This window comes from Nomascus leucogenys, chromosome 7b (genome assembly GCF_006542625.1).
Source record: "Nomascus leucogenys isolate Asia chromosome 7b, Asia_NLE_v1, whole genome shotgun sequence".
In the NCBI taxonomy this organism is placed as follows: Eukaryota; Metazoa; Chordata; class Mammalia; order Primates; family Hylobatidae; genus Nomascus; species Nomascus leucogenys.
Genome location: NC_044387.1, coordinates 44,191,228 through 44,261,782, shown reverse-complemented (window position 1 = coordinate 44,261,782; position 70,555 = coordinate 44,191,228). Strand labels below are relative to the sequence as shown.

The following is a 70,555-nucleotide window of genomic DNA, read 5'->3' as shown; positions in this document are numbered from 1 at the left end:
CTCCCAGGTTCAAGCAATTCTCCTGCCTCAGCCTCCCGAGTAGCTGGGATTACAGGCACACACCACCATGCCTGGCTAATTTTGTATTTTTAGTAGAGACGGAGTTTTTCCATATTGGTCAGGCTGGTCTCAAACTCCTGGCCTCAGGTGATCCACCTACCTCAGCCTCCCAAAGTGCTGGGATTACAGGTGTGAGCTACTGTGCCTGGCTTTTAAATTTTTTTTAGAGATAGAGTCTTGCTCTGTTGCCCAGGATGGAGTGCAGTGGTGTGATCATAGCTCACTGCAGCTTTGAACTCCTAAGTTAAAGAGATTCTTCCGCCTCAGCCTCCCAAATACCTAGGACTATGGGTGTGTGCCACCACACCTGGCTAATTTTTTTATTTTTATGTTTTAATTTTTTCTTTTTTTCTTTTTCTTTTTCTTTCTTTCTTTCTTTTTTTTTTGAGACAGAATCTTGCTCTGTCACCCAGGCTGGAGTGCGGTGGCCCAATCTCGGCTCACTGCAACCTTCGCCTCCTGGGTTCAAGTGATTCTTCTGCCTCAGGCTCCTGAGTAGCTGGGATTACAGGTGCATGCCACCACGCTTGGCTAATTTTTGTATTTTTAGCAGAGATAGAGTTTCACCATGTTGGTCAGGCTGGTTTCAAACTCCTGACCTCTTGATCCATCTGTCTTGGCCTCCCAACGTGCTGGGATTACAGGTGTGAGCCACTGTGCCTGGCCTATATTTTAATTTTTATATTTTTAGAGACAGGGCCTTGCTGTGTTGCTCAGGCTGGTGCATGCACCACCACAGCCCACGAATTTTTGATTTTTTTTTTTTTTTTTTTTTTTTGTAGACATGGGTTTTTGCCATGTTGCCCAGGCTCTTCTCAAACTCTTGGGCTCAAGTGATCCGCCTGCCTCAGCCTCCCAAAGTGTTGGGATTACAGGCGTGGCTGGGCCCAAAATAACTATTTAATTAAATCGAATAACAAGGCCATATTCAAGTTTCCCTGTTTACCCACAAATATCTCTTGTAGCTGGTTTACTTAAGCCAGGACCTAATCAAGGATCACACGTTGCATTTTATAGTTATTTTTCATAAATCTGTTTTAATCTAGAACAATCCCTTTACCTATAGACTTTTGGAGAAAGAGATGTTTTAATGATCCGTATTGTGAATTTGTGTAATTATTTCCCTGTCATGTTATTTAACTTGCTTCTTTATCTGCATATTTCCTGCAAACTGAAATTTAGATCTAAGATGCTTGATTTGATGCTGATTGGCAAGAACACATCCTGGATGTTGCCTGTGGTTCTGCCGTACCACTGGAGGCTGTCCCTGCCAGGCCGTTTCCAGGGTGGAGGCTTGGGTCAGGCTTCCACTCCCAGGTAGAGAACAGGCAAGAGAGAGACAGAAGTGGGGGTAGGTGGAGCCTGGAGACTTCCCTCGGCAGGCTCCTGTAACTAATCTCTGTGCACCAAAGCAGGGAGTCCCACTTCCCCACCATGCTCAGGAGGCCAGTTCAGGCTCAGATTCTGGGGCAAGAATCCATAGCCAGAATTCAGTCGCCCAGAGAGCATGGGCTGCAGCTGAAGGACCTACCAGGAGCTTCACAACAGCCCTGGTCTCCTTGTCCTGGAACTGAGTGGTGGTGATGTGGCATCACATAAGGAAACAGCAGACTTTGGATGCAGACTAAGCTCTGCAGTTTTTCAGCTTTATTTTATTTTATTTTATTTGAGAAAGAGTCTCATTCTGGGCTGGGCGCGGTGGCTCACGCCTGTAATCCCAGCACTTTGGGAGGCTGAGGCGGGTGGATCACGAGGTCAGGAGATCGAGACCATCCTGGCTAACATGGTGAAACCCCGTCTCTACTAAAAATAAAAAAAATTAGCTGGGTGTGGTGGCGGGCGCCTGTAGTCCCAGCTACTCGGAGGCTGAGGCAGGAGAATGGCGTGAATATTCTCCGGGAGGCGGAGGTTGCAGTGAGCCGAGATAGTGCCACTGCACTCCAGCCTGGGCGACAGAGCGAGACTCCATCTCAAAAATATACATATATGCCTCAATAAAGTTGAAAAAAAATTGTCCTGCAGGCTGTAGTTTGTGGTCGAAGGCTTAGAATATTATTCCTAAGGCCTTTCTCCCTTCCTGATTGTGGTTTTGTAGAGGCACCAACCCTGCTGGTAGTGAGAATTGACAACATCAGCTTCTAAGTGAGGGAGTGTGGCCCAGTGGTTAATATATGGGCCATGGAGTCACCTGAGTTCAATTCTGCCTTCCCCAATGACTAGCCATGTGACCTTGAACAAGTGATGTCCCCAGACTAGTCAGCTTTTCAGGACTCAGTTTTCTCATCTCTACAATGACAATGGTTATATCTGGAAGATTAAATGGTGCCACACATGTAAAGCATCTGGCACAATGTAAGTCCTCAAGTAATATTTCTCATTAGGAACTCTTGCCACTAAGCCCAGTGACCCATTTAGTACCTGAACCAAATGAAGTGGAGCTTGCAGTGAGCCAAGGTCGCCCCGCTGCACTTCAGCCGGGACCGACAGAGCGAGACTCTGTCTCAGAAAAAAAAAAAAAAAAAAGAAAGATTTTAAAAAGGTGGTGAATTCAAGTTGTGTCTTCAGAAGTTCAGATTTGGGCTTATTTTTCTTGGGTAATCTAGGAGGGTCGATTTTGCACTACCGATCTCCACTCCACCCCAACAAATGTTGCTCCTAAAATGGCCGTGGGACCTTCATTACTTTCTCAGCAAAAGTGAATTCTCGGCTGGGCTTGGTGGCTCATGCCTGTAATCCCAGCACTTTGGGAGGCCAAGGGGGGGTGGATCATCTGAGGTCGGGAGTTCAATAACAGCCTGACTAACATGGAGAAACCCGGTCTCTACTAAAAGTACAAAATTAGCCCAGCATGGTGGTGCATACCTATAGTCCCAGCTAGTCAGGAGGCTGAGGCAGGAGAATCACCTGAACCTGGGTGTCAGAGGTTGTGGTGAGCCGAGATCGTGCCATTGCACTCCAGCCTGGGCAACAAGAGCGAAACTCCGTCTCAAAAAAAAAAAAAAGACGTGAATTCTCACGTACTTGTTTCAGACAGGTTTTTTTTTTGTTGTTGAGACGGAGTCTTGCTCTGTTGCTCAGGCTGGAGTGCAGTGGTGCGATCTCAGCTCACTGCAAGCTCCGCCTCCCGGGTTCAGGCCATTCTCCTGCCTTAGCCTCCCAAGTAGCTGGGACTATAGGTGCCCGCCACCACGCCCAGCTAATTTTTTGCATTTTTAGTAGAGATGGGGTTTCACCGTGTTAGCCGGGATGGTCTCGATCTCCTGACCTCATGATCGCCCGCCTCAGCCTCCCAAAGTGCTGGGATTACAGGCGTGAGCCACTGCGCCCGGCTCAGACAGGTTTTTAAGATACTGCTAATATAGCCCTTGGAATGAAGGCACTCTGGCTGTCACTAGGGCGTGGTCACTGCCCAGGGACTCCTGCCCATAGAGGAATGAAGCCCCACCCTGAGGCACCCTCTGCACCCCTGTGAAACCCCAGCAGGGGCTGCCACATTCCGTGGGTTATGGGTGCAGCAGTGTGAACCGGGAATAAAACCTGGGGCCTTTCAGAGTGGCAGAGGAGGCTGAAGAGAGGTGGAGAGAGCCCAGCTGCACTCCCAGGCCAATGCAGACCCCTGGTCTAAAAGGAGTCCCCTAGAATGGGTCAGGCCAGAAATCCGTTCTAGTCCTCAGTTCCCCATGTCCTCTGTGTCTCTCGCCAATTGCATAGGCTCCTCTTGTCTTTCTCTCCTTCCCTCCCTGCCTGCATCTTCTCAACAGATGCCCTGTGCAGTCAACAAATAGCCACAGGCCCCCCAAGCAAACAGGGGCATTCTCACCAGTATCTGAGTGCTCCCAAAGGGCTGTGGGGTCCAATCAGGTGGGAAAGGGGCACAGGTGGGGCTCATTCACCTGGCCTGTTGGTTGAACTTGCCCCCTGGGTTGTGGCCATAGAGTTGTGGTGGGGAACCCCTTTTTCATGTACCCTGAGTAGGGGAAGCTGAGTGGAGAAAGTGGGGGGTAGGACTCTGCTGAGCAGGGCGAGGCCCACGGTTGTCTCATGACATTAGAAACATGAAATGAAACTCGAGGTCTTGAGTCATCCCTGTGATTGAGGCTTTTGGACTGGCTTTTTTTTTTTTTTTTTTTTTTTTTTTCCGAGACGGAGTTTAGCTCTTGTTGCCCAGGCTGGAGTGCAATGGCATGACCTCAGCTCATTGCAACCACCGCCTCCTGAGTTCAGACAATCCTCCTTCCTCAGCCTTCCTGAGTAGCTGGGATTACAGGCATGCGCCACCACGCCCGGCTAATTTTGTATTTTTAGTAGAGACGGGGTTTCTCCATGTTGGTCAGGCTGGTCTCAAACTCCCGACCTCATGTGATCCGCCCGCCTCGGCCTCCCAAAGTGTTGGGATTACAGGCGTGAGCCACTGCGCCTGGCCTCGGACTGGCTTTTACCATTTTGAACAGAAAGTCTGCAGCGTGAACAATGGCTCAGGCTAATGAATGCTTCAGTCTAAGTGATTTAGCTGGTGCGGACCCGCTCCCTCACTGATCTTCCTCATTCCCAATTCCAGCAGCAATTGAAGTCTGTGCCACACAATTTGGAACTCAGTTATATATCACCTGCTGCTGTTCCTGTTGTTTCCTACGAGTTGGTCTTGCCTTTCCAGCAAGAATTAGAAGCTCCTTCGGGACTGAGATCAAGTTCGTCTGATACTCCTGTAACCTCCAACACCACTCAATAAATACCTCTTGATTAGATCAGACAATATCTGCATTGCGGTGAGCCAACTTGGCACAGAGAGGCACTCAATAAATGCTTGCATGAAGGAGTGATTTTTTTCTGTTAACAAAGGACAAGACAGACCTTTCTGAAATTTTGCAGGAGGTACTTACATCTAAACTTGGTCTGCTGATTATGACAAATCTCTGCCCTCTCTTCTGAAATCACTTCCTTCAACTAGTGAAATAGGTTGGTATAAGTATTCCTTACTTACAGTGTTGCTGGCTGAATGGTGTCTCCCCCAAAATTCATGGTTTTGTTTTGTTTGAGACAGGGTCTTGCTCTGTTGCCCAGGCTGGAGTGCAGTGGCACGATCATAGCTCACTGAGCCTCGACCTGCTGGGCTCAAGGGATCCTCCCATCTCAGCCTCCCAATGTGTTGGGGTTATAGGTGTGAGCCACCACGCCTGGCCCAAAACTCGTGTGTTGAAGCCTTAATGCTCAGTATCTCAAAAGGTGACTGAACTTGGAGATAGGGCCTTTAAAGAGGTGATTAAATTAAAAGGAGGCCCTTAGGGTGGGCCTAATCTAATCTGACTGGCATCCTTATGGGAATGGGAAATTCGGAGTGGGAAGAAATGCAAGGGTGCTTGTTGGCACACTGAAGAGAGGCCTCAGAAGAAACCAAGCTTGTCAACACTTTGATCTTGGACTTCCAGCCTGCAGAACTGTGAGGAAATACGTTTCTGTTTTTTGAGTCACCAAGATTGTGATATTGTGTGATGGCAGCCTCAGCCAACTAACACAGAGAGAAGTTGAGGTCTCCAGAAGGGAAGTATCTTCTGTCACGGAGTAAGCCCCTAAGCTGTCCAGAATTCCCCAAGGTCATGTGTCCCTACGTGCGGGCACTCCTAAAGGGGTGCCACAGCCTAGCCGTGTCCTGGATTTACTCCTTCTTCTTTTTTTTTGAAACGGAGTCTTGCCCTGTCGCCCAGGCTGGAGTGCAGTGGTGCAATCTCAGCTCACTGCAAGCTCCGCCTCCCAGGTTCATGTCATTCTCCTGCCTCAGCCTCCCAAGTAGCTGGGACTACAGCCGCCCGCCATCACGCCCGGCTAATTCTTTTGTGTTTTTAGTAGAGATGGGGTTTCACCATGTTGGCCAGGATGGTCTCGATCTCCTGACCTTGTGATCCGCCCACCTCGGCCTCCCAAAGCGCTGGGATTACAGGCTTGAGCCACCACGCCCGGCAATTTACTCCTTCTTATGCTCCCTGCATACCAAGCCAAGGGTCTCTGTCTCCGTGGGGCATTCTCCCCTGGATCCTGGCCACTCCACACCCCTCCCCACCCTCTCACACTTCCACCTCCACATCCCTGCAAGCACCCATGTGAGATGTGCCCTGCCACACTGCAAGGAAGTGCAAGGCTCACACGGTGTTGTGCTGGGGTGACTCCAGAGAGCTTCTTCCAGGGCTCCATTCTCTTTGCATGGGTGGACAGCATCAGGCAGTTCCATCCACGGGCTGCCTAGTCTGAGCAGTTGCCAGCATCAGGGTAGGGCAGACCTCTGAGGCCAGGCCAGTGGGCGGGCAGAAGCCACGCTCCCAGGCACCAGCCAGGAAGCTGGATCTAGGGGTGGGCATGTGGAAGTGGGAATTCCAACAATGTCTGGGAGAAAGACAGGTGAGGCACAACAGTCAGAGGACCAGAAGGAAACTAGTGAGTGGAGGCCTGGTCAGGCCATCTGGGCAACTGTCTGTTTGTTTAAGAGATCCAGCTCTGAGTGTATGGAATTGAGAGACCTGGGCCCAAGGGGCAGAGGGTAGGGGACTCCCATGCAGTTTATGCCCTGGAGTTCTTTTTTTTTTTTTCTTTTGAGACGGAGTCTCACTCTGTCGCCCGGGCTGGAGTGCGGTGGTGTGATCTCAGTTCACTGCGACCTCTGCCTCCCAGGTGCAAGTGATTCTCCTGCCTCAGCCTCCAAAGTAGCTGGGATTACAGGCGCCCACCACTACGTCCAGCTAATTTTTTTGTATTTTTAGTAGAGACGGAGTTTCACCATGTAGGCCAGGCTGGTCTCAAATTCCTGACCTCATGATTTGCCTGCCTCAGCCTCCCAAAGTGCTGGGATTACAGGCGTGAGCCACCTCGCCTGGCCAATACCCTGGAGTTCTCTCTCATGTATCTGTCAGATTTTGTTTGCCCCCTTTCTCCTACCTGCACCTAGAAAACTGTTTTCTCGCCTGGATTCCCGTTTTCCAGTGTCAGCTATGTGTCACACTTTGCCAGCTTTTGCCCAACCATGTAGGACATGATCTGAGCACACAAACACCTTCCAGGTTTTAAAAGCTGTTCGCAGTTAATCATTGCAGGCACATCTCAGTTACTGAGGCTGGCCTTTGTCTGGAAGTGTCTTCTAGGTAGAATTTGACTAGCAGAGAGTAGCACCTTTGAGGTTGGTGTGCACTGCCTCATTACATGGTGCCACCTTCCCCGCGTGGCCCCTCAGTGTGATACCCAGGGCTTTGTCTGCGGGTGGGGTGTAATAGCAAACACTCTGTGAAAGGGAGTCTGCCACTCCCCTTCACTACCCGCCACTTTGATCTAACCTAGCTGGGTGCACTGTTGTCCTTGGTTTGCTTCTCCAACACTGCAGTTTCTGTGTCACCTTAAGCCCTTGAAACCTAGTGACCCACCTTCTGAAATGCCTCTGCAGCTCCATCAGTCGTCCTAGAAAGACGGCATTGTCCATCCTCAAGGAAGATATCCATCCTAAAGAAAGATTCAGCTAGGATATACAATGGTTCTCAAACTTGACCATGCATGAGGATCACTGGAGGGGTGGTTAAAGCCGATTTCTGAGTCCCCGCCCTGGAGTTTCTGAGTGGGGAGGTCTGGGAAGGTGAGGCTGCTGAGTCTGGCCAGGGGCCGTGCTCTGAGACCCACAGAGCTAGGATTACGGACTGTGCCATCTCTCTGAGTGTGTGTGACTGAACACTTGCTTTTATCATTCTTTCTCAAACACTCTCTTGCGAATGTTGAGGAGAGCCTGGATCAGGATCCTGGATAAGAGCTGATGAAATAGAACCAACAGTGGGTCTCTGGGCCTAGTTAGCCCTGAAATGTAGTTGGGGCTGCACCTGATATTTCACAGGCTGCTTCTTGACTCATGTTTGAAATTTTTTTTTAATCCAGTGTGATTTATTCTTTCTTTGAGACAAGGGCTTGCTCTGTTGCCCGGGCTGGAGTGCAGTGGCACAATCATAGCTCACTGTAGCGTTGACCTCCTGGACTCAAGTGATCCTCCCGCCTCCCAAAGTGCTGGGATTAGAGGTGTTAGCCACCACACCCAGCCAAACTCTAACAAAATACTGTAGAGAATAAATCACAATAAAGCAGGTGCAGTGGCTCATGCCGGCAATCCCAGCACTTTGGGAGGCCAAGGCAGGAAGATCGCTTGAGCTCAGGAGTTCAAGACCAGCCTAGGCAACATAGCGAGACCTCATTTCTACAAAAAAAATTTTCAAAAATTAGGCAGGCATGGTGGTCCATGGCTACGTGGGAGGCTGGGGCAGGAGAATGACATGAACCTGGGAGCCTGCATTGAGCTGAGATCGTGCCACTGCACTCCAGCCTGGGTGAAAGAGCGAGACTCCGTCTCAAAAAATAAATAAATAAATAAAATAAAATAAAAACTAAGAAGTCCAGGGAGGCTCAGCTGAGTTCTCTGTTTAAGATCTTGTAGGCTGAGATCAAGGTGCTGGCAGGGCTGCATTCCTGACCGGAGGCTCTGGAGGAGTCTTCTACACTCATGCAGGTTGTGGGCTAACGTCAGCTCCTGGAGGTTGTGGGACTGGGACCCCTCTTTCCTTGCTGGCTGTCAGCTGGGGAAAAGTCTCTGCTACTGGAGGGTGCCTGCTCTCCCTGTCATGCTTTCTGTCGGCCCTGAGTCCCTCCCACCCTTCAAATCTCTGGCTTTTTATGTTGAATCTCTCTGGCTCCAGCCATAGACAGCTCTCTGCTTTTAAGGGATCATGGGATTAGATTGGGTCCACCTGGATAATTCCAGCTAATCTCCTCATTTAAAGGTCCATGACCTTAATTAGATCTACAAAGTTCTCTGTGCTGTATATAATACAACATATTTTCAGGATTAGGGCACGGAGATCTTTAGGAAGACATTCTGCCTATCACAATTAGGTAACACGGTTGAATAAAAATGAGAATACCATCTAAGTGATGACAGTGAAGTCTTATTCCTACTCCCTGTCCTTTCGGCCTGATTCTTCACCCATCTGAACAGCTTGCCACTTGTATTAGTCTCTTGTTTATCCTTCCAGAGTTTCTTTTTCGAAAACATAGCCATGAATAGCCTAGATGCGGTAGCTCATGCCTATAATCCCAGCAGTTTGGGAGGCGGAGGTAGGTGGATTGCTTGAGCCCAGGAGTTCGAGACCAGCCAGGGCAACATGATGAAATCCCACCTCTACAAAAACAATACATAAATGAATAAATAAAATTAAGGCCAGGCGTGGTGGCTCACACCTGTAATTCAGCACTTTGGGAGGCTGAGGCGAGTGGATTACCTGAAGTCAGGGGTTGGAGACCAGCCTGGCCAACATGGTGAAACCCCGTCTCTACTATTTTTTTTTTTTTTTTTTTTTGAGACGGAGTTTCACTCTTGTTGCCCAGGCTAGAGTGCAATGGGGCAATCTCAGGTCACTGCAACCTCTGCCCCTTGGGTTCAAGTGATTCTCCTGCCTCAGCCTCCCAAGTAGCTGGGGTTACAGGCGTCTGCCACCACGCCTGGCTAATTTTTTGTATTTTTAGTAGAGATGGGGTTTTACCATGTTGGTCAGGCTGGTCTCCAACTCCAGACCTCAGGTGATCCACCCGCCTTGGCCTCTCAAAGTGCTGGGATTACAGGCGTGAGCCACCGTGCCCGGCCACCTTTTTGGTTTTTATTTTTTATTTTTGGAGACGGAGTCTCGCTCTGTGGCCCAGGCTGGAGTGCAGTGACACAATTTCAGCTCACTGCAATCTCCCTCTCCTGGGTTCAAGTGATTCTCTTGCCTCAGCCTCCCCAGTAGTAGCTGGGACTACAGGCACCCGCCACCATGACCGGCTAATTTTTATATTTTTAGTAGAGACGAGGTTTCACTGTTGGCCAGGCTGGTCTCGAACTCGTGACCTTTTGATCCACCCGCCTTGGCCTCCCAAAGTGCTGGGATTACAGGCGTGAGCCACTGCGCCTGGCAAAGGTTTTTTTTATAGTGCATAGAAAAAGTTCTTCATCTATCTTTATAAAACATAGGACTTGGTAAATGGGTACCATAATTTACTTAACCGGCCTCTTATTCACAGACTATTGGTCTATTCCTGATATTCTGCCATACGCTCTGTAGCTACCCGTGCTAACTTCATACACACACATCATTCCTTACATGTGACCACTGATTTTTGTTTTTTACTCTAACATCTCTAAGGCTAGAGGCAAGTTGGGGTGGTAACAGTCTCTTGTGGGTACACAACTTGTCCATGGGCAGTTTGATGGCCCAGAAAATGGAGGCTTTTGCTTAAATCTGTGAATCCGTGTCATTGCCGAACCTAAATGTTGTCTCAATGCTGCCAAAGCATTCTCAGCTTTTCTGTAGGACACTGGTTAGCCCCAGTGCACACCAACCCAGTCCATGTGAATGGTGCCTGTCAGGTGCAGCCACCAGACGGGTAAGCTGCCACTCCGCCCCAAGCCCCTGCACCCACCCGCCTTGACACTCTGACCAGAAGATATTCCTCTTGCAGGGCCTGAACTTCGTGCCCGCTCATCTTCTGGGTGGTGTTTATGCTCTTGCTCACAAGGGCTCTTTCCTTTGGCCCTTTGGAGGCCTCCGGCTCCCTGGCCAGTCCCTCCTCCTCTCCTGCTTTCTGCGTTGTCGTCACGTGTCTGAAGATTCATAAGCTGACTCTAAGGCTGATCTCCTCACCTAAAATAGCAAGCTCAGCTGACTGCAGGGCTTGGCCTCTCAAGGCATGCACAATCGGGGTCTCGGCTGAAGCCAATTTCCTGCCCCCTCCCCACCACCCAACCTCAGCCCCAGGACCAGAAGTTTTCCGTCCTTCCTATTTTATTCCGTAGAGGTCTCAACTTTCAGTTTCATTATGAGACAGAAATGAGTGACGTCTCCTGAAGGGCTGTCTGATGACCGACTGCGGATAAGTACCCACCCCTCCAAGCCTTCTATCACCACTGCAAAAAACTCACAGTGGGCAGTGACTGCACATTCATCATCATCAGACATCCATCCATCCAGAGAACCAGGGCTGTCCTCCAGGCTGGGTTCAGGGGCTGGGGAGAAGCAGACTGAGAAGTCAAGGCAAGGCCTAGAACTTCGGGAAGATCAGGAAAGCACAAACTATGGCTTTAATAAACAATGAAATAGATTTAAGAGCTATTTTGGGCCGGGCGTGGTGGCTCACACCTGAAATCCCAGCACTTTGGGAGGCCAAGGGGGGCAGATCGCCTGAGGTCGGGAGTTTGAGACCAGCCTGACCAACATGGAGAAACCCCATCTCTACTAAAAATACAAAATTAGCCGGACGTGGTGGAGCATGCCTGTAATCCCAGCTACTTAGGAGGCTGAGGCAGGAGAATTGCTTGAACCTGGGGGGCGGAGGTTGCAGTGAGCTAAGATCACGCCATAGCACTCCAGCCTGGGCAATGAGTGAAACTCCGTCTCAAAAAAAAAAAAAGAAAAAAAGAAAAGAAAAAAAATGAGCTATTTCAATCCACTGGGACGGATTTCTTTCTATTCTCTCTGCATCAGATGGAGCAGAGCTTCCAGATGGGGGTTAATATGAGCTGTCACTTCTCACTTGGCATCGCATATTCTTTACTCACTTTCCTTTTTTTTTTTTTGAGATGGAGTCTTACTCTGTCACCCAGGCTGCAGTGCAGTGTGCGATCATGGCTCCTCACAGCCTTGAACTCCTGGGCTCAAGGGATCCTCCCACCTCAGCCTCCTGAGTAGCTGGGAGTACCTGGGAGTATAGATGCATGCCACCATGCCTGGCTAATTTTTTAATTTGTTTGTAGAGATGTGGTCTCCCTGTGGTGCCCAGGCTGGTCTTAAACTCCAGTCCTCATGTGATCCTCCTGCCTGGGCCTCCCAAAGTGCTGGGATTATAGGTGTGAGCTACCATGCCCAGCACACCACTTTTCTTTGCTACACCCCATCCCTCTTTCAGTTTCTTAAGCTTTTCACCTCAGGACCTTTGCACACACTTTCCCCTGGGCCTGAAAGGCCACTTCTCCTGCTGGCCAACTCCTATCCACCCTGCATCTCATTGTGTCATTTCTGGTGGGAAACAATCCCGCACCCCCTGCCCTGGGTTGGGTCTCCCTCCTGTGGTGTTCCTTTCCTTCCATATCCTAAATGTATTTCCGTGTAATTATTTAATCCATCATTTACTTATGTTCTGTTTGTAAACGTCATGAGGACAGGGACCATACCTCCAGTACCTGCTATGTTATTACATTGTCTGGCAGAGAGCAGGATATCAATACATGTTTGGTGAATAAGTGAGAAGCAAAGAATCAACCGTTCCTCCATTGGCAAGTCTTCCATAAATGTCCGGCGTGGGGGAGGTCAGCATAGGTTCCGCATAGTTCCTGCAATCAGGGAATCTGCAGTGGAGCATATTCTTGGAAATGAGAGTTGAAACACTGAGCATGAGAAGTGCTGGGGACGCGGAAGCGCCGGTGCTAAGGTGTTTTTCCTTGAGCTCCTGCATCCAGTTTCTGAGATAGTGCATCCCAGTCCTATTTTTGTCCCAGAGGGCCCCTTGGGGTGCTCCATTGTCATCCTTAGTTACTGACCCCAGGAATCTGGTCCTCTTTCTGCACGCCAGCTTTCCCTTAGAACTTCTCAGTCCACTCTCCTGGGTGCTTGCATCCCCTTTCGGTCTTTTTCATCTCTGCTCTGGTTGTCTTTTCTTTGTCCCATGCTGGCGCCCACCCAGGAGGCCTCCTTTCCTCCAGTCTTAGTCAGCTCATCATCCTGACAATAACTGCGTTTAAAGATCCATTATTTTCATTTGCATGTAAAAGGTCATCCTTTTGGCCCCCGGACAATCTGTTGCTTGTATTACAACTTTAAAAATATTTATGACTCCTGAATTTACATTTTAACACAGACCTCGCCAGGTTCCACATTTGGGGGATGGAGTCACCCAAATCTCACCATTTGCGCTGGGGGTGAAGAGATGCCGCCTAGGAGGGCTGCTCTGGCATACCTATAGAACAGTTTCAGATGCAAATTGATGTTCTTGGTTGAATGGGGGTGGCGAGGGCCATACACACAGGCAAGCACAGACCCCAGTCCTTAATCTTCATCCCACAGAGACAGACCCTGACCTCGTCCCCTGCTTGGCCAAGAAGCTGGGGAAATATCAGGGGGTCTTTGGTCAATTTTTTTTTTTTTTTTTTTTTAGAGACAGGGTTTCACCATGTTGGCCAAGCTGGTCTTGAACTCCTGACCTTGTGATCTGCCTGCCTTGGACTTCCAAAGTGCTAGGATTACGGGCATGAGCCACCGCGCCTGGCCTATGGTCGATCTTATTCCAAGCCCTGTTTGGGGTTGTTTTGAAGGCAGAGATGGCCCTGTTCCCCATCTGGACCCACTTCCTCTATGGCAGCCGTCACTTGAACTTTTGCAGATCTCTAGGGTAATTTACCCTCAGCTTGGAACTTCCTGGTGTATCCCTGTCCACAGATTGTTTTTCCTTGTGAGACTCAGTTTCTCTCTATAAAACAGGGCCAAAAGTCTACCCCTTACCTGCTCTTCACACGGGAGGAGGTAAAGGCACACTTTATTTTTTTGTAGAGATGGGGTCTCGCTATGTTGGCCACGCTGGTCTTGGACTCCGGGGCTCAAGTGATCCTCTTGTCTCTACCTCTCAAAGTGCTGGGATTACAGGCTTGAGCCACCATTGGCCTGAAGGCACACTTTCATCATCACAAGGAGAGGGGAAGAAAGAGGGCGTGGGTCTCCCAAGACAGAGGTTCACTGTGCATCAAGGCTGGCCCGGGGCACAGGCACAATCCCTGTGCCAAGGGGAGCCAAGCATTGTCCTCCGGAGTGTGGTTCCCAGTTGGATGCGCTAGACGGAGGGATTTCTCGTGGTGGTGAAAGCAGGAGCTTCTTGGAGGCAGGCAGGGAACACCCATGCTGTTTGAGAAAGAGGGGTGGAGCCACTGGGAAGAGGTGGGAGGGGCTGCTCTCCATCCTTCCCATCCTCTCCTCTGGAGTCTCCTTCCTCTTTCTCCTGGACTCCCTCGGGGTGGCCTTCAGGAGGGATCCGCCAGCGCCCAGGTGTGACTCTCGAGGAATATGAATCTTAATGTGTGTAGATGATGCCGAATGTTGCTATTCAACTTTTTCATGTGAACCCGTCTCCGGAAATGTGGTGGCTTTCAGTCCTCTGTGCAGAAGAATCACTAGGGAAGCTTTTAAAAAATACCAGACCGCTCCCCTGCACCCCCAAATATACCAAAGCCCAAGTCCAAGGAATGTGACTTAATGGGCCTGGGGCGGGGCCTAGACACCTGTGGCTTGTAAAAGTTTCCCAGGTGATTCTAAGACGCAGCCCAGGCTGCATCCAGCCTGCATTCAGTTGGGCCTTCTGCAGTCTGTGCAGATGGAGGTGCTGCTGAAGTGATCCTTTGGAAAGTGAGCAGCTGAAACTGGCCCCTGGTCAAAAGTGGGAGAAGGGCAAATAGAAGTGTCTGGTAGGAAGGTGGCAAGTGAGGTGTGGTTGGAGTTCCAGCATGTTCAGTGCAGGGAGCAGAGGCTGAGAAGGGTGTGTGATGCACCTGCAAATACGGCCACCAGGGGCCAGGAAGCCGAGGTCGCCTTGCAGTCCTGCTCCAGAAACTTCTCCCTCTCAATTGGCCTTTTCCCGCTTCTGTTTTCTCTCTCCTCCCCTAGGAGGCTGTAAGCGAAGGACAGGTTTAGTGTAGTGGGCCTGGCTCAGCCACTTGCTGGAACCTGGATCCAGGGTATTAGCGTCTCTGAAGTCAGGTTTTTCATTTGTCGAATGGGGGGAAAGTGCTTGCCCACCTCATAAGGCGACTGAGGCTTACACCAGGTCATCTGTGGAGCTCAGCTGTGGCTGTTGTTTTTACCTGGTCTTCCTCTTGATGGCTGCGGAACTCAGTGTCTGTTGGCTATGGAACCCGTGAGGCCCGCGTTTCCGCATCTTCTGCAATAGGGACAGTAATAGGTGGTGCACAGAGTGGGAGGGAGTTAGAAGGGAAAGGACAAAGCACAAAAGAGGCAGCTGAGAAGTTGGGTTCCTCTGCCCTTCCTCCCTCTGTCTCAGCTCCATCCCCCCCCCACTCTTTCCCCTCAACAGTGCTCCTCTCGTGGTCCCGCTGAATAGTCATCCATTTGGCGGCTCTGGCTGGAGCTTTTGGTTTAAAGAGTAGGCCAGGAGATGTAGAACAGCGATAAGGAAATGCACATTAGAGATAAAGGACCCGCTTAAATCAGTCACAAAGACCTGTCAAAGAACAGTTCTGAGTGCCTGTTCCTAATGCTCCCTCTGTGGCAGGACTGGAGCCCCAGGGAGAGAAGGGAACTAAGCAGCTTCTCGCATCCATTCATTCAACCACTGGGCAAACACTGACCGAGCAGTTATATAGAGAGCGGCACCCACAGCGTTTGGTGATGAGACCGCCTCTGCCATTGGGAGGTGTATCCCAGTGATAGAGACACTCAGGTCCTGCAGCATTTCAACACAGTGCACCACGTGCTGAGACAGGGGTTCAGCCCAGGGAGGCCACCTGGCCTTCGTGAAGCCAGAAGGGAAAGCTCTTCCAGGCCCAGCGGGTGTGTGCACCTGTGCAAAGGCCTGTGCAAAGCACGAGCCTGGCCGGTTTGGAGAACTGCAAAGAGGTCAGTACGAGGAGCTGGAGGCTGTACTGGGGGGCAATAAAGAGAGGCCAGTGTGGCAGGGCGGGGGGAGCTTTTGGAGTTTTCAGAAAGGAAGTGATACGATCTGATTTGCTTTCCTAAGGTCTCTCATCCAGAGTGCAGAAAACACTGGCAGGGATTGTGGCTGGAGAAATGAAACCGAATCCTGGGTGATGCAGGTCCTCAGGCAGCAGGGCTTTTAAAAGATTCTGAGACAGCCAGTCCTCCCCTCCCTGCTGCTGGAGGAAGGCTCTTGAGAACAACACAGCAACCGTCAGACCAGGAAGGGCAGGCAGTCCTCCTGCTGTCCTGTCAACAGGTGGAAATAAAAGTCCTTCACCCCAACAAGGCCACGGACCCCACATCTGATGTATAGAAAAGGCTGGCCAAAACATGCACAATCACATGAGAGGCCCTTTTTTTCCTACTTTTTAAAAAAGTTTTTATTATTATTTTTTAGAGATATGGTCTTGCTCTGTTGCCTGGACTGGAGTGCAGTGGTGTGATTATGGCTCACTGCAGCCTCAAACTTCTGGGCTCAAGCAATTCTTCTGCTTCAGCCTCCCAAAGTGCTGGGATTACAGGTGTGAGCCACCACGTCTGGCCCAGAGGGCCATCTTTTGTCTTTGGATTCAGAGCCCACTTTGAAAGTGGCAAGTCACAGATGTTGGCATAATTGATGATGATTCCTGGGGCAGCAAAAGGAAAGGACCAAAATACAGACAGTCTCACCAGGCATGACAGCAGTGATAAAGAAAAAGCCACTCCCTCTTCCCTGCAAAAAAGAAAATGAAAAATAGGAATGGAAGAAAAAAAACTACGGAGAGTTGTAAAGATAAATGTCGGTGCTTGCAAAGTGTGGGAGTCTGAGCATGGTGGCTCACGCCTGTAATTCCAGCACTTTCAGAGGCCGAGGCAGGCGGATCAGTTGAGATCAGACGTCCAGACCAGCCTGGTCAAATGGTGAAACCTCCTCTCTACTAAAAATACAAAAATTAGCCAGCAGGCTAATTTTTATATTTAATTTTTAAATTAGTGGCGGGTGCCTGTAATCTCAGCTACTCAGGAGGCTGAGGCATGAGAATCACTTGAACCCGGGAGGTGGAGGTTGTGGTGAATGGAGATGGCACCACTGCACTCCAGCGTGGGTGACAGAGCGAGACTCCCATCTCAAAAAGAAACAAAAAAAGAGTGTGTGGGAGACGAGAAACAGAAAGATGGGAGGCAAGTGGCTTGGGCTTGATCCCTAGGGATGTTTCAGTGTTACACTGAAAATGAGGAGCTAGGCTGGGCACGGTGGCTCACGCCTGTAATCCCAGCACTTTGGGAGGCCAAGGTGGGTGGATCACAAGGTCAGGAGTTCAAGACCAGCCTGGCCAAGATGATGAAACCCCATCTCTACTAAAAAATAGAAGAATTAGCCGGGCGCAGTGGCTCACGCCTGTAATCCCAGCACTTTGGGAGGCCGAGGCGGGTGGATCACGAGGTCAGGAGATCGAGACCACGTTGAAACCCCGTCTCTACTAAAAATACAAAAAAGTTGGCCGGGCGCGGTGGCGGGCGCCTGTAGTCCCAGCTTCTCCGGAGGCTGACACAGGAGAATGGCGTGAACCCCGGAGGCGGAGCTTGCAGTGAGCCAAGATCGCGCCACTGCACTCCAGCCTGGGCGACAGAGTGAGACTCCGTCTCAAAAAAAAAAAAAAAAAAAAAAAATAGAAGAATTAGCCCGGTGTGGTGGTGGGCGCCTATAATCCCAGCTACTTGGGAGGCTGAGTTGGAGAATTGCTTGAACCTGGAAGGCAGAGGTTGCAGTGAGCCAAGATTGCGCCATTGCACACCAGCCTGGGCGACAGAGCGAGACTCCATCTAAAAAATAAAAATAAAAAATAAAAAAAATTTAAAAAGCCAGGGGCGGTGGCTCATGCCTGTAATCCCAGCATTTGGGAGGCCGAGGCGGGCAGATCACCTGAGGTCGGGAGTTTGAGACCAGCCTGACCAATATGGAGAAACCCCATCTCTACTAAAAATGCAAAATTAGCCGGGCATGGTGGCGCATGCCGGTAATCCCAGCTACGCAGGAGGTTGAGGCAGGAGAATCGCTTTGAACCCAGGAGGCGGAGGTTGCAGTGAGCTGAGATTGTGCCATTACACTCCAGCCTGGGCAACAAGAGTGAAACTTTGTCTCAAAAAAAAAAAAAAAAGAAAAAAAAGAAAATGAAGAGCTAAATGCAAACAAACATGAAGACCTCTCCCAGGCTTATCCATTTGCTGTTGGCATTTATCATGATCTCCAAGATTGTGGTGTGATTGCACAAGTGGAGTGCTGCCTGATTCCAGGAGGCACTGTGTGCACTGCTGGCATTGTAGGCTCACCTATTTATGACAAGTTTTGGCCAGTGGCACACAAGAAGCCACACAGTGAATGGCTGGGCTGACTGGCCACTCCTTGCAAGGCACCCCGATGTCATTTGCCTCTTCTCTGTTACACCAGGTTGAGGAGACCTAAATGTCTAACAAACACTCATACACCCAAACACCCACTCTTTTCCTCCATACTTTCAATCATGCGTGCCTTCCCGCAGCAGACATTTGGGTCCTTCCTCTGAGCCTGGCACTATGAAGACCCCAAGGTAAACAACAGCTTTCCATCTGCTATGTGAATATATATGAAACGAACAGTCATAGAAATCTATGACGGCCGGGCGCGGTGGCTCACGCTTGTAATCCCAGCACTTTGGGAGGCCGAGGCGGGCGGATCACGAGGTCAGGAGATCGAGACCACGGTGAAACCCCAACTCTACTAAAAATACAAAAAATTGGGGCCGGGCGCAGTGGCTCACGCCTGTAATCCCAGCACTTTGGGAGGCCGAGACGGGCGGATCACAAGGTCAGGAGATCGAGACCATCCTGGCTAACACCGTGAAACCCTGTCTCTACTAAAAATACAAAAAAATTAGCCGGGTGCGGTGGCGGGCGCCTGTAGTCCCAGCAACTCGGGAGGCTGAGGCAGGAGAATGGCGTGAACCCGGGAGGTGGAGCTTGCAGTGAGCCGACATCGCGTCACTGCACTCCAGCCTGGGCGATAGAGCAAGACTCCGTCTCAAAAAAAAAAAAAAAAAAAAAATACAAAAAATTAGCCGGGCGTGGTGGCGGGCGCCTGTAGTCCCAGCTACTCAGAGAGGCTGAGGCAGGAGAATGGAGTGAACCCGGGAGGCGGAGCTTGCAGTGAGCTGAGATTGCGCAACTGCACTCCAGCCTGGGCGACAGAGCAAGACTCGGTCTCAAAAAAAAAAAAAAAACTTAGTAGGAGGCACATGGCATTTTTTCCTTCTTGCAGATTAAAGCTTTGAGTTTCATGGATATTAAGACATTTTCTTCAAAACCACATAGCAGTTCAGTGAAAGAGCTAACTTTTCTGCTTCCTAAAAATACTTTGGTGTTTCAAAACACAAGCTCCCAGTGTCTGGAAAAATCACTTATGCCTGGTAACGTCTATTCCTGGGCTCCACCTTTGCTAATCGTGTCTTCCTCCAGGCATCTGCTTCCTTGTGCCTGGTGACTCCCCCACTACTTCGAAGACCTTCCATTTCCTTGCTGCCAGGGAAAGCGGTGTGGCGGAACCCACCTGGGCCTGCAAGGCCATGCTATGCTTGTTACTAGCTATGTGACCCTGGGCAAGTTACCTTACTGCCAGGTGCTTCAGGTTACTCCTCTCTCAAGTGGGGATTGCAATAGTCCCTACCTTATAAGATTGCTGCAAGGATTAAATGAGTATACACACACACACACACACACATATATATTTGTATATACTCATTTATAGGTATATATTGCTGTAAGGATTAAATGTTAATGTTATATATATATACACACACATACATATATAATTCTTAATATGCCTTAGCAATTATTATTTCCACTTTCTTAACTCTGGGGGTCAGAGAATCTTATTTACCTCATATAACAATCATATATGCAGCACTTTATTTTTTTTTTATTATTTTTTTTTGAGACGGAGTCTCTCTCTGTCGCCCAGGCTGGAGTGCAGTGGCGCAATCTTGGCTCACTGCAAGCTCTGCCTCCCGGGTTCACGCCATTCTCCTGCCTCAGCCTCTCTGAGTAGCTGGGACTACAGGCGCCTGCCACCATGCCTGGCTAATTTTTTGTATTTTTGGTAGAGACAGGGTTTCACCGTGGTCTCGATCTCTTGACCTCGTGATTCGCCTGCCTCGGCCTCCCAAAGTGCTGGGATTACAAGCGTGAGCCACCGCGCCCAGCATATGCAGCACTTTAAACCATTGGTAACTCTGCTATACTCTGTTATAGGTTGTGCATAGCATATAATTCATGATATTGGTGTGAAGAAAGGGATGTTTTAATGAAAATACCTCTCAAATGTTTGTGTAGCCATAGATGATCTTTAATTCTGAAAACCTGTCTCCAATTCTGAGGTCATAATCCACCTGTCTCTTCAGGCATCTTTCTGTTGGGGTTTAGTTTTGTAGTCACTAAAAGATGCCTTTGTCCTCTTTTTCTGCCCTGCAGATTTTCAGGTTCTGAACACAAGCCCAGTTTCTGCTTCTGATGATCATTTTCAATAGAGCGTAAAAAACAGAGCCCTGTTCCACATTTTTACGGCCTCTGCACTTGGCAAAATATTCTTCCCGAATGGCCTCACGTGTGCTCCCTATGGTCACACCTTTTCAGCTAGGCAACACTCAGAGTCACACCTGAGTGGAGGCCGACGCCCCTTTGGAGGCGACTCCAGCCATAAAAAGTCCTGCTTGGAGCTGGTTTTAGCCACAGAGGGCCAATAAATGGCCCCTTCTGAATGAGGTGCCCCTGCACCTCTGCAGAGCCTGCTGCCGGCCTCCGGGATCTAACTGGGCTCTGATTCACCGCTCCCAACCCCACATCCAGGTAAGTGTGCCCAGCTCTTGTCTCTGCTTCCATCTCAAGATCTGAGTCTCCACTCCCCAGAACCCGGCAGGTTCTGCCTGACAAGGACCTGCAGTCCTCAGCCAGCTGCCACACCCTTGCCAAGGTGTGACTTGGAGTCCTGGAGCCATCTTCGGAGATGTGAAAATTAGCTCCTACTTTTAGCTAAAGCGTGTGGAAAGAAAAGCTTGATCTTTAGCTTTGACCTGGTATTTAAAAAAGCCCTTCAAGGGGAACATCACACACCCGGACCTGTCGGGGGGGTGTGGGGCTGGGGGAGGGATAGCATTAGGAGAAATATCTAATGTAAATGATGTGTTGATGGGTGCAGCAAACCAACATGGCACATGTATATCTATGTATCAAAACTGCACATTGTGCACGTGTACCCTAGAACTTAAAGTATAAAAAAAAAACACGCAAAAAACCCTTCACATGATTTACTTTCAGAATTGGTGGTTTCCCTTTGTGCAGCGCTGGAATCCATCTTGTTTCTCCTTATTACTTGCGGTGCATTCTGCTCCCTCTGACCTTCAAAAACTTAGTGTTAAACTCTTTTTTTTTTTTGAGACAAAGTCTCACTCTGTCACCCAGGCTGGAGTGCAATGGTGCAATCTCAGCTCACTGCAACCTCCGCTTCCCAGGTTCAAGCAATTCTCCTGCCTCAGCCTCCCGAGTAGCTGGGATTACAGGTGCACACCACCACACCTAATTTTTGTATTTTAGTAGAGGCTGGTCTCGAACTCCTTACGTTGTGATCCATCCACCTCGGCCTCCCAAAGTGCTGGGATTACAGGCGTGCACCACTGAGCCCGGCCTAGTCTTGAACTCTTGATGAGGGAATCCCTGACCCCTCTGTGTTTTCACTTTGGGATTTCTTCCTGTTTATTAAATGAATGACCTTGGTACTTTTTGGAGAAAATGACGAAAAGGAGCACCAAGGCTCCAGATGTATGGGAGCTGCAGAACTGAAAGTGCCGTGGGCTCTGGGGGGTAGATTTGGGGTCTGGGGGTAGATTTGAGTGGGACTGGGGAGGAGTGGGGTGCGATCGAGTCTTTAGACCGTGCGTGTGACATGGAGGTCCCTGGTGTAGCCTCCCATGTCTGCATTTCTAATTGGCTTGGATGAGGCATCCCAATAGTTACTTCTAAGAATAGTCACGGCTAATATTTATCAAGAGCTGACTATGTGGCAGGTACTTTGCATGTGTTTTTCCTTTAATTCTGACAATGGACCCTCTGTGGTGGGTGCTTTTATTATCCACATTTTCAGATGAGGAAACTGAAGTATAGAGAGTTGAAACAACTTGGTGGAGGCCCCACTGCTACAGCGCTAAGGCCAGGCACAAAGTGGGGTCTGACTCCCACCGTCCTGGGCACAGCAGCCTTGTCTGCTCCACTTGTCCCTCGGAGTGATGTTCTTCCTGGTCCTCTTCACACCCCAGCTCTTGTCTCCCACCTCCTGCCCCCTCTACTGTCCTGTCCCCACATCCCTGATTTACCCCCTAAAACATATATTTTATGATAGCTACTTTTTACCCTCTGTCTAATGGGTTGCCCCACAGTCCGCAATCACATTTTGAGGAAGGAGAACTTCCCAGAGTTCATGAACAGATTTTGGAGTGCCTCTTTGCGGTGCTTGTTTCCAAAACTAACATGCTGTGGACCTTTCAAAGACACAGCACACACAAACACACACACCCTCCCTCCAACGCAAATAAACCCACATGCGGCCGGGCATGGTGGCTCACGCCTGTAATCCCAGATACTCAGGAGGCTGAGGCAGGAGAACTGCTTGAACCCGGGAGGTGGAGGTTGCAGTGAGCTGAGATTGCGCCATTGCACTCCAGCTTGGGCAACAAGAGTGAAACTCTGTCTACAAAAAAAAAAAAAAACCCACATGCACATAAACTGAAACACACACGAACACACAAACACCCACGTGAACATGCGCATAAGCCCCCTGCATCAAACTCAAATGCACGTGGCAAGCATGCATGTAAGCCACACACTTGCTGCTCCGGCTGCCTCAGCACTGCAGTGCCCCTCTCCCCGGCCTCTCGTCGGATCCCTGGTGCACACTGGAGGGAAATAAAACCTACCCCAACAGGAACTGAAACAGTTGGTGAGCTTTTCCGGTGCTCTGCACAGATGCTGGGGCACTGAGCAAACAGCCCTCAGTTTCTGGAGCTGTTCCGAGGTAACTGGGGTCCTTTGGGAGCTGTGGGATGATGAGGTTCAGGAGGTAGCTGGGAAGTCCGGAGCTTGGGCTTGATCCACCTGCGCCTCTTCCTGTCTCCATCTGAGATGGGTCTGAGACTCTCAGTGGAGGAGTCACAGGCTTTTTCCCAGCAGGCTTTTGAAGATGGGCCCAAGGGCATTTACTCAGGACCACAGATGCATGTGGCCTACTCCACTCTCAACCAGGCTGGACTGCGGTGGCGCGATCTCGGCTCACTGCAACTTCTGCCTCTTGAGTTCAAGCGATTCTTGTGCCTCAGCCTCCCTAATAGCTGTGATTACAGGCGCCTGCCAACATGCCCGGCTAATTTTTGTATTTTTAGTAGAGACGGGGTTTCACCGTGTTGGCCAGGCTGGTCTTGAACGACTGGCGTCAGGTAATCTGCCCGCCTCGGCCTCCCAAAGGGCTGGGATTACAGGCATGAGCCACCACACCCGGCCTCCTCTCTTCTTAGTCTGGAAGCAAACTACTTTATGAAGTTTTCATGCATCCTCTTTTAAAAGTAAAAGGAAAATCTTGTGGAGGAGAGAAGATGAAGTAGATATAGCAATAAATTGTGAACAGGGATTGTTTTTTCTAGTATTCAACCAGGTGGGTCTTGACCAGCATTAGATAAACTTCTGTCTGGGAGTCTGGAAAAGTTCACAGTTGCTGGGACACAAATGCTTTTGGGGTCTTTCTTGGAGAGGATGGAGTTGAAGATTTGGGAGCTTGATGACCTTTGTTATGTGTCACCAGGGAGACAGGGACAAGGGGAGGGGCTGTTGATGGAGAATGCGGCATGGGGTAGGTGGGACGGTGACGTAGAAGTCACCGTGCTCCTGCCCTAGAGATTTTAGTAGCAGGCAAACACCGTGGTCAAAAAAGAGAGTCAAGGACTTAATGAAGTTAAAGGGGTTCTTCTGAAGTCCAGCACTCTGATTTTGGGGGTACAGCTTCTACCATAACTGCATATTGCTGATACTAGTTCCTTCTTAAAATTTTCTTTGCTATCTGATATACTACAGAATAACTGAGCTGGGAAGAATCTTGGATATTAAAATGATTTAATGAGTAGCAAACTTTCCATTTTTGTCATATCCTTGCACCTCTATTTACTTAATATTTTTCTTTAACTTAAAAATTTTTCAAGGCCAGGCATGGTGGCTCACGCTTGTGATCCCAGCACTTTGGGAGGCCGAGGCGGGCGGATCATGAGGTCAGGAGATCGAGACCACGGTGAAACCCCGTCTCTACTAAAAATACAAAAAATTAGCCGGGCGTGGTGGCGGGCGCCTGTATTCCCAGCTACTCGGAGGCTGAGGCAGGAGAATGGCGTGAACCTGGGAGGTGGAGCTTGTAGTGAGCCGAGATTGCGCCACTGCACTCCAGCCTGGGCGACAGAGCGAGACTCTATCTCAAAAAAAAAAAAAAATTTTTTTTCAACCAAAAAATAATAGTTATGATATCATGGGTTTGATGTGCTAATACATGTTTTAAAATTACCTATCTGTCAAAATAAACCCTATCCATTCGTGAGCCACCTAAGATTGTATTTATGCCACTGATGATATTCACATTGCAATTTGGAAACCACTGATCTTGTCCAAGTTACCTTTTTTGTAGGCGAGGACACTGAGATCTGGAGACGTTAGTGATTTGCCCAAGGTTGCACAGTTAGAATGATACTAATTTGAGGCTGTTCCTAAGGTCTCCTAATTTACAGTCTTGACATGTTCCAGTATGCTGTATCATACTTTCAAGTGTATAGAAACAATTGTTTTGTTTTCATTTTAAAAATTTTATTTACATATTTATTTTTGAGACAGAGTCTTGCTCTGTCACCCAGGCTGGAGTGCAATGGTGCAATCTAGGCTCACTGAAACCTCCGCCTCCCAAGTTCAGGAAGAGCTTCTCATGCCTCAGCCTCATGTGTAGCTGGGACTACAGGTTTAATCCACCAGGCCTGGCTAATTTTTGTATTTTGGTTTTGCTGTGTTGCCCAGGCTGGTATCGAACTCCTGGGCACCAGTGATCTGCCCACCTCAGCCTCCCAAAGTGCTGGGATTATAGGTGTGAGCCACTGCCCCTTTTTAAATGTAATTCAAATAGATAACCCAGGTAAAGGAGCAGCATAGAGCCTTGTGTGGAGAGATGCTGAATTCATTAACTTCCTTCAGTCCCTGCTCATTGCCACCCTGCACTGGCTGCTCTCTGCAAGTTTTGATAATCCTTTCTAATGCTAATGCTCTGAAATACCAAGATGCTGTACCTTGGTGTGGCCACTGAATGATTGACTGTGCTGTGCACGGTACTCAATCTAGAGACTGTCAGTTCTGGGGCAATTTCCTGTATTCCTTATCTGCTTATTTCCTTCACCTGTTTTTTTTTTTTTCTTTTTCCTTCTGAAATGTCTGTTATTTGGGTGTTGGATTTCCTCAACCAATAATCATCTCATTTTCTTTTCTCCTATTTTGCTTCACTTTTAAAAATATTTTCTTTAACTTCATTTTTAATATTGCTAGTAAATTTTTAAACATTCGGCTTTGCTATTCTTAATTTCTGAAAGTTCTTTCTAATTCTCTATTTTTTATCACCTCCTGTTCCTGTTTTACACACACAATGTTTTATGTCTTTAAGGATGTTAATTACAGTTCTTTCAGATTTTTCTTTTATTTCCTGTGTTGCTTTGTTTCCTCTCAATTCCTTATCTCTGTGCGTTTTGTTTTGGTTTCTTTCTCAGGTTGAAGCATGTCTTATGATCTTGTGCTCTGATTATATTTGTTATTATATTTATTTATTTATTTTAACTTTAATCCATTTTATTTGAGTCTCTCTCTATATATGTATGTGGTTTTTCTTTTTTTTTTGAGGTAGAGTCTTGCTCTGTTGCCAGGCTGGAGTGCAGTGGCACAAACTCGGCTCACTGCAACCTCCGCCTTCTGGGTTCAAGCAAGTCTCCTGCCTCAGCCTCCTGAGTAGCTGGGATTACAGGTACACGCCACATGGCTAGTTTTTGTATTTTTAGTAGAGACAGGGTTTTCCCATGTTGGCCAGGCTGGTCTTGAACTCCTGGCCTTGTGATCCACCCGCCTCGGACTCCCTAAGTGCTGGGATTACAGGCATGAGCCACCACGCCCGGTCCTAGTTACTCTGAAATATATATAATATTGTTGCTAAGTATAGTCATCCTAGTCTACTATGAAACATTAAAACTTATTTTTTCTATCTAACGGTAGGTTTTTTTTCTTTTCCTGGGAGTGGGGCCGAAAGGGTTTCACTCTGTCACCCAGGCAGGAGTGCAATGGCACCATCATGGCTCACTGCAGCCTTGACCTCCCAGACTCAAGTGATCCTCCCACCTCAGCCTGCTGAGTAGCTGGGAGTACAGGTGTGCACCACCACACATGGATAATTTTTATTATTACATTTATTTATTTATTTTGAGATGAAGTCTTGCTTCTTCCCCAGGCTGGAGTGCAGTGGTGCGATCTTGGCTCACTGCAACCTCCGCCTCCCAGGTTCAAGCGATTCTCCTGCCTCAGCCTCCTGTGTAGTTGGGATTACAGGTGCACGCCACCACGCCTGGCTAATTTTTGTATTTTTAGTAGAGATGGGGTTTCACCATGTTGGTCAGGCTGGTCTCAAACTCCTGACCTCGTGATCTGCCTGCCGATAAGTTTTAAATTTTTTGTAGAGATGGGGGTCTCGCTTTGTTGCCCAGGCCAGTCTTCAACTTCTAGGCTTAAGTGATCCTCCTGCCTCAGCCTCTTGAAGTACCTATTTGTACCCATAACTAATTTCCCTTCATCCCCTGTGTCTACCCCAACCCTTCATAGTCTCTGGTGTCTATCTTTCTATTCTCTATGTCCATGAGATCAACTTTCTTAGCTCTCACATATGAGTGGGAACATGCGGTGTTTGTCCTTCTGTGTCTGGCTTATTTCATTTAACATTATGTCTTCTAGTTCCGTGCATGTTGGTGCAAATGATGCGATTTCATTTTTTTTTTTTTTTGAGACGGAGTCTTGCTCTGTCGCCCAGGCTGGAGTGCAATGGCACGATCTCGGCTCACTGCAACCTCCGCCTCCTGGGTTCAAGCAATTCTCCTGCCTCAGCCTCCTGAGTAGCTGGGATTACAGGCGCCCGCCACCACGCTCAGCTAGTTTTTGTATTTTTAGTAGAGACGGGGTTTCACCATGTTGGTCAGGCTGGTCTTGAACCCCTGACCTCGTGATCCACCTGCCTCGGCCTCCCAAAGTGCTGGGATTACAGGCGTGAGCCACTGTGCCCGGCCCGTGATTTCATTTTTTAATGGCTGAGTAGTATTCCATTGTGTATATATGCCACATTTTCTTTCTTTTTTAAATAACTGGCTTTTGCTTTCTTGTGTAATTTACACAGGAGAACCCCAAATTCCACACTTGGTTTTTCTCTTCTGCCTCCGTTATTCTTTCAATATGTACGTCAACAGAGATCGTTTCTCCCAATAGCATATGCGGTTTGATCCTCAACCAGGACACACAGGCCCTACAAAATCCCAGCCCTCCAAGACGGATGCCTGGGCCCTCCCATTTGACTGCACCCATGTCTGTTTGTACTGTGCTCTGCCCTGGTCCTGTCACCCCTGAGGCATCCTTAGGGTAGGAATGCCAGACAGGCTCCGTGTGATGTGTCAACTCTGAATAAATACAAGAGGCTGCTAGGAGCCCCCAGCTGAGGATTGAGAGGCAGGCTGTATCTGGGCTCCATTTCAAAGAATGCTGTGATCCATTAGCAATGTGTGCCGTGGCAATACCCATTAGAAGTACCTGGAAGGAGGGTTTTGGGGAATGGGCTCAGAAAGGAACGAAGTGTGTCCGTTCCAGGCCGGGCGCGGTGGCTCACGCTTGTAATCCCAGCACTTTGGGAGGCCGAGGCGGGCGGATCACGAGGTCAGGAGATCGAGACCACAGTGAAACCCCGTCTCTACTAAAAATACAAAAAATTAGCCAGGCGTGGTGGCGGGCGCCTGTAGTCCCAGCTACTCGGAGAGGCTGAGGCAGGAGAATGGCGTGAACCCGGGAGGCGGAGCTTGCAGTGAGCCGAGATCGCGCCACTGCACTGCAGCCTGGGCGACAGAGCGAGACTCCGTCTCCAAAAAAAAAAAAAAAAGTGTGTGTGTTCCATTCTTGCCTTACGTGGCTGTTCTGCCAGCCAGGCTGTGCTGTCTCAGTGGCCAGGTGGCTGAGGAGGAAGTCTGAAGGCCATAGAGTTGCAAATGGCTTCCCTGGGGCCTGCAGGAACAGCATAGGCCCCAAGCTAGAGGAAGCTTGGAGGGGCACCCATGCTGGGTCCTGCGGAGCTCTGCATACTACAGGCCACCCTGGCTTTAGCTCCTTATCCTTTGGAGTCCATCTCATCCTGGAGAAGACAGCTGGCTGGCCTCAGAGCGTTAGATGCAACTCGGGGATAAAAACATTTTTACATGGTACGGACCCAGAAATGGGCTTTACCTCTGAATAAACTTAGAAACTTTCCATCTCAACTAAAAGGGTGGATCTTCTATATGTTGCCAAGAAACCTAAACTGAGTACAAGGACAATTTTACTTTAATCAAGTTCCAGAATGAGGGTACACAGCTTCGAAAAGCAGTTTGTAGCAGAAGATGCGAGGGTGTGTGTAAAGCCATGTTTCTAGAATATACCAGAGGAAACACACACAACCCCAGCGTGGCCTTTTGCCAACCCTCGATGCTGCTCCCTACTGGGAGCAGGCGGCTACTTCGTCCAGCTGACTCTGAGAATGTAATGCTCCGTGAGTGTGTCCAGGTGTCTGCTGAAGTCCTCCACTCTCTGCTTGTGGGTTTTGCATGCTCTCTCTCTTTTTTTTTTTTTTTTTTTTTTGAGACGGAGTTTCACTCTTGTTGCTCAGGCTGGAGTGCAATGGAACAATCTTGGCTCACTTCAACCTCTCCCTCCCAGGTTCAAGCAATTCTCCTGCCTCAGCCTCCTGAGTAGCTGGAATTATAGGCACAGACCACCACACCCAGCTAATTTTTTGTATTTTTAGTAGAGACGGGGTTTCACCATGTTGGCCAGACTGGTCTTGAACTCCTGACTTCAGGTGATCTGCCCGTCTCAGCCTCCTGAAGTGCTAGGATTACAGGCGTGAGTCACCAAGCCTGACCTGGATGCTTTCTTGAGGATCCTTTCCATTGCCGCTTCTCCTGCATTTTCTCAAAGGCTGCCTGGGCTGGGGTCCACTTGTCCAGGCCGTGCTGCTTCTCCTCCTCGTTATTTTTGTTCATTCCCATCGCTTCCAGGAGTTTAGCTTTGTCTTTGTCCTTGTTTTTCTTCTTCCACTTGGTCACTCTGAGCTCTGCGACGCCTTTCGGCTTTAGGAGTCCTTTTTGGACCTGCTCGTAGGCATCCACGACACTCCCCGGTGCTTCGGTAGATGGACTTGCCGCGTTTTCTTTATCCGTTGATCTGTTGGTGGACACTTGGGTTGTTCCCATGTCTTTGCTATTGTGAATAGTGCTGCAATAAGCACCAGAGTACAGGTATCCCTTTGACATGCTGATTTCCTGCCCTTTGGATAGATACCCAGTAATGGGATTGCTGGATCGTATGGTAGTTCTATCTTTAGTTTTTCGAGAAATATCCCTACTGTTCTCCATAGTGGCTGTACTAGTTTACACTCCCACCAGTGGTTATAAGAGCTTCCTTTTCTCTTTTTTTTTAATTTTAAATATATATTTTTTATTTTATTTTATTTATTTATTTTTTTTGAGACGGAGTCTCGCTCTGTAGCCCAGGCTGGAGTGCAGTGACGCAATCTCGGCTCACTGCAAGCTCCGCCTCCCGGGTTCACGCCATTCTCCTGCCTCAGCCTCTCCGAGTAGCTGGGACTACAGGCGCCCGCCACCACGCCCGGCTAATTTTTTTGTATTTTTAGTAGAGACGGGGTTTCACCGTGGTCTCGATCTCCTGACCTCGTGATCCGCCCGCCTCGGCCTCCCAAAGTGCTGGGATTACAAGCGTGAGCCACCGCGCCCGGCCTTAGGAGCTTCCTTTTCTCTACGTCCTCACCAGCATCTGTTATTTTTTGCCTTTTAAATAATAGCCATTTTTTGAGATGGGGTGAGATGATCTCATTGTAGTTTTGATTTGCATTTCCCCAATGATTAGAAAAAATGTTGGCTGGACCTGGTGGCTCAGATCTGTAATCCCAGAATGTCAGGAGGTAGAGGCAGGAGGATCGCTTGAGCCCAGGAGTTTGAGACCAGCCATGGCAACATAGTGAGACCCTGTCTCTTCAGAAAAAAAAAAAAAAAATTAGCTGGGTGTAGTGGTACTACACTCAGCTACTCAGGAGGGTATGGTGGGAGGATTCCTTGAAGCCAGGAGGTTGTAGCTGCAGTGAGCTTTGGAGTCCAACCATGTGGACTCATGCTACTGCATTCCAGCCTGGGTAACAGAGTAAGCCCTGTCTCAAGGAAAAAAAAAAAAAAAAAGAAAGCAAGCAAGCAAAGAAAAAATTCTGAGCATTTATTCGTATACGTATTGGCCATTTTGTAGGTCTTTGGGTCTTCGGCCATTTTTTTTTTTTTTTTTTTTTTGAGGCGGAGTCTTTCTCTGTCCCCCAGGCTGGAGTGCAGTGGCGCGATCTCGGCTCACCGCAACCTCCACCTCCTGGGTTCACGCCATTCTCCTGCCTCAGCCTCCCGAGTAGCTGGGAATACAGGCGCCCGCCAACACCCCCGGCTAATTTTTTTGTGTTTTTAGTAGAGACGGGGTTTCACCGTGTTAGCCAGGATGGTCTCGATCTCCTGACCTCGTGATCCGCCCGCCTCGGCCTCCCAAAGTGCTGGGATTACAGGCTTGAGCCACCGCGCCCGGCTTTTTTTTTTTTTTTTTTCTTTTTTTTTTTTGAGACGGAGTCTCGCTCTGTCGCCCAGGCTGGAGTGCAGTGGCGCGATCTCAGCTCACTGTAAGCTCCGCCTCCCGGGTTCACGCCATTCTCCTGCCTCAGCCTCTCTGAGTAACTGGGACTACAGGCGCCCGCCACCACGCCCGGCTAATTTTTTTTGGTATTTTTAGTAGAGACGGGGTTTCACCGTGGTCTCGATCTCCTGACCTCGTGATCCGCCTGCCTCGGCCTCCCAAAGTGCTGGGATTACAAGCGTGAGCCACCGCGCCTGGCTTTTTTTTTTTTTTGAGACAGAATCTCACTGTCTTCCAGGTTGGAGTGCGGTGGCGAGATCTCTGCTCACTGCAGGCTCCGCCTCCCGCGTTCACGCCATTCTCCTGCCTCAGCCTCCCGAGTAGCTGGGACTACAGGCGCCCGCCAACACGCCCAGCTAATTTTTTGTATTTTTAGTAGAGACAGGGTTTCACCGTGTTAGCCAGGATGGTCTCGATCTCCTGACCTCGTGATCCGCCCGCCTCGGCCTCCCAAAGTGCTGGGATTACAGGCGTGAGCCACTGTGCCCGGCCAGTTTTTTAAGTGAGATTATTTGTTCTTTTACTGTTGAGTTGTTTGATTTCCTTATATAGTCTGGATATTAGCTCCCCATCAGATTACTAATTTGTAAATATTTTCTCTTATTCAAGACACTGGCTGGGCATGGTGACTCACACCTGTAATCCCAGCACTTTGGGAGGCTGAGGCAGGAGGATCACCTGAGGTCAGGAGTTCAAGACCAGCCTGGCCAACATAGTGAAACTCCGTCTCTACTACAAATACAAAAAAATTAGCTGGGCCTGGTGGCACATGCCTGTAGTCCCAGCTACTTGAGAGGCTCAGGCAGAAGAACTGCTTGGACCTGGGAGACAGAGGTTGCAGTGAGCTGAGAAAAGGCTGGGCACAGTGGCTCCCATCTGTAATGCCAGTACTTTAGGAGTCTGAGGCCAGTGGATCACCTGAGGTCAGGCGTTCGAGACCAGCCTAACCAACGTGGTGAAACCCCGTCTCTACTAAAAATACAAAAAAATTAGCTGGGTGTGGTGGCACGTGCCTGTAATCCCAGCTACTCAGGAGGCTGAGGCAGGAGAATCGCTTGAACCTGGGAGGAGGAGGTTACGGTGAGCCGAGATCACGTCATTGTACTCCAGCCTGGGTGACAAGAGCGAAACTCCATCCCCCCCCAAAAAAAAGAAAAGAAAAGAAAAAAATAGGTTGTCTCTTCATTCTGTTGTTTCTTTGCTATTTAATTAATTTATTTATTTTTTCTGTTTTTTTGAGACGGAGTCTCGCTCTATTGGCAAGCTGGAGTGCAGTGGCACGATCTCGGCTCACTGCAACCTCCGCCTCCTGGATTCAAGCAATTCTCCTGCCTCAGCATCCCGAGTAGCTGGGACTGCAGGTGCATGCCACCACGCCCGGCTAATTTTTGTATTTTCAGTAGAGACGGGGTTTCACCATGTTGGCCAGGATGCTCTCGATCTCCTGACCACGTGATCTGCCCACCTCAGCCTCCCAAAGTGCTGGGATTACAGGGGTGAGCCACTGCGCCTGGCCAATTCATTTGTTTATTAGAGAGGATATCACTATGTTACCCGGGTTGGATTGCAGTGGCGCAGTCTTGGCTCATTGCATCCTCGATCTCCCAGGCTCAAGTGAACTTCCCACCTCAGCCTCCCCAGTAGCTGGGACTACAGGTGTGCACCACCATGCCCAACTAATTTCTGTATCTTTTGTAGAGATGGAGTTTCAACATGTTGCTGAGAATGGTCTTGAACTCCTGGGCTTAAGCAATCCACCTGCTGTGCCAGCACCTGGTCTTATTTTAATTTAATTAATTAATTAATTAATTTTGAGATTGAGTCTTGCTCTGTCACCCAGGCTGGAGTGCAGTGGTGCAATCTCAGCTTATTCTAACCTCTGCCTCCTGGGTCCAGGTGATTCTCCTGCCTCAGCCTCCCAAACAGTTGGGACTGCAGGCACGCGTCACCATGCCCAGCTAATTTTTGTATTTTTAGTAGAGACGGGTTTTCACCATATTGGCCAGGCTGGTCTCAAACTCCTGACCTCGTGATCCACCCGCCTCGGCCTCCTGAAGTGTTGGGATTACAGGCGTGAGCCACCGTGCCCAGCCGTATTTTTATTTTTTAATAAAAAAAAATTTTTTTTAAAGACAAGGTCTTGATCTGTTGCCAAGGCTGGAGTGCAGTGGTGAGATCAAAGCTCATTGCAGCCTCAAAGTACTGGGCTCAAGTGATGCTCCCCGCTTCAGCCTCTTGAATAGCTGGGACCACAGGCATGCTGGTTATATTTAAAAGTAAAACACTGACTGGGCGCGATGGCTCATGCCTGTAGTCCTAGCACTTTGGGAGGCTGAGATGAGCGGATCACTTGAGGCTAGGAGTTCAAGACCAGCCTGGCCAATATGGTCTCTACTAAAAATACAAAAATTAGCTGGGCATGGTGACTCGTGCCCGTAGTCCCAGCCACTTGGGAGGCTGAGGCACGAGAATCGCTTAAACCCTGGAGGCGGAGGTTGTAGAGAGTCAAGATCATGTCACTACAGTCCAGCCTGGGTGACACAGCGAGACTCTGTCTTAAAAAAAAAACAAAAATTAAAATAAATAAAATAAAATAAAAGTGAACTACTAAAAATCAGATTGCAGTGTCTTTATGCATGAGCCAGGGCTTGTTTGACCTCATGGTGACCTTTAATTTGGGAAAACCTGCCGGGCGCGGTGACTCATGCCTGTAATCGCAGCACTTTGGGAGACTGAGGCTGGCGGATCACCTGAGGTCAGGAGTTCGAGACCAGCCTGACCAACATGGAGAAACCCTGTCTCTACTAAAAATACAAAATTAGCCGGGCGTGGTGATGCATGCCTGTAATCTCAGCTATGTGGGAGGCTGAGGCAGGAGAAGCACTTGAACCCGGGAGGCAGAGGTTGCAGTGAGCCGAGATCACGCCATTACACTCCAGCCTAGGCAACAAGAGTGAAACTCCTTCTCAAAAAAAAAGGCCAGGTGCAGTGGCTCACGTCTGTAATCCAGCACTTTGGGAGGCCGAGGCGGGCGGATCACGAGGTCAGGAGATCATGACCATCCTGGCTAACACAGTGAAACCCCGTCTCTACTAAAAATACAAAAAATTAGCCAGGCATGGTGGCGGGCACCTGTAGTCCCAGCTACTCGGGAGGCTGAGGCAGGAGAATGGTGTGAACCCGGGAGGCAGAGCTTGCAGTGAGCCAAGACTGCACCACCGCACTCCAGCCTGGGCGGCAGAGTGAGACTCCGTCTCAAAAAAAAAAAAAAAAAAAAAAATTGGGAAACCTCTACCTGTCTGTACCTGTAGGTCTTTTCTCTGGGGTCTGGAAGAAGAATGCTTCAATATCCTGCCTCCTGGTAATCTGAGAGCAGGGCGAGAAAAGGAAGATCAGAGTTCCACCCTTAAATCTGTAGGTTTTCACTCCCCCACTCTCCTTTGCAGTCCCGTGGAGTCTCCATCTGAGCCTTTTCTCGTCCAGGCATCCCGATGTTGGTGGATGGCCCATCTGAGTGGCCAGCCCTGCGCTTCTTGCTGTTGGCTGTGGCAATGTCTTTCTTCGGCTCAGCTCTATCCATAGATGAAACACGGGCACATCTGTTGCTGAAAGAAAAGATGATGCGGCTCGGGGGGCGGCTGGTGCTGAGCACCAAGGAGGAGCAGGCCAATGAGAGGCTCATGACGCTCAAAATCACTGAGATGAAGGAGGCCATGAAGACCCTGATATTCCCACCCAGCATGCACTTTTTCCAGGCCAAGCATCTCATTGAGAGAAGTCAAGTGTTTAATATTCTAAGGATGATGCCAAAAGGTAAGGTTTGGAAAGGGGTGGCTTGGGGTGCTGGGAAGGTAGAGGGACTCATCTTGGGGCTATTACTGTGCTTGCGGCTGTTGCTATTCTAGATGGAGCAGAGAAAGCCTCACTCAGTTGTTCTGCTCCTCTGTCCTTGTGGGTAGACTAGGAAAAGGGTGTTGGAAACCAAAACCCCTGCTTCCTGGGGGACTCGCAGACAGTCAGGATTGGAAAAGCATCCAGCCCTGAGGCTTTGCTATTCCCTTTATAGTTTTCCCAGGGGCTAAGCTACCACATAGGATACAATGTGATATAGCATTGTAGTAGTATAAACACACCTTTCATGGAGTGTGTGTTTCACCTCCATGAAACATGAAATAATTAGCATCCTGCACATATAAATAGCCAGGGGTGGTGGTGCACCTGTAATCCGAGCTACTCTGGAGGCTGAGTGGAGAGTATCGCTTGAGCCCAGGAGGTGGAATTTGCAGGGAGCTATGATGGCACCACTGCACTCCAGCCTGGGCGACAGAGCAAGACTCTGTTCCCCAAAAAATGATTTTTTTTTTTATTAAAAAAAATTTTTTTTGAGACAGTCTCACTCTGTTGCCCAGGCTGGAGTGCATTGGTGCGATCTTGGCTCACTGCAACCTCTGCCTCCCGGGTTCAAGTGATTCTCCTGCCTCAGCCTCCTGAGTAGCTGGGATTACAGGCATGCACCACCACACCTGGATAATTTTCGTACTTTTAGTAGAGATGGGGTTTCACCATGTTGGCCAGGCTGATCTCGAACTCCTGAGCTCAGGCAATCCACACTCCTTGGCCTCCCAGAGTGCTGGGATTACAGGTGTGAGCCACTGCACCCGGCCAAAAATGTCAATTTAAAATGTAAAAATAATCGCAACTTGCAGTTTACAAAGACTTTTCAACACCTGTTTTTTTTTTTTTTCTTTTTTTCTTTTTTATTTTTGAGACGGAGTCTTATTCTGTCGCCCAGGCTGGAGTGCGGTGGCGCGATCTCAGCTCACTGCAACATCCTTCCTCTAGATTCAAGCAATTCTCCTGCCTCAGCCTCCCGAGTAGCTGGGATTACAGGCGCATGCCACCATGCCTGGCTAATTTTTGTATTTTTAGTAGAGATGGGGTTTCACCATGTTAGTCAGGCTAGTCTCGAACTCCTGACTTCGTGATCTGCCTGCCTCGGCCTCCCAAAGTGCTGGGGTTACAGGAGTGAGCCACCGTACCCGGCTGTTTTTTTTTCTTTTAATGTTATAAATAGAGATTTAAAAAATAATAATAATTATGAGGTCAGTAAAGTAGCATCCCCAGTTGCTGGGAGGCATAAGAGGGTAACACACTATAGCTCATGCAGCTGGGACAGCTGCCTAGGGGCTTGTGTCAGGGCCAGGGGCTCGATGGGCACAAGAAGTGCAGAGGGACAGCATGCACTGTGCCTGGGGGAGCAAGGGACACAGCTGGTGTCTGGTCGGGAGGACAAGCATGGGGACTCAACTGGAAAAGCCTGCAGGCCAGAAGCTGTACAAACACAGACCCAGCACAGGGGATGAAAAGCCAGTGGGAGAGGAGTTGAGGGGCAGGATGAGAGGATGGAGGACAAGTGTGTGAACAGGACCGTGGCCCTGGGGCTCATCCCAGTGTATCCCATCATGCAGTGTTGGGTGGCCTCATCGAAAGGCTTGGGCTCCCAATGGAGAGCTAGAAGCCAATGGGAGCCCCGACTTGAACCTCAGTTCTCCGGTTCCAAGCCTGATGCCCTCTCACTCTCCCATGCTGCCCCTCTTGGACAAGATCACCCCTGGCTCCTGATTAGTGAGACATGGAAGCCCCATCCTTAAACTAGAGCCTTAAACAAGTTCCGAGAAACATGTCTGGACAGAAATCCCTCTGCTCCCACGTCTTCTTGTGATCCACACTGTCCCTCCAGCCCCAGAGCCCTGGGATGGGACTTCACCCCTTTGTCCCCACAGCCCCAGAGTCCTGGGATGGGACTTCACCCCTTTGTCCCCAAGCCCCGGAGCCCTGGGATGGGACTTTACCCCTTTGTCCCCACAGCCCCAGAGCCCTGGGATGGGACTTTACCCCTTTGTCCCCAAGCCCTGGAGTCCTGGGATGGGACTTCACCCCTTTGTCCCCACCGTTCTTCTTCCCTCTCCAGGGGCTGCCTTGCACCTCCATGACACTGGCATCGTGACTATGGACTGGCTCGTGAGGAATGTCACCTACAGGCCTCACTGCCACATCTGTTTCACCCCGAAGGGGATCATGCAGTTCAGATTTGCTCACCCAACTCCCCGTACATCAGAAAAATGTTCCAAGTGGATTCTGCTGGAGGATTATCGGAAGCGGGTGCAGAACGTCACTGAGTTTGATGACAGGTGAGTAGTAGTTCAGAAAGCACATGTCCCAGGCCTGTCATGGGGTGGCAGTGGGTAGGTGTCTCCCTTGGTACAAACCTATAGATAAAAATCTGGCTTTAATAAAACATGAGGCAAGGCTGAGTGCGGTGGCTCACGCCTATAATCCCAGCGCTTTGGGAGGCCAAGGCAAGCAGATCACTTGAGCCCAGGAGATGCCAGTCTGGTCAACATGGTGAAACCCCATCTCTGCCAAAAATACAAAAAATTAGCCAGGCGCCGGGTGCAGTGGCTCACGCTTGTAATCCCAGCACTTTGAGAGGCCGAGGCGGGCGGATCACAAGGTCAGGAGATCGAGACCACGGTGAAACCCCGTCTCTACTAAAAATACAAAAAAAATTAGCCGGGCGTGGTGGCGGGCGCCTGTAGTCCCAGCTACTCGGAGAGGCTGAGGCAGGAGAATGGTGTGAACCCGGGAGGCGGAGCATGCAGTGAGCCGAGATTGAGCCACTCCAGCCTGGGTGAAAAAGCGAGACTCCGTCTCAAAAAAAAAAAAAAAAAAAAAAAAATTAGCCAGGCGTGGTGCTGTGCCTGTAGTCCCAGTTACTTGGGACTGAGGCAGGAGGGTCACTTTAACCCAGGAGGTTGAGGCCACAGTGAACTGAGATGGAGTCACTGCACTCCAGCCTGAGTGACAAAATAAAACCCTATCTCAAAAAAAAAAAAAAAAAAAAGCATGAGCACCTTTTTCTTTTAACCTTACAGGATACTTTGTTCCACAAAAGCATTCAACACCTTTTCTATCCGTAGTAGTTTTCTGGTGTATTTAAAATCTACAAAAAGCATTATCAGCAACACTATTTTTGTTATTATTATTATTATTTTTTGAGACAGGGTCTTGCTCTGTCACCCAGGCTGGAGTGTAGTGGTGTGATCTTGGCTCACAGCAGCCTCTGCCTCCTGGGTTCAAGCGATTTTCCTGCCTCAGCTTTCTGAGTAGCTGGGATTACAGACATGTGCCACCACGCCTGGCTAATTTTTGTATTTTTAGTAGAGACAGGGTTTCACCATGTTGGCCAGGCTGGTCTCGAACTCCTGACCTCAGGTGATCTGCCCATCTCGGCCTCCCAGAGTGCTGGGATTACAGGCGTGAGTGACTGTGCCCAGCCAGCAACACTATTGCTGCAGCAAATGAGATTTGTCTGATGCTCAATAAGACCAGAGAGAATAAAAGTTCCTAGCTCTGAAGTGATGACAATCTAGCTGGAAGATAAATCTTGAAAACCTGATGCAGCAACTTCCTAACAGACTTGTATAGTATCATTATTATTATTATTATTTAAGACAGGGTCTGATTCTATCATCTAGGCTGGAGTGCAGTGGCACAATCTCGGCTCACTTCAGACTCAACCTCCCAGGCTGAAGCAATCCTCCTGTGTCAGCACACCATCATGCCCAGCTAATTTTTGTATTTGTGAGATGGGGTTTTGCTGTGTTGCCCAGGCTGGTCTTGAACTCTGGGGCTCAAGCCATCCTCTCGCCTTGGCCTCCCAAAGTGCTAGGACTACAGGCATGAGCCGAGCCATTGTGCCTGGCCTTATATAGTAATATTATAAGTGACAATTAGTTTGATCACAGAAATGTCTACACAGTGCTCCCCTGAGGTTACTTCCCTTTATGAAATGAGAAACATGAAGCTCAGCAAGGTTAACTAGCTTATGCAAGGACACACAGCTGGTAAATGGCCAGTCGGGGATACAAACCTGGGTGCTGATTCGAGTTATTTCCATTCCACTCCCTTCATTCACCTGTTTGAGCTGCCATAACAGAATACCACAGGCTGGGGGGCTTAAACAATAGGAATTGATTTTCTCAAGCCAGGCACACTGGGTCATGCCTGTAATCCTAGCACTTCGGGAGGCTGAGGTGGGAGGATCACTTGCACCCAGGAGTTCAAGACCAGCCTGGTGGCCAGGCGTGGTGGTTCACACTTGTAATCCTAACACTTTGGGGGACCGAGGTGGGTGGATCACTTGAGGTCAGGAGTTCAAAACCAGCCTGGCCAACATGGTGAAACCCTGTCTCTACTAAAAATACAAAAAAATCAGCCGTGCATGCTGGCAGGCACCTGTAACCCCAGTACTCGCGAGGCCAAGGCAGGAGAATCACTTGAACCTGGGAGGCAGAGGTTTCAGCGAGCTGAGATCATGCGACTGCACTCCAGCCTGGGCAACAGAGCAAGACTCTGTTTAAACAAAAAAAAAAAAAAAAAAAAAAGAAAGACCACTCTGGGCAACATAGTGAGATCCCCATCTCAACAAAAAATAAAAAATTAACCAGATGTGGTGGTGCACGCACCTATAGCCTCAGCTACCCCAGGGGGCTGACATAAGAGGATTGCTTGAGCCTGGGAGATTGAGGCTGCAGTGAGCTGTGATTATGACACTGCACTCCAGCCTGGGCAACAGAGTGAGACCCTGTTTCAAAAAAAAAAAGGAATTGATTTTCTCATGGTTCTGGAGGCTGGAAGTCTAAGATCAAGGTGCCAGGGCAGGGGTGGCTCCTCCTGAGACCTCCCTCCTTGGCGTGCAGAAGGCTGCCTCTGGCTGTGTCCTCATATGGCCTTTCTTCTGTGTGTGCACTCCTGCTGTCTCTTCTTCTTCTTTTTTTTTGAGATGAGTCTTGCTATGTTGCCCAGGCTGGAGTGCAGTGGTGATCTCAGCTCACTGCAACCTCCACTTCCAGGGTTCAAGCAATTCTCTTGCGTCCCTAGTAACTGGGATTACAGGCATGAACCACCACGCCTGGCTAATTTTTGTATTTTAGTAGAGATGGGGTTTCACTGTGTTGGCCAGGCTGATCTCGAACTCCTGACCTCAAATGATCCACCCATTTTGGCCTCCCAAAGTGTTGGGATTACAGGTGTGAGCCACCATGCCCAGCCTCCTCTTCTTACAAGGACACCCTTCCTATTAGAGTAGGGCCCCATCCTTACAACCTCATTTAATCTTAATCATCTCTTTAAAATTCCCTTCTCCAAATGAGGGTTAGAGCTTCGATATTTGAATTTGGGAGCTTGGGGACACAGGTTAGTCCATAACATTCCCCAAAAAGAGCTTGGTCTAGTTTCCTGTCAGTGGGTATAGGAAGAAAAAAAGAGAGAGAGAGAGAGAGAGAGAGAGCTTTTTGGTTTAGAGAGTACAGTGGGGTCAGACTGGCCAAGCATACAGAGGGAGGACAGGAGCCAGGAGCGACTGGCTGGTGAGCTCTCCTCTTAAGCAGTCACCTGCGTTTGGGGTTAGGGTTTAAGCAGGCAGTGGGCTGCCTGGCCACAGGACCCACGCTTATATCGTGAGCCTGGGAATGCTCCCCTTTGCCCCTTCCTTATTTCCACTCTAGGGTGCATCCTGGTGTGCTGCTAGCTGGGATATGCAAGGTGGGTAGCAGTCTTGGCCGGGCGCGGTGGCTCACGCCTGTAATCCCAGCACTTTGGGAGGCCGAGGTGGGCGGATCACGAGGTCAGGAGATCGAGACCATCCTGGCTAAAACGGTGAAACCCCGTCTCTACCAAAAATACAAAAAATTAGCCGGGCGCGATGGCGGGCGCCTGTAGTCCCAGCTACTCTGGAGGCTGAGGCAGGAGAATGGCGTGAACCTGGGAGGCGGAGCTTGCAGTGAGCTGAGATCACGCTGCTGCACTCCAGCCTGGGCCACAGAGCAAGACTCTGTCTCAAAAAAAAAAAAAAAAAAAAAAAGGTGGGTAGCAGTCCTATGGGTGCCTGGGGACAGTGTCCTGGATCTTGCCTCTGCCACTCCCCACTTTGTGTCTTGGACAGCTTGCTGAGGAATTTCACTCTGGTGACCCAGCACCCAGAGGTGATTTACACAAACCAAAATGTTGTCTGGTCGAAATTTGAAACCATCTTCTTCACCATCTCTGGTCTCATCCATTATGCACCAGTGTTCAGAGACTATGTCTTCCGGAGCATGCAGGAGTTCTATGAGGACAACGTGCTCTACATGGAGATCAGAGCCAGGCTGCTGCCGGTGAGCCCAGCTCTCCTCTCCATTCCGCCCAGCTCTCCTCTCCATTCCGCCCAGCTCTCCTCTCCATTCCTCCCACCTCCTTTGCTCTGGCCTGACTCAGATCTTAGCTGGTAGAAGATGGAATGCTCATGAATTGACCACCCAGGTCTCTGGTGCAAGAGATCATGTGCCTTTCCAGGGGCCACCATGAGCAAGGAAACCTGAAATGGACTGGGCAGGCTCCAGCAAAACTGGAAACACATTCCACGCTGCCCTTTGCCCCCCTGTTTCTCATGGTTCCCCGTTCTCCCCTCTGCCATGATACTCAGGGCCTCGTGACACAAACTGAGAAGGAGGAGAACTGGGATAGAGCCATCTTAGGGGTCAAAAGAAGGGGTTTCAAAAATAAAGAGAGCCACATGGCAGGGTGAGGGCAAGAGACATGCAGATTGATAATCGTCCATGGGGTTTGGAAATTACAAGGTCACCTTTGAGCAGTTTCAGTAACATGCTGAGAAGAGAAACCCCATTTCTGGGAGTAGAAAAATGAAACACATGGCCGGGCACGGTGGCTCACACCTGTAATCCCAGCATTTTGGGAGGCTGAGGCAGGTGGATCACAAGGTCAGGAGTTCGCGACCAGCCTGGCCAATATGGTGAAACCCTGTCTCTACTAAAAATACCAAAAATTAGCCGGGCACGGTAGCAGGAGCCTGTAGTCCCAGCTACTCGGGAGGCTGAGGCAGGAGAATCACTTGAACCTGGGAAGCAGAGATTGCAGTGTGCCAAGATTGTGCCACTGCACTCCAGCCTGGGTGACAGAGCGAGATGCTGTCTCAAAAAACAAACAAAAAAAAAAAAAAAAAAAAGAAAAAGAGAAAGAAAAATGAAATACAGGTGATGAATTGGAGTCAGGTTTGGCTGATTAAAGGTTCTGACTGTGATTTGAGAGAAAGAACGTCGAGATAGCTGGAGGGAACCACAGGGGCCACAGGTTTCTTTTTAGGATAGAGAGACTTGTTTTGCACACAGAAAGAAGAATTGTGGAGAGGTTAAAAAGAGAGGGGAGGCCAGGAGCGTTGGCTCACACCTGTAATCCCAGCACTTTGGGAGGCTAAGGCTGGTGGATCACTTGAGGCCAGGAGTTCGAAACTAGCCTGGCCAACATGGCGAAATTCCATCTCTACTAAAAATACAAAAATTAGCTGGTGGCCGGGCGAGGTGGCTCATGCCTGTAATCTCAGCACTTTGGGAGGCTGAGGCAGGTGGATCACAAGGTCAAGAGATCGAGACCATCCTGGCCAACATGGTGAAACCCTGTCTCTACTAAAAATACAAAAATTAGCTGGGCGTGGTGGCGCATGCCTATAGTTCTAGCTACTTGGGAGGCTGAGGCAGGAGAATTGCTTGAACCTGGGAGGCGGAGGTTGCAGTGAGCAGAGATCGCGTCATTGCACTCCAGCCTGAGTGACAGAGTGAGACTCTGTCTCAAAAAAAAAAAAAAAAAAAAATTAGCTGGCATGGTAGTGTGTGCCTGTAATCCCAGCTACTCGAGAGGCTGAGGAGGGAGAATCACTTGAACCCAGCGGGAGGAGCTTGCAGTGAGCAGAGATCTTGCCATTGCTCTTCAGCCTGGATGACAGAGCGAGACTCCGTCTCAAAAAAAAAAAAAAAAAGAAAAGAGAAAAAAAATTTTGATTTTAAGGAAGGAAGTTTGGAGAGAGTGAAATGGAAAGGAGTAGAAAGAGTCCAAAGAAGGGAGCATCATCAAAAAATATCTGATTTTGGGGTCTTGCATTTTGACCAGAAGCAAAGGACAACTGAGGTTAGGTACTCTGAGATGGACTGACCCCAGGCTTCGTGTTGCTGGGGCAGGGATCTTTCGAGGAGAGCAGCCCTAGGTGCTCAAATACTGCTAGAGTTTTATTTCCGTGAGTTTATTGGAGAGAACTTTCCTGAGGATGTTTTTGTTGGGCTGAGGGAGATGGGGTATTGTGGGAGTGGGCAGGATCCCTGGGTGTTCTATGTGGTGAGCTCAGAAGGGTTTGAGCTGGTTAAAGGTTTTCAGTGGCTTGGGGAAAGTGACCTTTGGTAGAGTCTTCACATTGTCTCCAAGAGAGTCTGCTCGTTCATTTACATATTGATCGGATACACAAATGCCTTGGGGACTGACTGTTAAGCTTGTGGAAAGGCCCACATGGTGGCAGTATTTTAGTTTTGTTAGCATATTCTATAGTCTTTTATGGGCTCCAAAGTTTATTGTTTGTAGACCCAGAAGTGACAGGGCTCCACAGGATCAATACACACTGAACAAATTCATAAGGGACAGATGTGTAAACAAGAAAGTCAGAATACGGTTATCACTCGGATCAGACACTTATGCTTCATCAGGAAACTCTCCTCTTTTCTTTCTTCTTTTTTTTTTTTTTTTTTTTTTTTGACAGAGTTTCTCTCTGTCACCCAGGCTGGAGTGTAGTGGCATGATCTTGGCTCACTGCAACCTCCACCTCCCAGGTTCAAGTGATTCTCGTGCCTCAGCCTCCCGAGTAGCTGGGACTACAGGTGCACACCACCATGCCTGGATAATTTTTTGTATTTTCAGTAGACGGGGTTTGACCGTGTTGGCCAGGTTGGTCTTGAACTCCTGACCTCAGCTGATCCACTTGTTATTCCAGTTATTCCAGTTTGTGGGTCTCAACTCTCCCTTTGCTTGGCATCCTGGACTGACCCACCTTTTTCCTCAGATACGGTTTTTTTTTTTTTTTTGAGGCAGAGTTTCGCTCTTGTTGCCCAGGCTGGAGTGCAATGGCACCATCTTGGCTTACTGCAACCTCCACCTCCTGGGTTCAAGGGAACCTCCTGCCTCAGCCTCTGGAATAGCTGGGATTACAGGCGTGCACCACCACACCCAGCTAATTTTTGTATTATTAGTAGAGACGGGGTTTTACCATGTTGGCCAGGCTGTTCTTGCACTCCTGACCTCAGGTGATCCACCCACCTAGGCCTCCCAAAGATTACAGGCATGAGCCACCATGCCCAGCCTTTTCCTTGGATATGTTAATACCCTTGGTGAGTTTAGCGGCAAGGCTGGATTCTGGATTCTGGAAAGTCCGATCTCTTGTGTGACCTGCATGTCTCCACTTGGATCTGTTGCTTGTTTTCTATTTTAACTCTCTGAGTGCAGAGTTATATTTCCATTTCTGAGTTCTTGAGAAGTGGGAGGGGAACATTAACTTTGCCTTGCAGTGGAGCTTTCATCAGTTTTGTGGACAGAGCAGACAGATAAGACACAGGACACAAATCATCCTTTTAAAAGAAAAGAGAAGGTCGCATCTTTTATTGAGAAAAGAATTTCTGAAAAGGGAGGCGCTGGCAAAAATTGATGAGCTGACTTTTCTCCTGGCCTAGGTAGGAGGCTGGAAGAAACTGCACTTCCCAGAGCAGGTGATTCTTGTGTTGTTTGTTTGTTTGTTTTTGAGACATTCTCTGTTGCTCAGGCTGGAGTAAAGTGGTGTGATCTTGGCTCATTGTAACCTCCGCCTCCCGGATTCAAGTCATTCTCCTGCCTCAGCCTCCCGAGTAGCTGGGATTACAGGTGTACACCACCGCACTCAGCTAATTTTTGTGTTTTTAGAAGAGATGAGATTTCACCATGTTGGCCAGGCTGGTTTCGAACTCATGACCTCAAGTGATCCACCCACCTTGGCATCCCACCTTGGCATCCCAAAGTGCTGAGATTACAGGCGTGAGCCACTGCGCCTGGCTAATTTCTATTTGGAAGCCTCTCTTCAGGGTTGGACTCCAGTCCACCGAGGCTCACCCTTCTCTCCTGAGCAGTTTCAGCCCCACCCAGTTGGCAGGTCAGCAGCCCCTCCTTCATCCTTTCTGGGACCATGGCTTTCCACTTCCCTCCTTCCTTCGTTCCCTGTAATGTTTCTGTTCAGTAGCCTGAGTGCATTGCTTTGTGTTATTTATGCCATAATGTATAAGCCTTGATTTCCCAGCTAAATTATGACTTATTTCAGACCAACCCAGATCTTACATAGCCTGGTATCCTCCCAGTAGGCCCCAGTAGTCATCATGCATGTGGATGGAGGTTCTCAAACATTGGGGTGCATATGAAGAATTTGGAGGTGCTGTTTAAAATCAGCTATTGGATGCTGACCTCCCAGGTTCTAATTCTGTGCTGTCTGGTAGGATCAGAAAGCTGTAAAAATAACTAGCACCCCTCTCCTAGCCCCCTTCCTGTGGATTCTAATGCAGGTGGCCTGACCCAGACCACACTTTGAGGAAGGACCTGCTTCATCTTGACTTTTTTTTTTTTTTTTTTTTGAGACAGAATTTCACTCTTGTTGTCCAGGCTGGAGTGCAATGGTGTGATCTCAGCTCACCGCAACCTCCGCCTCCCGGGTTCAAGCAATTCTCCTGCCTCAGCCTCCAGAGTATCTGGGATTACAGGCATGCACCACCACGCCCGGCTAATTTTGCATTTTTAGTAGAGATGGGGTTTCTCCATGTTGGTCAGGCTGGTCTCGAACTCCCGACCTCAGGTGATCTGCCCGCCTCGGCTTCCCAAAGTGCTGGGATTACAGGCGTGAGCCACCGCGCCTGGCGAGATGGGGTTTTACCATATTGCCCAGGCTGGTCTCGAACTCCTGATCTCAGGCAATACACCCACGTCGGCCTTCCAAAGTACTAGGATTACAGACGCGAGCCATGCCCAGCTATTAATTCATCTTACTGATGTCGAAACTAAAGCTTGGAAAGGTCAAAGAGCTTGATGAAGATCACATAGGTAGTAAGGGGTGACTGGACCCAGGCCAGGGCTCCTAAATTCGTCGCTTTCCTCACCGCGCTGGGCTCTCTGAGCGTCTTAATAGCCACGCCCACCTCAAATGGCGATCCCAGAGGGCATCTGGCTTCAATTTTCCTTTTTCCGGAGGGGAGATGGATTCCCTGGAATGGAACTGGGCCCTGGTAGGGGAGAACTTCCTGTTGGGCAAATCCTGACAACTGTCTTGGTGTGGGAGTGCACAGGGAACTCCGACCCTTGCAGAACCCTGGGATCTTCGTGGGTGGAGGGGAAGAGGATAGAGGAGGGGAGGGAGGAGACGCTGAGACAGAGACTTTCATCTTGAGCCTGGTGGGGAGGCATGTGGGAGAAGTTGCTGAGCGGTTGGATCGGAGGGAGGAAGAGAGGCGCCAGAGCACTGGCTTCCTGTTCCATCTTCCCCCTTGTTCTGCAGATGGCCATTTTCTCCTTCCAGAGCCGGAGGTGGAGAGACTTGGCCTGCCCAGCTCCAGTCCTCTGTCCTCACTGTGCCCGCCTCCGCCCGTCCCCCGGCCAGCCTTTGGAGAAGGTGCTGGGCTGCTAGGATTTGGGATTCTGGTGGAGGGGGAGGGGGAGGGGATGTGACCATTTGTTCGGGTCTGACCCTGGAACAAAGGCTTTTGCCACGGAGAGTCTAGGTCTTAATGCCCCCCATTAGCCAGAGTGGGGGGGCCACCAACACATTAACAACTAAAAACAGTCTTCACTGGAATCCTTTTGCTGAGCCGCCTCGCCTCCCCCTGCCTGGTCGCGGGCTAATTCCGGCCAGGGCTGCTGTGGACGGACTATCCTGGCCGCTGAGCCTCCCATTGTGTTCCTAATGCTCAGTAACAAAGACTGCTCGCCGGTAGCAACAGTCGCTAGGCGGGTCTTATCTCCTGGGCTCCAGCCCCTTCCCCCACGGCAGAGTCTGAGGCCCAGACTGGGTCCCCTGAGTCTTTAGCATTGGGCTCTTCCAAGACCCCGGAGGGTTATCCACAGGGGATGGCCCTGCTGGCACTTATGGAGGGGAGAGCTGATGGGAGACACGTCGGTGGCAGAGAACCTGTGACAGTCGTTCCCAGACGTTTTCTAAGACGTTATCATTCATATAATAAGCATTTCTAGTGCCCCCCGTACCCGTGCTCCCCAGCCCCCATGCTTTTGCCTGGATTCCTAGCAGACCCTTCATTCAAAATTCCATTTGGCTCCTTGCTGAATGAAGCGAACCCTGTGTCATGTTGCTGGTGTCGCTTTACGAGAACACGCACCCTCTTAACTGCTCCCTTTTTGACAGGACTCATCAGACTATGCTGTCATTGTGCTATTTACTTGTCTGTTAAATTGGAACAGTGGCAGATCTTCACCCCAGCTGTATATCGCACCCTAGCACCACCTGGGAGATTACAAACACCAAGCTTCTACCCCACAGATTCTGATTTGGTTGCTCTGGGGTGGGACACAGGCATTTTTCCTCTCCTTGAGTGATGCCAATGTGCCGCCAAGGCTGAGATGTCACTCTAGTGACTGTCACCTTTCTACAGGAGGGGGCAGGGGCCTCCTGATGACAGGAGACAACTCAGGGCAAGCAAAATTCTGAAATGTGGTCGGTCTCCAGCCCCACTAATTATGCAGGGGGGCTGAGTTTCTCAATTTTTTTTTTATTTTTATTTTTGAGACGGAGTTTCGCTCTTGTTGCCCAGACTAGGGTGCAATGGTACAATCTCGGCTCACCACAACCTCCGCCTCCTGGGTTCAAGCGATTCTCCTGCCTCAGCCTCCTGAGTAGCTGGGAATACAGGCATGTGCCACCACACCTGGCTAATTTTCTATTTTTAGTAGAGACGGGGTTTCTCCATGTTGGTCAGGCTGGTCTCGAACTCGTGACCTCAGGTGATCCGCCCACCTTGACCTCCCAAAGTGCTGGGATTATAGGCGTGAGCCACTGTGCTCAGCCTTCTCAAACTTTTAAATCCTCAAAATCCTTATCTGTAAAATGAGACCTACCTCATAGTGTAGTTTGGAGGGTTAAATGAGATTATGGCATAAAGCCCCTGCATATGCCTGGCATGTAGTAGAAGCTCAACACTTCTTAAGTGAATGGTACTCTGGTAGTGAAAGCTGAGTGAAACTGCCAGTACTGGCCAGGTGCAGTGGCTCATGCCTGTAGTTCCAGCACTTTGGGAGATGGTGGCAGGTGAATCCCTTGAGCTCAGGAGTTCGAGACCAGCCTAGGCAACATGGCAAAACCCTTGTCTCTACAAAACAAGACAAAACAAAATAATTAGCCAGGTATTGTGGTATGCACCTGTGGTCCCAGCTACTCAAGAGGCTGAGGTGGGAGGATCACCTGAGCCTGGGAGTTCAAGGCTGTTCAAGATCATGCCACTGCACTGTAGCCTGGGCGGCACAGTGAGACCCTGTTTCAGAAAAAAAAAAAAAAAAAGAAAAGAAAAGAAAAAAAGAAATTCCGAGTCCTTGTTTCTGTTCTGATACAAACCAATTGTATGACCTTTACAGCACTCTGCTCCCAAATTTCCCCATGAACTACTCTGTCGTCCAGGCTGGAGTGTAGTGGTGCGATCTTGGCTCACTGCAACCTCTGCCTCCCGGGTTCAAGTGACTCTCCTGCCTCAGCCTCCCGAGTAGTTGGGATTACAGGTGCCCATCACCATGCCCGCCTAATTTTTGTATTTTTAGTAGAGACGGGGTTTCGCCATGTTGGCCAAGCTGGTCTTGAACTCCTGACCTCAGGTGATTCGCCTGCCTTGGCCTCCTAAAGTGCTGGGATTACAGGTGTGAGCCACCATGCCAGGCCTCAGAGATCTTCTTTTAAGCAGAACTGTCAATTGTTAATATTTTTTAAAGGTTATTTCTTTTGTCTCCCTTCTATTCTGCTAGCATGACTCCACCCACCACTCCTCCAACATCTGTCTATTTGCCCTTCCTGCCTGGGCCTTAGTACTTTTAAAACTCCTGTGGACAGCACTCTCCTTGAATTAATTTTTATTTGTGGAGCTCCTGCTCTGGTGCCATAGGGGAGGAGGTAGGGAGAGTAAAACTGCAAGGACTCTACCCTGGAGGAGCCTCCAATCTAGCTGGGGGATGTGGGCAGGAGACTCAGTAATGACAGGGTGCTCGAGGCCAGGACAGAACCCTGTTCTTTCCTGCTGTGAACCAGCTAGATGAGTCCAAGACAACTGCAGGTAAGAATTGTGGGTTGGGTTAACACAGTGGTTCTCCAACTTTCTGGTCCCAGAACCTCTTTATATTCTTAAAAATTTTTGATAATTTCAAACGCCTTTTATTTACGTGGATTATATCTATTGATATATCCTGTATTAGATGTTAAAATTAAGAAATTTTCTTTCTTTTTTTTTTTTTTGAGGTGGAGTTTCGCTTTTGTTGCCTAGGCTGGAGTACAATGGCACACAATCTTGGCTCACTGCAACCTCCGCTTCCTGGGTTCAAATGATTCTCCTGCATCAGCCTCCCAAGTAGCTGGAATTACAGCAAATTTTTGTATTTTTAGTAGAGAGGGGGTTTCACCGTGTTGGCCAGGCTGGTCTTGAACTCCTGACCTCAGGTGATCCACTCGCCTTGGCCCCCCAAAGTGCTGGGATTACAGGCGTGAGTTATTGCACCCAGCCAAAATTAAGAAATTTTCTAGCCGGGCGCGGTGGCTCATGCCTGTAATCCCAGCGCTTTGGGAGGCTGAGGCGAGCAGATCATGAGGTCAGGAGTTCAAGACCAGCCTGACCAACATGGCGAAACCCCGTCTCTACCAGAAATACAAAAAAATAGACGGGCGTGGTGGCACGTGCCTGTAATCCCAGCTACTCGGGGGACTCGCTTGAACCTGGGAGGTGGAGGTTAAAGTGAGCCGAGATCTCACCCCTGCACTCCAGCCTGGGCTACAGAGCGAGACTCCATCTCAAGAAAAAAAAAAAAAAGAAATTATTCTAAATACAAACACGTAATCCATTATCGGTCAGAATAGTATCACACATGATGCAGCTTCAGGAAAATTCTACTGTATATCCATGACAGAATAAGAGTGAAACAGACAGTGAACCCAGATTGTGCCACTGCACTCCAGCCTGGACGACACGGCATGATTGTTGCAAAAAAAACAGTTTAAAAAAATTTTTTTGTTTTGCTTTTTTGTTTTTGACATGGAGTCTTGCTCTGTTGCCCAGGCTGGAGTGCAGTGGTGTGATCTCAGCTCACTGCAACCTTCAACTCCTGGGTTCAAGCGAGTCTCCTGCCTCAGCATCCCAAGTAGCTGGGATTACAGGTGCCCACCACCACGCCCGGCTAATTTTTGTATTTTTAGTAGACATGGGGTTTCACCATGTTGGCCAGGATAGTCTCCAACTCCTGACCTCGTGTGATTTGCCTGAGGTGATCTACCTCCACCTCCCAAAGTGCTGGGATTACAGGCGTGAGCCACCACACCCGGCCTAAAAATTTGCTATGTGCACAGATAGATGGAGGCCTTCCTTGAAAAGATGTGAAGCACCAAAGAAGTTAGACTGGGGGCTTATATTCCATTTTAACAACTGCTAATAAATTGTGAAGAAGTGACAAGATGAAAGAAAAGGGGTTTGGGCTTCTAAGGACAGTAAATTGTGGGCAGGTAAACATATGGGGGAAACTAATGGAAGATAAGGGCAATTTTATAAGGCTGGTTTGTGCAGACCCATCTTGGTAACAACTTTGTGTTTCCAGTGGTAAGGGTGATTCTCCTGGTGCGGGAGAGGGGAGGGCGACACCTTCACAAAGGGAAATTTAGGCAGATGGGGTGGGCAAAGAGCTCTTTCTTCATTTGCTGCTTCTTAATTGCCTTCAGCTAAAAATATTTCTTCTGCTAAAGTGGCCTATTTGGGGTGACGTATTCTGACCCCCTTCAGTAAATAATAATAATAATAATAATAATAATAATAATAATAATAGACAATACTAGATCCTGAATGAACAGTACCTAAGGTTCTCCCCTCTGGCACGCTCTGGCAGCCTTAAAGTTCAGTAGCCTTGAGCATGTCTGTGCCAGGTCAGGCAGTCAGGGAAACTGCCCGAGAAGAGTGAGTGGCCTGGCCAGGTGCAGGGTGTCAGGGGCTGTGTGATGTGCCAGGCTTCATTGGGGCAGCAGAGGAAACAGAATAGCAAAGACCAGCGGAGAGCCTCACTGCCCGCTCGCCCACTGCCCCTGCCCAGGCAGCGGGGCAGCACCCTGGAGATGAGAGAGCAGCAGTGCTGTTCTGCAGGCCTGGGGGAATGCGGGGATCTGAGGGACTGCCCAGAGACAAAGGACACACAATGGCCACAGCCTGGAGGGGTGTGGGAGGCCCCTAGGCTGGGGAGACAGGAGTGAGGCAAGGGGCTGGTGGGAAATGAGCAGAGGAGGTGGTCTCCCAAGGGCCCATTTCCTGAGATGCCACAGAGGCAAGAGCCGACTCCCGGGAGGAAGGGCACTTCTCCCTTAGTGAGAGGACAGCTCCTGGCTCCCACTGCAGCTCTCAACCTTGGCTCCTTGAACCCCCGCCCCCAGGCAGCTCTTGGCTCTGTGTGGAGCCACCGTTCCCTTGGTCAGGACTAGCAACCTTCTCTGACCCATCCAGTCACAGCAAACTGCTTCTTCTGAGAGGTCATGTGCTTCTCTTTAGCACTTATTCTATTGTTTTCTTTTTTCATTCCTTTTTACAGACAGGAACTCACTCATTGCCTAGGCTGGTCTTGACCTCCTGGGCTCAAGTGATCCTCCTGCCTTGGCCTCCCAAAGTGCTGGGATTACAGGCGTGAGCTCTTTTTAGTGGGTCAAGTCTATTTCTCTGACCACATTGTCACTCCTGAGGGCAGCTATCTTGTCTATTAGCATTTTTTCATCCCTTCCAATGCCCAGCCCTGTTCCTTTTACATCATAAGGGCTTAATTGATGCCATAGAAGTAATCGACATCTCCATATTATTGCTCCCTATCTCCTTCACCCCACAGTCTCTGCAGAAATTCCACATCTTTTTTTTTTTAGTTTTTTTTAAGGCGGAGTCTCGCTCTGTCGCCCAGGCTGGAGTGCAATGGCGCGATCTTGGCTCACTGCAACCTCTGCCTCCTGAGTTCAAGCGATTCTCCTGCCTCAGCCTCCGGAGTAGCTGGGACTACTACAGGCACACACCACCACACCCGGCTAATTTTTGTATTTTTAGTAGAGATGAGGTTTCACCATATTGGCCAGGCTGGTCTCGAACTCCTGACCTCATGATCCGCCCGCCTCGACCGCCCAAAGTGCTGGGATTACAGGCATGAGCCACCGCGCTCAGTCCTTTTTTTTTTTTTTTTTTTTTTGCAGTTTTTACGGTTTTATTTAAACACAAAACGTGCACATGAGCTGTCGACTCATTTTCTTTGCTGCGCGGCCTGGCATTGGGGTTGGTGACTCTGATGGGCAGCTCTTTCCACCATGGCTTTGCGGTTCTTGGAGGAAACGTGAGCGACGTCAGCACAGGGAGATTTGTTGCACATCAGCAGCACTTCCAGCTCCTTGACGTTGTAGACCAGGAACTTCTGGAAGCCACTGGGCAGCATGTGCTTTGTTTTTTTTTTTTGTTGCTCCCATAACCACCGTTGGGCATCAAGATCTGGCCCTTGAACCTTCTACGAGCCCCGTTGTGAATACCTCTGGGTTTCCGCCAGTTATGCTTAATTTTGACATATTGGTCAGACTGGTGCCAGATGAACTTTTTTGTTCTCTTTTTGACAATCAGGCTTCACAAGGGGTCTGAGGGTGGCCATGATGCCAAGGAGGAGACGGCTGCCACCTCTGTAGGCAGCGCCGAGGAAGAGAGAGGGCCCCCCTGCTTTTTTTTCGAGACAGAGTCTTGGTTTGTCGCCCAGACTGGAGTGCAGTGGTATGATCTTGGCTCACTGCAACCTCTGCCTCCCGGGTTCAGGCGATTCTCCTGCCTCAGCCTCCCCAGTAGCTGGGATTAAGAGGCACGTGCCACCATGCCCAGCTAATCTTGTATTTTTGGTAGAGATGGGGGTTTCACCATGTTGGCCAGGCTGGTCTCAAACTCTGACCTCAAGTGATCCCCCTGCCTCGGCCTCCCAAAGTGCTATGATTACAGGTGTGAGCCACCTTTCCCCATTACACACCTCCCTTCCCTTAGCTTCCTTGTCACCTGCCCACTCCCAGCTCTCCCCACTCTGATCTCCCTGTGTCCCCCTTGCTGTCCCTGGTGGCAGTGGCCGCCTTGCAGCTGCTGCACATGGAGTTCGGGAAGCAGTGGGGAGGTGAGCAGGTATTGGGGAATGACATCATTCTCAGATCACTCTTTCTAGCTTTCACCTCTCCCCCCCCGTGACCTGTTCTTCAACCATTATGCAAATGCTTAATGGCCACCTACCCTCTCGTGTGCCAAGCGCTGTTTTAAGTGTGGTGACCCAGCAATGAAGGAGACAGGCGGGCATCAGCATCAGGGTTATCCCAGAGCCAGCTAGGAATTCCCCATGCAGCAGCAGAGACAATGCCCGAGGAACAAGGGAAGCACTGTCCAGCCTGGCTGGACTTTTGGGAACAAGGCCACTTGGCTTCATCCAAACACAAATAAAACTGTTTTGTGGGTCCCCTGACCCCATCTACTTTTCCCAGAGCTCGTTGATGGCTGGGAAGGAGTTGACTGGGAAGGAGGTGGCTGGGCAAGGGTGGCTGGGCAGGGGTGGCTGGGAAGGGGTGGCTGGGCAGGGGTGGCTGGGCAGGGGTGGCTGGGAAGGGGTGGCTGGGCAGGGGTGGCTGGGCAGGGGTGGCTGGGAAGGGGTGGCTGGGCAGGTGTGGCTGGGAAGGGTGTCTCTCGCTGCTCACCTGACGGCTCCTGGTTGTGCTTCCTTTCCAGGTGTATGAGCTCAGTGGAGAGCACCATGACGAAGAGTGGTCAGTGAAGACTTACCAGGAAGTAGCTCAGAAGTTTGTGGAAACTCACCCTGAGTTTATTGGAATCAAAATCATTTATTCGGATCACAGGTGAGAGAGAATATTGCTGAAGAGCTCAGGTTGGGAGACTGGGATGCAGGCAGAGCTACTAGGCTGGGAGGGGAGGGGTGAGAAGCGGGGCTGGGAGGCCCGGAGAGGCCCAGCACTGGTGTCAAGGAGCTGTGCTGTGCCTCTGTGTGTGAGCACAGTAGTAGGTAAGTGCAGTGACCCAGCAATGAATTGCTGCCTGAAGCCACTTCTAGTTCAGGTCTTCACCCCCAAACTGAAATGAAGAATGTGTGAATTTCCCAGAGAATTCTCGGCTGTGACCCCACATTGTCCTGGTGACTCGTTTATGAGCGTAATGGTTTTGCCTGAATGTTTGGATAATTGGCCCGTTTTTGGTTTCAGTTTGCCTCTGGGTTCTGTGTGTGGTTGTGTGTGAGTCCTTGATCAGGGAGACACCCTGAGTGGCACTGGCTCAAGTCTGCGTGTGGGGACCTCCAGTAGTACCATGTGCGTGGCCTGGCACGTGGGTGAAAGACCCACTCTTTTTCCCAGGGAAGCACAGAAAGCTTTGCAGCTTAACTGTCCTTTTGACTTTACCAGACAAGACCCCTCCCCTCACTTTAAAGAGCAGCCAGTCTAAGGCTGGGACCTGTCCATGGTCGCAGCTGCAAGGGCAGCAGCCAGTGGGGTCCCTCGGAGTCAGGCATGGGGCGGGCACCGAAGGGATCTGGCAGTGGCTCCATCTGCTCAGCTCACCCACGAGCCTGGGCTCTGGAGGGCACTGACTCCCCAGGAGCCTCCTCCCATGCCCAGTCTTCCTGAGTCCCCTTCCCTTCCATGGGGCCTGGGGCCTGGAGGAGCTGAGCTCTGGCTTTGTGCCAGTCCCCCTCGGAGGGAGCTTGCAGGATGGGCCCACGTTCTACTCAGAGGCTCCCTGGTGCCAGATGCCCCTTCCCAGGGCCAGTGGCAGGAGGGTGTGAGGGCTGAGCTGAGTGCATCAGTGCCCCCAGGTTCGCCTAGGCTCTGGGGAGAGGCCATGGGTGGGGCAGGCCAGGAAGGCTTTGTCCCCACAGAGCCAAGGATTGGAGCAGGAGAGCCAGTGGCAGGGCAGAGAACTTGAGCTGTTGTGGGCTTGCGCCAGACCCTGTGTTTTGGGGCTTTTGTTGTCATGCTGCCTGCCTTGCCCCTGTAGGGTTCTGCAGTGCCCAGGGTCTTGCTGACTTAATCAGCAAGAGGCCAGATGGTTACTGGGTCCAGCCGACCCATCAGGGACTTGGGTGACCTGTGGCCCTTTGCAGGTGTCCGGTGGACAGAGAGCTGCCCCTGAGCTGCATCCATGTCTACACCCCCGACAGAGATGCCGGGAGAGCTGGGAACAAGGCCACCTGGCCTCCTCTAAACACAGACAAATAAAACTGTTCCCGTCGGTCCTCTGACCCCACCTACTTTTCAGAGACTACAGGTGCCCTCAGAGCCAGGAAGGGTCTTTGATAAGAATGGATTTGGGCTACATATCTCTCAGGGGTCACAATGGCCTGGTCGGGGTGGGGTCAGGAGGGCAGGGGTGCCTCAGGTTTGGGAAACGGGTCCTGCACACTTGGGGCCAGCCCAGCCCTGCATGGAGGGAGTGCTCTGGGGTTTGTGCTCTGTTGGTGCTGGGCACTGTCTCCTGGCTTCTCTGTCTCTCTCACAGATCCAAAGATGTGGCTGTCATTGCAGAATCCATCCGAACAGCCATGGGGCTCCGAGCCAAGTTCCCCACGGTGGTGGCAGGGTTTGACCTGGTAACCCATGCTGTGAACAGAAGGGCTGCCTGTTAAGGGGGCATGCGAGGATGCCTGTCTGGGCGGAGCGGCAACTCCTTGGGAAGGGAGCGCAATGTGCCTGTTGGTAGCCTGAAATCCCAGGGCAGGCTCAGGCTGCTGACCCAGCAGGGCTGCTTAGAGCTCAGCGCTGACCCTCTTCAGAGGCCTGCAGGGGACAGCTGTCACTGGAGAAGGGAGAGCAGACAGCCAGTTCTGTCTAACAAGCTAACAAGGAAAGTTCCAGAATAAGGATGGCATTCAGGGAGTTTGGACCACAGTTATGAGCTCATTCCCCATGGCCTGGCCCGTGCCCTTTTTTCTATCCCACACTGCTCACCTAGGTGTGGCTCTTAAAACCCTCACCAGCCCCTGTAGCACGCGGGGTGGGGATTGGGGGGTAATGTCTGGAAACAGAGTCCAGGATGGAGCCAGCCCTTTGCAAATCCTCAAGGTAGTGATATTTGTCCCTCCCTCTCCAGCCATCATGCCTGGCCACACGTTTTTGAAGCTACACATTCATAGATGTTGTCATTGTCTCACACCTCCCCACCAAATCAAAGCACAACCAGGACATTTCTTAGGTGACAGCTCGGCAATCTCATTAAGAATCTAGGCCGGGCGCAGTGGCTCATGCCTGTAATCCCAGCACTTTGGGAGGGCGAGACAGGTGGATCACCTGAGGTCTGGAGTTCAAGACCAGCCTGGCCAACATGGAGAAACGGCATCTCTACTAAAAACACAAAAATTAGCCAGGCATGGTGGCCTGCACCTGTAATCCCAGCTACTTGGGAGGCTGAGGCAGAATTGCTTGAACTCAGGAGGCAGAGGTTGCAGTGAGCTGAGATTGTGCCATTGCACTCCAGCCTGGACGACAGAGCAAGACTCCATCTCAAAAAAAAAAAAAAAAACAAAGAATCTAGATTAGGCCAGGGCAGTGGCTCACGCCTGTAATCCCAGCACCTTGGGGGGCCAAGGTGGGAGGGTCACCTGAGTCCAGGAGTTCTAGACCAGCCTGAGCAAATCGGTGAGACCCCATCTCTACAAAATATATATATATATATTTTTTGCTCTTGTTGGCCAGGCTGGAGTGCAGTGGTGCGATCTCGGCTCACTGCAAGTTCCGCCTCCTGGGTTCATGCCATTCTCCTGCCTCAGCCTCCCGAGTAGCTGGGACTACAGGTGCCTGCTACCACACCTGGATAATTTTTTGTATTTTTAGTAGAGAGGGGGTTTCACTGTGTTAGCCAGGATGGTCTCGATCTCCTGACCTCGTGATCTGCCTGCCTCGGCCTCCCAAAGTGCTGGGATTACAGGTGTGAGCCACTGCGCCTGGCCTGCTCCTGGTCATTCTTAAAAGGCTGGGTGACAAAGGTCCCAACAGTGGCGGCAGGGTACAAGGAAGGGTGTGCACAGGCTGCAGGGCGTGCCATCAGCAAGTGAGGCATGCGCCCTGCAGACGCCTCCCTGTCCCTCTCTGTCCTGCAGGTGGGGCATGAGGACACTGGCCACTCCTTGCACGACTACAAGGAAGCTCTGATGATCCCCACCAAGGATGGCGTTAAGCTGCCTTACTTCTTCCACGCCGGAGAAACAGGTGAGCCTGCGGGATGCGAGCAGGGGCAGCGGAGGTGGTCAATGGGAGAGCTCCTGGCCACAGGCCCATGCCTCGGGGTTAGAGCCTACAGGCGTTTCCAGAGCGCTTTCCTGTGCTCTATCTCATTTAATCCTGACAACAGCCCCATGGAGAAGGAATAACAAGGATAATAGAATCAGCCACTTTACATGTATTATTTGTAATTTCTCTTTCTTCCTTCCTTCCTTTTTTCTTTTCTTCTTCTTCTTCTTCTTCTTTTTTTTTTTTTTTAACGGAGTCTCCGTCTGTTGCCCAGCTCACTGCAACCTCGGCTTCCCAGGTTCCAGAGAGTCTCCTGCCTCAGCCTTCAAAGTAGCTGGTACTACAGGCACCTGCCACCATGCGTGGCTACTTTTTTGTATTTTTAGTAGAGGCGGGGTTTCACCGTGTTAGCCAGGATGGTCTTGATCTCCTGACCTCATGATCTGCCCGCCTCGGCCTCCCAAAGTGCTGGAATTACAAGGGTGAGCCACCACGCCCGGTCTTTTCTAATTTATTTCTAATCGTTTCCCCAGTTTTTAACCTCCATTTGATAGATGAAGAGCCCAAGGCTCCAAACATAGTGGTCCAGGGTTAAAGAGCTGGTACGCAGTGGAGTCTGAATTCGAATCCTTCTTCTTCTTCTTTTTTTTTTTAAATTTTTCATGGTAGGGGCATAATCCTGCAAACTGACATCATCCTACTTTGGCTATAAAAATTTGTTTTAGGCTGGGCACAGGCACAGTGGCTCATGCCTGTAATCCTAGCACTTTGGAGGCTGATGTGGGTGGATCTCTTTAAACCCAGGAGTTTGAGGCCAGCCAGGGCAACATGGCAAAACTTTGTCTCTACAAAAAAATACAAAAATTAGCCAGGCATGATGGTACACACCTGTGGTCCCACCTACTCAGAGGCTGAGGTGGGAAGATTGCCTGAGCCCAGGCTCACTGAACTCCAGCCTGGGTGACAGAGCTAGACCCTGTCTCAAAAAAAAAAATTGTTTTAGCCTGGTACAGTGGCTCACATCTGTAATTCTAGCACTTAGGGAGGCAGAGGCAGGAGGATCACTTGAGTCCAGGAGTTTGAGACCAGTCTGGGCAACATAGTAAGATCCCATTCTACACAAAAAGGAAAAATTTTTTTTTTTTTTTTTTGAGATGGAGTCTCGCTCTGTGGCCCAGGCTGGAGTGCAGTGGCATGATCTCAGCTCACTGCAAGCTCTGCCTCCTGGGTTCATGCCATTCTCCTGCCTCAGCCTCCTGAGTAGCTGGGACTGCAGGTGCCCACCACCACGTCCGGCTAATTTTTTGTATTTTTAGTAGAGACGAGGTTTCACCATGTTAGCCAGGATGGTCTCGATCTCCTGACCTTGTGATCCACCAGTCTCGGCCTCCCAAAGTGCTGGGATTACAGGTGTGAGCCACTGCGCCTGGTCAATTTTTTTGTTTTTTTGAGATGGAGTCTCACTCCGTCGCCCAGGCTGGAGTGCAGTAGTGCGATCTTGGCTCACTGCAACCTCTGCCTCCCGGGTTCAAGCGATTCTCCTGCCTCAGCCTTTGGAGAAGCTGGGATTACAGGCATGCACCACCATGCCTGGCTAATTTTTGTATTTTTAGTAGAGATGGGGTTTCACCATGTTGGTCAGGCTGGTCTTGAAATCCTGACCTCAAGTGATCCACCCACCTCAGCCTCCCAAAATGCTGAGATTACAGGATTGAGCCATGGAAAAAAAATTCTTTTGAGACTGAGTCTCACTATATTGCCCAGGCTGGAGTGCAGTGGTGTGATATCGGCTCACTGCAACCTCTGGCTTCCGGGTTCAAGTGATTCTCGTGCCTCAGCCTCCCGAGTAGCTGGGATTACAGGCGCCTGCCACTATACCCAGCTAATTTTTGTATTTTTAATAGAGATGGGGTTTCACCATGTTGGCCAGGCTGGTCTTGAACTCCCAACCTCAAACAGTCCGCCCGCCTCGGCCTCCTAAAGTGCTGGGATTACCCGGCCTCATGTGATATTTTGATGCATGTATATAATGTGTATGAATTGGAACCCTCTCTGATGCTCTCCATCCTCCGAGTGAATTGTGCTTGAGAGGTTAACTGATCTGCCTAAAGCCACACAGCTGGAAATTGGTGGAAGAGGGAGGAGAACCAGGTCTGCTCCTTGTCTTTAGGATGTTCTGTCCCTCATTATCGTAGGAGAGGAAACCCTGCCCTGCCCCATGCAGACCCTGGCTGCTGTTCCTCTTGAAATGCCATTAGCCCAGCCACATCTTTCTTCCCCAGAACTCCATCCTTTGGCTCGCTCAGTCATCTCAGCCCCTCCCGTATTCCAGTCCTTAAAATGTGTAAACCCTAACTAAGCAAGATCACAGCTGCAATTTCAGATCCAAAGGAAGATTTGGGAGGAGGCTGTTCACATGGAGGCCGGGACCAGGAGGGCAGCTGTCTTCAGCATCCCACCTGTCACCCTCGGAAGACCAAGGAGGGGTGGAGAAGAGTGATGGGCAGCTTCATTTCCCACCCAGGCTTAAGCTCTGCTCTATCACACCGTCTCTCAGAGGAAGGGACCTTGTGCATTAATCTCTTTTTCCTGACATTTCAAGTCAATTTAGATCCAATTTAGATCAAAGTCTGCTCTAGGAGAGCAGAAGAATTGTTTGAGGGGGAGGGGGTTGGGTGAGGGTGTTATTAACCTTGAAGAACTTGTGGTTTGGTTGGGGAAAATCATACTTACGTGTGTGAAATAATTCTGGCCCTACAAAACATTGCAGCACAGGACCTAACAGGTTCCAAGATGTATGATCCTTGGAGATGATTTTGCCAGGACTTGGGTATCTAATACCTAAAAGTAATGTCCTTATTTTTATTATTTTATTTTATTTTATTCTTTGAGACAGAGTCTCGCTCTGTCCCCAGGCTGGAGTGCAGTGGCGCGATCTCGACTCACTGCAAGCTCCGCCTCCCAGGTTCATGCCATTCTCCTGCCTCAGCCTCCTGAGTACCTGGGACTACTCGGGCACCTGCCACCACGCTCGGCTAATATTTTTTGTATTTTTAGTAGAGATGGGGTTTCACCATGTTAGTCAGGCTGGTCTGGAACTCCTGACCTCGTGATCCGCCCGCCTCGGCCTCCCAAAGTGTTGGGATTACAGGCCTGAGCCACGCACCCAGCCAATGTCCTTATTTTTAAAAAGAAGAAGAAATCTTTAAAAACCAGTGAAAATCCACCAAAATACATGTGCTAGGCAGCAATGGAAATTCTTGAGTTTATTTCTATCAGAAAAGTGAAGTTTTCATTTATATATATATATATTTTTTGACATGGGCTCTCACTCTGTCACCCAGGCTAGAGTGCAGTGGCATGATCACAGCTCACTACAGCCTCCACCTCCTGGGTTCAGGTTATCCTTCCACCTCAGCCTCCCAAGTAGCTGGGACTGCAGCCACATGCCACCATGCCTGGCTAATTTTTGTATTTTTTGTAGAGACAGGGTGTCTCTATGTTGCCCAGGCTGGCCTTGAACTCCTGGGCTCAAGCAATCCTCCTGCCTCAGCCTCCCAAAGTGCTGCGATTACAGGTGTGAGCCACTGCACCCAGCCAGATGTTCATATTTTATATGTGAATCCATTAGAATGCTTACAGTTGCAAGAATAGAGTACATGCATCCCACCGATTTTACAATAAGGACATTTGTTATCTCACATAAGAAGCAATCTGTGCTATGCCCACTGCGTGGGTGATTCTGCCCCACTTGGTTGTCAGATGGTGAATCACATTTGGGGTGACCACATCCAGTGAAGCAAAATAGGAGACAGCCTCCCAGTGGATCTCCTTTTATCAGGGAGGAATCCGCCAAACCTCCCCAACAAATAACCTCCCAGTCCAGCGTTAAGGCTATTTTAGCTGTAAGGGAGACTGAGAAAGGCATATCTGACCTTTCATCCTCTACTGAGGGCCTTAGCTGCAAGAAAGGTGTGATGGGGCCGGGTGCGGTGGCTCACGCCTGTAATCCCAGCACTTTGGGAGGCTGAGGCAGGCGGATTACGAGGTCAGGAGATCGAGACCATCCTGGCTAATACAGTGAAACCCCATCTCTACTAAAAATACACAAAAAAAAAATTAGCCGGGTGTGGTGGTGGGTGCCTGTAGTCCCAGCTACTCGGGAGACTGAGGCAGGAGAATGGCATGAACCCCGGGAAGTGGAGCTTGCAGTGAGCCGAGATTGCACCACTGCACTCCAGCCTGGGTGACAGAGCGAGACTCCGTCTCAAAAAAAAAAAAAAAAAAGAAAAGTGTGATGGGGATGGCAGGGGAGAAGGGAGGCCACAAGAATGTCTGCAGTCACCTAGCAAGTGATAACGTCTTGATAGTACTATTAAATATATAAATTAAAGTGAGCACATACAGGTAGTTATACTGATGCTGTAAATAAGAGAACCTGTAACACATTGTTATAAAGATCATAAGCTTAAGAGTCCCAGAGCCCGGTACGGTGGCTCATGCCTGTAATCCCGGCACTTTGGGAGGCCTAGGTGGGTGGATCCCCTGAGGTCAGGAGTTTGAGACCAGCCTGGCCAACACGGTGAAACCCCGTCTCTACTAAAAATACAAAAAATAGCCGGGCGTGGTGGTGGGCACCTGTAATCCCAGCTACTCAGGAGGCTGAGGCAGGAGAATCACTTGAACCTGGGAGGCAGAGGTTGCAGTGAGCCGAGATCACGCCACTGCATTCCAGCCTGGGCGACAGAGCAAGACTCCGTCTCAAAAAAAAAAAAAAAAAAAAGAGTGCCACAAAAGAGGAAGAAGGAAAGTGGACTGTGGGTCAGAGAGACCAAGGTTTAAAACTCGGTTTTGCAGTCCAGGTGTGGCGGCTCACGCCTGTAATCCCAGCACTTTGGGAGGCCGAGGCAGGCAGATCATGAGGTCAAGAAATCGAGACCAGCCTAGTCAACATGGTGAAACCCTGTCTCTACTAAAAATACAAAAAATTATCTGGACGTGGTCGTGTGCGCCTGTAGTCCCAGCTACTTGGGAGGCTGAGGCAGGAAAATTGTTTGAACCTGGGAGGTGGAGGTTGCAGTGAGCTGAGATCGTGCCACTATACTCCAGCCTGGCGACAGAGCAAGACTCTATCTCAAAAAAAAAAAAAAAAAAAAAACACTCGGTTTTGCTACTTACTATGTGAACATCCTTGGTCAATTTATAGAAGCTATTAAGTTTCAACTTTCTCATTAGAATGATAAATTAATAAATTAGATGATTAATGTAATAAAGCCATATCATACCTCTCTTTAGCATTGTTAAAAGGAAACTGTGTGTGTATTTGTGTTAATGTTAATTTCTCTTCATTTTTGTGCTGGGGGGCGCTGTTTATTTGAGGATGGTCGGGGGGCCGGTGGGTCAGACCCATCCATCCCCCATGGAAGGCCATTCCCCTGTCTTCAGACTGGCAGGGCACTTCCATAGACAAGAACATTCTGGATGCTCTGATGCTGAACACTACCAGAATCGGCCATGGATTTGCTTTGAGCAAACACCCTGCAGTCAGGGCTTACTCCTGGAAAAAGGACATCCCCATAGAAGTCTGTCCCATCTCTAACCAGGTATGTGTGACCCATGCGGCTAATCGCATATGATCTCCCCTAACCACAACCTCTGCTCTCTTAAACTTCTTCCTGTTAAGGAGAGTTATCTCTCCTTAACTCTCTTATTACCTACATCCCTCCACTCTCCCACCCCTGTTAGTAAAGTTATTCAGGAGGGGCCTTTTGCCTAAGCCACCAATAAGAATGAGGCAGCAATGAGGGTCCCCAGTGGGGTGGAATTTTGGGCAAAATTGTAGACAAAGCAAAAAGGACACGGGGGGAGGCCGGTGAAGTGGGATGGGCCATGGGATGCTGCTCCCCACGGTTTCTTGGGGTCCTTTGTGTCTGTGTTCAGTTAGCGCTTCTCTGAGCAGGACCAGAAGTGACCAGATGTTTGTGGTGCTGATGAAACATGAGGAGGAGCATGAGGACTGGCTCTGTTCCTTATGTCTCCTTGTGACTCTGCCCAGAAGTCATCCCAATACTGGGGAGATAATGATGGGAAGATGAAGGGAGCTGATGGGGCTCAAGGTCTCACCTCACTTGTGACTACTCTTCTTAGGGATCAGAGCTCATCTTTCTCCGTTGCCTCCTATTGGGCAGGTGCTGAAACTGGTATCTGACTTGAGGAACCACCCTGTAGCCACTCTGATGGCCACTGGGCACCCCATGGTGATCAGCTCTGATGACCCAGCTATCTTTGGTGCCAAAGGCTTGTCCTACGATTTCTATGAGGTCTTCATGGGCATTGGGGGGATGAAGGCTGACCTGAGGACCCTCAAACAGCTGGCCATGAACTCTATCAAGTGAGTGTCCCGTGTCCTCCAGGCCCCCCGCCTCCTTCCAGCCCGCAGCTTGTGTTTGCCTCTCTGGAGGCTTGAGGCAGATGTCTCGATGGTCCTGTGGGTTCCTTCTCATCATGGCTGTTTAGTCCTTGCTGCTGGCCTGGGGAGAGTGCTCTGCAAGCCTCTAATGTCCCCTCAGGCTCCCCGCCCCGTTCCCCAACCCCTGCCCTGAGGCTGACCTGGGCTCCTCCTCTTCCTGCAGGTACAGTACCCTGTTGGAGACTGAGAAAAATACTTTCATGGAAATCTGGAAGAAGAGATGGGATAAGTTCATAGCAGATGTGGCTACAAAGTGAGGAGAAGCTAGCCGGCCCTCTACAAGCTGTCTTCTCGCACACGCTGTCACTTCCTCTCACTCGTTCTTGAATCAGCCCCATGTCCTCATCAAATCAGTGGCCTCTGTATGGAGCGACCTTGTCAGAAGCACTTGGCTGGCTGACCAAATTCATCCTCTGGAAATATTCTCTCTCAGCCACAGTGACATCGACCCTCTTGGTTTTCTCCTCTCCGGCCATTTCTTCTAGTTTCCCTATTTCAGAGCCTCCTCCTCTCTCTGATCTCTGTGCTGTTTCCTCAGGACGCAGTCCTGGGCTCTGTTCTATTCTGGTCTCTTTATTTTTTTATTTTTGTATTTTTTCGAGATGGAGTTTTGCTCTTGTTGCCCAGGCTGGAGTACAATGGTGTGATCTCAGCTCAGTGCAACCTCCGCCTCCCGAGTTCAGGCAATTCTCTTGCCTCAGCCTCCTGAGTAGCTGGAATTACAGGCATGTGCCACCACACCCAGCTGATTTTTGCATTTTTAGTAGAGACAGGTTTTCACCATGTTGGCACGGCTGGTATCCAACTCTTGACCTCAGGTGATCCACTTGCCCCGGGCTCCCAAAGTGCTGGAATTACAGGCGTGAGCCACCATGCCTGGCCTATTCTGGTCTCTTTAACTCTCTCTTCTTTATTTCTCTTCTCTCTCTGTACAGTTTTCCTGGGTGGTCTCATCCACTCCTTTGCTTTTTCATACCATTTATTTGTTAATGATTCCCACATTTATTTATGCACTTGGAGAACTCACAGGAATCTCAGACACTGGCGAGGTACAATTCTGAACCCTCAGTCTCTTCCCTTTAAATCTTTCTTTTTCTCTACTTTAATTTTTCTAAAGAGTGTCTTGCTATGTTGCCCAGGCTGGTCTCCACCTCCTGGCTTCAAGTGATCCTCCTGCCACAGTCTCCCGAAGTGCTGGGATTACTGACATGAGCCACCACACTGAGCCCTTTAAACCTTTCCCTGGCCTTTCCCATAGCTGGTGAAGGACACCTCCATCCATTCCACCCAGTTGCTCAGAGCAGAAATTTTCAGTGCAAGTCTTGATGCTGCGCTGTGCCCCACTCCCTACATCAGAACGCATCCCGCATCCGGACTCCAACGGTGGCACTCTAACTGCACGCTGCTGCCAAGTCTAAGCCACCATGCTCCTGCCTGAGCTGTGACAACAGCCTCCTCACTGATCTCCCCTTTCTTCCCATTGCCTCCTCCAGCTCATTTTTCACAGTGTAGAATGACATTTTGTTTGTTTGTTTTGTTTTGTTTGAGACGGAGTCTCGCTCTGTTACCCAGGGTGGAGTGCAGCGGCGCGATCTCGGCTCACTGCAAGCTCCGCCTCCCAGGTTCAAGCGGATTCTCCTGGCTTAGCGTCCCGAGTAGCTGGGATTACAGGCATGCACCACCATGCCCGGATAATTTTTGTATTTTTAGTAGAGATGGGGTTTCACTGTGTTGGCCAGGCTGGTCTCGAACACCTGACCTCGTGATCCACCCACCTTGGCCTCCCAAAGCGCTGGGATTACAGGCGTGAGCCACCCCACCTGGCCTAGAATGACTTTTAAAATATCAAATTCAATCAGGTCACTCCTTTGCTTACAACCCAGTGCATTTAGAGGCACACCCCGTGTCTCCACAGGGCATACAGCATCCGATTTAATCTGGATCCATTCCAGTGCCTTCCTCTCCCAGTCACCCCGAGGGCCCCAACCCCGGCAGCCCTTTCTTCCTCAGATGTCCTCAGCTCTATACTGTGCCTGGGTCTTTTCTCCTTCTCTCTGCCTGGAACATTCCTTCTTTACCCTTTTGTCTTGCCCTCTCCTGTTTACCCTTCAAGTTTCAGGTTCATGTCGCTGTCTCAGAGAAGTTTTCCTATGCCCGCCCTGTTTCTCTCAGGGAGCCTTGCTCGTTTCCATCATGCCTCTAATAACAATTTATAATTGGATATTTACTCTGTGTCTACAGTCTCGCCCTGCCAGACTGTAAGCCCCATGTGGGCAGGCGCTCATGATTGTTTCTGATTGTTTCACGCATGCCGCTAACCCAGAGCCTGGGCCCAAAGCTAGTTAACACTCAATAAACAATGCATTGAATGAGTGGCTGTCATTGTGTCTGTTCAGCCAGCTGCCAAGGCAGAGGGGAGTAGAGCAGAGCCGCCCCAAATAAAAGACCTCGTGTGATCAGAGTCCAGCTCCTCACCTGGCCTTAGAAGAAGGGTGCAAGAAGCCAGCTCTGTCCTCACCCAACTCAAGGATGGCAGGGAATCAAAGAATTCCTTAAAAGCCCCAGGCGGATGTGAATGTCCTCTCATCCAACTTCCATGACTTGTACCTGGGCTCTCAGACAACAGCAAGCCCTCTCTCCATTCCTAGTTTATCACCATTTGGTTCCTGGACCTGGGAGAAGCCTTGCGACCAGGAGTCAGCAACCACAAGCTGTACCTGGATGGAAGAAGACAAGCTCTAGGGTCCTGTCTAACTCTGCAGGTGATTCAGTGCCTTCCCCAATCCCTGACGATCTCTTTTAGGTCCCAACTCCACAGGGGACCTTCAACACAAGCAGACACAGACAGCCTCTGGCCTGGACTTGCTGTGATCTCTGATTTGGCAAAATGAACCAGCAATAATCTTGCCTTTGTGTCCAGTTCTTCCTTCTTTTTTTTTTTGAGACAGAGTCTCACTCTGTCACCCAGGCTAGAGGGCAGTGGCGCAACCTCGGCTCACTGCAACCTCTGCCTCCCGGGTTCAAGTGATTCTCCTGCCTCAGCCTCTCGAGTAGCTAGCTGGGTTTACAGGCACCCGCCATCACACCTGGCTAATTTTTTTATTTTTAGTACAGATGGGGTTTCACCATGTTGGCCAGGCTGGTCTTGAACTCCTGACCTCATGATCCGCCCGCCTCGGCCTCCCAAAGTGCTGGGATTACAGGCGTGAGCCACCACACCTGGCCTTTTTTTTTTTTTTAGAGACAGTGTGTGTCTCACTATGTTGCCCAGGCTGGTCAGCTGATCTCAAACTATGGCCTCAAGTTATCCTCCTGCCTCAGCTCCCGGATACCTGGGATTACAGGCACTAGCCACCACATCCAGTCTTTAAGCTTTTAAATTCAACTTACAAAGCTTGCTAGTTCTTCCTTCTTGACTTTATTCCTCATTGCATAGGCCTAGTCCTGTTGAACTAAATGTCCATGGAGCATTTATCTGATCATTTTGAAATAATTTCAAACAAGTTGCAAGAATAGTACAAAAAACTCTTACCAGGCCGGGCACAGGGGGTCACGCCTGTAACCCCGGCACTTTGGGAGGCCGAGGCGAGTGGATTGCTTGAGCCTAGGAGTTCGAGACCAGCTTGGGCAACATGGCCAGACCTCATCTCTACTAAAAATACAAAAATTAGCTGGGCATGGCGGGGCGTGCCTGTGGTCCTAGCTACTCAGAAGGCTGAGGTGGGAGGATCGCTTGAGTCCAGGAAGAGGAGGTTGTAGTGAACTGAGATCGCACCACTCCACTCCAGCCTGGCCAATAAAGCGAGACCCTGTCTCAAAAAAACAAAGAAAAATCACGACAACAACAACACAAACCTCTAACATTCTCTTTGCCCAGGTTCCCCCAGTTATTAACATTTTACAACATTTGATTCGATATGTCATTCTTTCTCTGTCTCTAATTGCTCTCTCTATATATCTGATTTTTTTCTAACCGCTTGAGACTAAGTTGCGGATATTATGCCTTTTATTCCTAGATTCTCCAGTGTGCGTTTCCTAAAGACAATGACATTCTCCTATGGAACCACAGTACATCCAACCAAATCAGAAAAGTATTAACGTTGAAAAGATGCTAGTATCTGGCTCTGGCCCTGCTGAGCTTTGTTTTGTTTTGTTTTGTTCTTGGTCCAGAACCCAATCCAGGATCACAAGTTACATCTAGCTGTCAAATCTCTAGTCTCTTTCCGTCTGAAACAGCTTCTTAGTCTTCCTTTGTGTTTTGGAACCTCATTTTTGAAGAGTACAGGCCAGTTATTTCACAGACTATCCCTCATTTCAGGTTCATCTCATGTTTCCCTAGGAAGAGGCTCAGGGGATACATCTTTGAGGGGAGCACATTAGCAGCGAGGCTTTGTCCTTCTCAGTGTACACACCAGGGCACATGAGTGGGGCCAAGTGTTATACTTCCAGCTTGTTGTTAAACCTTTAGGAGTCTGAAATTGGTCTTGATGGGAATTTTTTTTTTTTTTTTTTTGAGACAGGGGTCTCACTCCATTGCCTAGGCTAGAGTGCAGTGGCAGGATCGCTGCTCATTGTAACCACTACCTCCTGGGCTCAAGCAATCCTCCTGCCCAGCATCCAAAGTAGTTGGGACTACAGGCGTGCACCGCCACCTCGGCTAAGTTTTCTTTATCTTTTTACTTTTTGTAGAGATGGGATCATGCTATACTGTCTAGCCTGTCTCAAACTCCTGGCCTCAAGCCATCCTCCCACCTCGGCTTCCCAAAGTGCTGGGATTACAGGCATGAGCCATGACACCAAGCTTTTTGTGCCACAAAAATCAGCAAATGTTACAAATCCATGTCCCCACCAGCCAGCTGTTACACATTTGCCAGCATACTGATGCATACAATGTTAATTTGTCTCAGTATGATACTGACTTTGATGCTTAAGTTGATTTCTGCCAGAATTTGCCATTCATTGTGAAGTTACCATTTTTCCCTTAGTAATTAAAACATATTTGGAGAGGAGACACTTTATGTAAAAGTCTTCACTCCTCCTTAAAACTTTACCCATTAGTGCTTGCATCCACTGAGCACTTTTGTCTAAATCTATTACTATCATGGTTGCTGTTCCATTTATTGCTGTGTAGCAAATTATCCCAAAACGTAGTGGTTTGAAACAAAAATAAAAATTTATGGGGCCAGGCGTGGTGACTTACACCTTTAATCCCAGCATTTTGGGAGGCCAAGGCGGGGGGGATCACCTGAGGTCAGAAGTTCGAGACCAGCCTGACCAACATGGGGAAACCCCTTCTCTACTAAAAATACAAAATTAGCCAGGCATGGTGATGCACGCCTGTATAATCCAAGCTACTTAGGAGGCTGAGGCAGGAGAATAGCTTGAACCCGGGAGGCAGAGGTTGCAGTGAGCCGAGATGATGCCATTGCACTCCAGCCTGGACAACAAGAGCGAAACTCCATCTCAAAACCAAACCCAAAACAAACAAACAAATTTATGATCTCTCCCAGTGTCTGTGGGTCAGGGGTTTGGGCAGAGCCCAGCTGGGCAGTTCTGCTCGGGGTCTCTCGTGAGGTCCTTGCCACAGTGGAGGCAGAGCTGGAGCTGACAGGCCGCCAGGGGTCACCTCTCTGCACAGCCCCAGGGCTCAGCTGGTGCTCTCCTATGGCTAGTTTGGGCTTCTTCCCATTGGCCTCAACTTCTGGAGTAAGTATTCCACGGAATAATTGGAAAATTCTGGAAGTCACATGGCATCATTTCTGCCATACTTTGTTGGTCCCAACAGTAACAAAAAACACCTCCTGGTTTTAAGCGGAGGAGACAGAGATCCCAACTTTTGGTAGAAGATTGTCAAAGTCACATTATAAAAAAGAATATATAGGATAAGAGAAGTCGTTGGAAAATATTTTGGAAAATACAACCATCAAATGGTGATTTTTTTTTTCCTTCCTTCCTTCTTTCTTTTTTTAATTTTTCTTTTTCTGGGTCTCGCTCTGTCACCCAGGCTAGAGCGCAGTGGTATGATCACGACTCACTGCAGCTTTGACCTTTTGGGATCAAGTAATCCTCAAGCCTCAGCATCCTAAGTAGCTGGGACTACAGGTGTGTATCACTGCAACCCGCTAATTAAAAATTCTTTTTGATACAAACAAAGTTTCACTACGTTGCCCAATATGGCTCAAACTCCTGGGCTCAAGCAATCCTCTCACCTCAGCCTCCCCAAGCATTGGAATTATAGGCGTGATCCACTGTGCCTGGCCAAAATGGTGATTTTCTAATTCTACCATTTCTTCCATGTTTGTTAGTTGCCATTTTGCTGCAAGGAAGAACAATTCCTTCCCTCCCGCCTTCCTTTTTTCCTTTTTTTTTTTGAGACAGAGTTTTGCTCTTGTTCCCCAAGCTAGAGTGCAGTGGTGCAGTCTCGGCTCACTGCAACCTCCACCTCCCGGGTTCAAGAGATTCTCTTGTGTCAGCCTCCTAAGTAGCTGAGACTTCAGGCGCCTACCACCACGCCTGGCTAATTTTTGTATTTTTAGTAGAGACAGAGTTTCACCATGTTGGCCAGGCTGGTCTCGAACTCCTGACCTCAGGCGATCCGCACGCCTTGGCCTCCCAAAGTGCTGGGATTATAGGCATGAGCCACTGTGCCCAGCCCCTTTTTTCCTTCTACCAGTATGACTCAGGGATTCAGGTTGTATTCGATGGGCTATAATCCATTACTAGCACTATTTATTGTGATGCTTACACTATTCCAGATCTGGCCATGGGAGCCCTGTTAAGCTGGCTGCTGATAAAGTT

At 49.6% G+C, this 70,555-nt stretch overlaps 1 protein-coding gene and 1 pseudogene across 1 annotated transcript; one reads left to right on the top strand and one right to left on the bottom strand.

The window, feature by feature from the left end:
* Positions 1-28,658: 28,658 nt before the first annotated feature.
* On the bottom strand, positions 28,659-34,374 carry LOC105740055 (annotated as a pseudogene).
* ADA2 (adenosine deaminase 2) lies at positions 34,334-66,130 on the top strand. The gene is made up of 9 exons (XM_030815770.1): positions 34,334-34,700; positions 36,859-37,078; positions 40,894-41,104; positions 53,783-53,910; positions 55,562-55,652; positions 57,159-57,267; positions 62,734-62,891; positions 63,477-63,679; positions 63,921-66,130. Exons 1-9 carry the CDS (start codon positions 34,379-34,381, stop codon positions 64,012-64,014), a joined length of 1,536 nt encoding a protein of 511 aa, XP_030671630.1. The 5' UTR covers positions 34,334-34,378; the 3' UTR covers positions 64,015-66,130.
* The last annotated feature ends 4,425 nt before the right edge of the window (positions 66,131-70,555 follow it).

What these genes read in the sequence shown, in the direction of transcription:
- ADA2 (XM_030815770.1), top strand. Translation starts at nt 34,379, where the DNA reads ATGTTGGTGGATGGCCCATCTGAGTGGCCAGCCCTGCGCTTCTTGCTG. An exon ending in TGGTGGCAGGGTTTGACCTG is followed by an intron (nt 55,653 to 57,158) that starts GTAACCCATGCT and finishes TCTGTCCTGCAG; the next exon opens with GTGGGGCATGAGGACACTGG. An exon ending in CTTCCACGCCGGAGAAACAG is followed by an intron (nt 57,268 to 62,733) that starts GTGAGCCTGCGG and finishes CCCTGTCTTCAG; the next exon opens with ACTGGCAGGGCACTTCCATA.